We start from the raw sequence: 64,437 nt of genomic DNA on the forward strand, positions 1-64,437 counted from the left end.
CATTACTCTGAAATTTTACAAATATTATATGTCGACCCACTGCCAGGTCATGAGTCTTCACTTCTCTATATGTGGCAAGCGTCTCCCAATCTAGCTGATATTTTGTATGTTTCCTCTTGTTTGTCCTTATTTGGCATATCATTCTGTTTATGTAATTTATATCACTCTGTACACCCATTGTACCGCGTTGCGGAATGTTGTCACTTTATGTTAAATAATAACCCTCCCCCCCAAGATGTCTTCTCTTTTATTATCCTTGGGTCTGCTCTCTTCTTTTTACTCGCTCTCTCTCCTGCCTCTCTCACCTGTGCACATTCATGGTACTTCTGTGGGTGTACAGTATTTCCTTCAACTTTCTTATTCTGTATTTCCCACCCCTGCCTGTTTCCACTATTGTGTATTTCTTCCACTCATCTACAGTAGATGCTTTCTTTTGTAGGAATGTTTAGAGATGTATATTTATTTTCTCGTTGCACTGCACACCTTAGTAATGTTTCAGGAAACTAAGGAAAGTGGGTGGCGGTCCTCTTAAATTCTTAGGCGAGATTCAAATGATAGTGAGAACCATTGCACCGCTAACTTTCATTTTAATCAATACCGCAAAAGCTTTTTTGACATCATAGACCAGTGTTTTTTTAACCTTTTTTTGGTAAAGGAACCCTATAATTATATTGTGAAATTCTGAGGAACCCCAACTCTCTCTAATAACACGTCTCAGATCGGATGCATTGCAAGGAACCCCAGCTCTCTTAATAGCATGTCTGAGATCAGATGCATTGTTAATTCTTCTTTAGAGATCAGATGCATTGTTAATTCTTCTTTAGAGATCAGATGCATTGTTAATTCTTCTTTAGAGATCAGATGCATTGTTAATTCTTCTTTATTTGGTACTATTTTTACATGACATGAAAATTGCAGGGGACCCTTTAGGGATGCTCGGGGATCCCAGGGCAAGTCCACCAGGAAAGTCAAATTAAGCCGCAGGCTCCACTCCTGGTGGTGAAAAACACTGCCCTAGACGACAAATTCAAACAAGTTAGAGGGATCTTAACGGGGGACTTTAATTAAGTATTGGGTTTCGAGCTAGATAGATCCTCCAACACCAAGGCCTAGAGCCCATACCGATTAGCTATTAGAGATTCTAGACACCTCACCAAGAAACTACAAAGTAGATCCCTGATTGACACATGGAGATACCGCCCCCAGAAACAGGATTATACTTTCTTCTCAGCGCCATACTACACTTATAGAATTGATTTTATTCTATGAGAAATTGGGAGGCTGATATTGGCGCGGTGCTGGATGACGAGAGACAAGATATAGGAGAGCATGGCTAGGAGCTCCAACAACACTCTAATAAAGGAAAATGGATACAAAGTTTTGTATCGGTGATGCCTATGCCTTACCGAATTGAACAAAATATACCCTAATCCACTCCACTCTGTTTTAGGGGTTGCGGCCAATCCGGCACGATAGTTTACATGCCCGCAGATACAGTTTGGGGACAGGTCATTACATTAATTACTAGCATCCTGAGTACCAAATTTCTCCTGGACCCACCCATGGGCGGCTCTCCTCAATAGACCACAGGGCTCTCCAGAAGTTAGGGACTCACATTTTTGTGGTTACTAGGTGCTGTATCGCTGCAACCTGGAAACAACCACACCCGAGCCTAAACCAAATAACCAAAAACGTATGGTTTATAATGAAGATGGAAAAACTGACGGTCTTCATAAATGATAGGTCACATTGTTTCTCCAAAACCTGGAACTGATTGTTGACAAAAATTGATAGAAAAAATGTAGACGATGACCTATTAACCATGAGTTATAAACATCTCCCCGGACCAAATCTACTTGAACTTAAAGGGTCTAAAGTACACATACACACAATTATGAAGAGCTCTCCATACCCAAAGGATAGACACTTGGTTCTCCCCAGTTGCCACCACCAATTTACTTATGTTTATTTGATGAAACACGGTTTGAGTCTATGTATGAAAATGTATGTATACTTCTTCCCCCACCCCTTCTTTCTCTCTGTACCCCTTCCCCCTCCCCAACGCATAAAACAAACAATAAAATCAAAGTTATACAAAAAAAAATTAAACCATACAATCCCTACAACAGCACCAGTATTTTTACATACATTGGATAAGTGGGCAAAGGTTTAGCTAAAAGACCACTGCAAACATACTCCCTTTTTCATGACGCCTACTCCAGAGATATCTGTACATAATACCGCATTCCAGAGATATCTGTACATAATACCGCATTCCTCTCTATAGAAGTTTGCTGATGGTAAAAAGATAGGCCTTACATGTAGAAAAACAAAAAGAATGATTCCTGTGCTCCTACCAATTAAGCTAAAATAAAATAGTGATCTCATGAACAAGGGTTATTTTGTTGCACTCTTTGGCCAAAGCGTTATAAGCCTGCAGCCAACGTCAAGACACAACTGAATTGCAGGTACCTACATTGAATATATGTATTCCCTTGGACTAGTGAGAAAGCCCTGAAGGGGTTAAATAAAGCATGTGCTTTTGTGAGTAGTGCAATTAAAAGCTGGCCAAAGCCAGTATCATGGTTACCTTGCTATATTAAGTGTACTTACCTGCAATTCGGTCATGCCTTGACGTTGGCTGCAGGCTTATAACGCTTTGGCCAAAGAGCGTAACTAAATAACCCTTAGTCATGAGATTACTATTTTATTTTAGCTTAATTGGTAGGAGGAGCGCAGGAATCGTTCTTTTTGTTTTTCCAGAGATATCGGCCTGTAATTCTTTGATTTTTAAGTATATCAAATGAAAATACTGCCTGGTTAATTTGCCTAATGATTCAATGTGTACGATACAAGCTGTATGGGCAAATAAACAATAAACTCGGTGCTGAATATTTTTGAAGAGTTATTGATTGTCTTTGTGCCCAAATGTTTTAGGGACTGCACCTTTAATGCAGTGATTTCTCTTAATAGATCTAATAACCCCTATATGCAGCCAAGGAAGTTTCAGCTTTTATGCTGAATTGAAGCAGCAATCCCACCTAAAGATTTTTTTTTTTTAATTATTCATTTATTTGACAGAATTAAGAGCGTAGAGTCCTCTGGAGGAACACAATACTATTTATAGTTCCACATATACTTACAGCTTTAGTTGTGTATTCCTCCCCTATAGGAAAATCAAAATGGCCACCACATCTCACTGATCTCGAGGACCAATAGGAAAGCTACAGCATCATGGGGGACGGGACACGACATTTCGGCTTATTTTCAAATGTCCAGCAAGTAGCAGAAGCAATTAAAGAGTTGGGTGTCTTGGGAATCACAGGGGGCCTGCGGAGCTAAAATAAAAACAAAAAAGCAGTTTAGCTCTGGAGGACCAACCCAGTTTTAGTTGTATATAATAATGAATACTAATATTTGTCAGGATTGCTGCTTTAAAGCATCAGACCAAACTGAGGTTTTTTTTTTTTTCATTTTTCTTTCCTTTTAATATGGGGATCAATACAATCCACACAATGATATGTAATTAGCGAAGTTGCCGATCAATCGGTGAAGATTCGGCTCGGGGGTTCACCAAATGGATGTTAGTGCAGCAGAAGAGGACCAAAGATGCAAAGTTCTGTGGAGAAGATCATGTGACCAGGCAGTCACTAGATACAATTGGTGCACTGCTAGATAGAGGGCAGGGCTCAAAAAGGGGTGTGCCAGAGCCTGTTTAAGAAGAGGAAGGGGATGTGACTTTGTAAATGGTTGCTATAGAAACCAAAAATGCTTGTTACATTATAATACTGTACATAAACAATGTAATTCAGAGGGTTTTTTTTAATGCTACAAGTATTTTCTCATAGTACAGAACTGATTTTTTTTTTTTTTAAAGCACATGTAGGATATTGCTTGGTCCGCAGCTCCAATATTAGCAAAGCTATATTTTGGTGGATATACTTTGAAAATAGCTTATGTACAGTAAACACAAATCTTGATAGAATTGTAAGATATTTCTTAATTCCACATTCAGCCTGTTTGTATGATTTCTTTTTATAGAATGAAAAGATTGTTCTTAAATTACAGTAATTACTTAAATTGCTTGTATATGCAAAAAAAGAAAAAAGGGCATTGCAATTTCATGAAAGTAAAAAGCCAAACCAGGTAAATTAGGATTAATAATAGTCTTGTTTGAGCGATACCTGTATGTTCTCATGTATTAAAGGCAATTATTTATAGGTGTTCACCCTGGGAATTGGTTTACCCATCTCATGTTTATGTTTTAACCCATTTAGTGCTAGAGGGAACAGCAATGCATTACTATCCCTCCAGGAACTAGAGTGGTTACAATATAATCTTAGCTCTCTCCTCTTTAGACCAGTTTCTATTGTTCCTTTTGCTCGCCACAATTTTTGTACTGATAGACAAACGTGTAAAAAAAAAAAAACTATAAAACAATCTTTTTTTCCCCAATACTTATCGCACTACTTGTGTTTGCTTAAACTGCAGCCTGGAAGAGCTGCATGGAGAGATTGCATCTCTGTGCCCAGTTCTTAGCCCTCAGCCAGGGTGGTGCTGAGCGGGCGGGCGCTCATGCTGGCCGCGATGAAACACATTGCGGCAATGTGTGTGGCCAGCGTGAGCAAGCGCCCGAGCATGCGCGGTGCTTGCCTGCTTGCCAAGCAAGCAAATTTGAATTTGCCGCTCGCTCGTCACTTGAACGGTTCAGCCAATGAGGGCGACCCAGCTCCGTGACGTCTCGGCCGCGCCCCCCGACACTCCCCGCCACGCGCGCACCTAGCAGGCCACGAAACGCCTGGCTGAGCAGGGCACAGCGCACGAGCGCCCGCTCCCTGCTTGGCCGTAGCCTTACACGCGGTCGGAAGTCAGGGAGCGCAGTTCACCGATGAAGATGGAACCAAGGAGAGCAGATTCCTGTGTGATTGGCTGTTGCTGTGACTGAGACTGGGAGCCTTCACGTGGAGTTCCCAGTTGGAAGGGGGTGTACCCGGAAGTGCTGTGATCGCGGAGAGCAGAGGAGCCGCAAGACGCAGCGAATCCTCTGCACTACCAGCGTCACCAGTTGGAACACCTACCCCCAGGACGCTTGCTGCCTTGCTACATGCCCTATTTGAGGGTTTTCCTGTAAGTGTGTATTGCCAACCGCTGCTGCGGTTTGTTGCACAACAATATACTGTTTTTGATGTACATTACCTCATGTGAGTGGTTTCTATTATTATCACTGCTACACCAGTATAGTGATTCCTTGCCCTGCCTTCTGTGTGCTGTTTAGCATTGATTTCATTGCTGATCCACCCATTGGTTCCATCTGCAGTGAGGAACCTACTCACCTATCTGCTATATCTGCAGTAGGGAACTTGCTTATCTGTATATCTCTGCTGTGAAGCTGTTTAGGGTTAACCCTTTCAGACAGGGTTGCACTATTATTGTGTTCTGTTTTACATATCTCTTCATCGGTGAACTGCGCTCCCTGACTTCTGTACACCATTTCACCCAAAGGATCAACAAGGAAGATCCAGTGAAGGTTGAGCTGCATCCTGTTAACCGTTTGTACTCTTTTTCTGTTCCCCCTGCAACATTTTTTTTGCTACTTTAGTGTTTATCCCTGACACCTGTGGGAGCGCCTGGTGAATCTCTGTTTTTCATTACACGCGATCGCACAGTTTTAATATACATTTTTAGAACAGAGTATTGTAGCAGGGGTCTCCTGAGATAAACCATTCATTTCAGCATCGGGGACACCCTGCTTTGCAAGATACAGGCCCCGGTATGGGGTGCCGGTATCTCCTGCAAGTTCAAATGTCCCGGTCACGTGACGCGGGAGATTTAAACAATGCAGAGATTGATACCGGCACCATATAACTCGGGAAGCAGGGGGCATACCCACCTGCTTCAATACTCTGTTATTAAAATGAACATTAAAACAGCGTCATTACCTTAGCTGCTAGCTGCTACGGCAATGAAGGGGTTAAGCCACAGCACCTGGTTTATTGGGGAGTAGAGGAGGTGGGTGAATGGAGGTACTTGGCCCACGGTGGGTGGTTAGGCCTACCAGGAAGGTTGCGGGAGGAGTTAACCCCTTCCGCTATCCAAACGGTAGGCCTAATCACCCACCGTAGACAAGTACCCCCATTCACACATCCCCTCTACCCCCAATAAACATTAAAATACAACAATCCTACTACACACCCCCTCTACCCCAACCCCCCCCCCCCACCCCAACACATACAGTACAATAATTGGCAAAATTACTATTATCCAGATATGGATAATAGCGCATATGCCCATTAAAAATAAAACATTACCCAGCCAGAATAAAGTAAATTAAAGTTCTACTTACCCCTGCCAGGATGAAGACCGTCCTCATCCTCATCACCGTCCTGCGTGTTATCCACGGGCAGCAACATTACAATAAAAACCGAACTACTGGCCACTAACCCCTTAATCACCTTAGCGGTTAGTAACCGCTATAGTAATTAAGGAGTTAACCCGCCTCCCCTGCAACCCACCTGAGAGGCCTAACCAACCTCCCCAGGGCAACTACCCGTTTTACCCATTGATTGTCACAGTGGTAAACTATGCCCCAGTATGGGCATGGATTGCCACAATGGCAATGAATGGACAACCTAAAAAACAAACATAACAAAAAATACAATACATTACAATGAAATAAAAACAAACATTTACCAAAAAAGACATTGATTTGTCACTGTGCTTATCTATACCCAGAAAGTGGTATAGATAAACACATTGGCAGTCAATAGGCAACATAAAAAAAATACACAATTAAATCAAATACAATCAATGTGTTTCTTACCTTTGCTGGGATTCACCCCCGCCTTTCTCCGGCATCACCTCTTGATCCTCGACGCAATGCTCAATAGCCTGCTGCGAAGAAGTCCACGATCCTCTGTTGATTGACGAGACATCTCTGGTAAGTTCTTGGGTTCTTTTTTTCCTTTCTTCAAATCTGTATAATCCAAAAGGGTCCGGAGATGTTGCCCCGACGTCTTCTTGGGCTCAAATGAGACGGGATAGGCCTTATATAAGCTGTCACATAGTACACCAACCAATCGGATTGTGGGTGTACCATTTGACACTCAAATGTGACAAGACAGGCCTTGTATAACCCCTGTGATGTCACATTTGAGTGTCAAATGGTACATCCCAAAACCGGATGTACCAGTTGGTTTACCATGTGACAGCTTCCAATTTTTTTTAAGATGTCACATCATCGTAAAGGGAGGAAAGCAGGCCAATCAGGTAGTATTTGCTTCCCTCCCTTTAAGATGATGTCACTTCAGCAAAAAAAAAATGGAAGCCATTGCATGGTATAACCAACAATCGGATTGGTAGATATATATGTGACATCATCAAAAAAGGAAGGGAAGCATAGTTCCTGATTGGCTATCTTCCATCCCTTCTGATGACGTCAAATGGAAAGGCATCATGTGGTATATCTACCAATCTGATTGGTTGGTATACCATGTGATTGCTGCCATTTTTGGGGGGGCTGAAGTGACGTACCTTAGTCACCCTTTTGATGATATAACATCCTTAAAAAAAATGAAAGCTGCCACAAGGTACAGCACCCAATCGGATTGTGGGTGTACCATTTGACACTCAAATGTGATGTCACAGGCCTTATATAAGGCCTCTCCAATCTCATTTGACACCAAGAAGACATTAGGGCAACATCTCCAGCCCATTTTGGATTGTGAACAAGATAAGACAGAAGAAAAGAAAGAAAGAAAGAACTTACCGGAGATGTCTCTTCAATCAATAGAGGATCGTGGACTCCTTCGCATCAGGCTGTTGAGCAATGCATCATGGATCTACAGATGGTGCCAGAGTAGGACGGTGGTGAATATGGCAATAGTAAGAAACACATTGATTGTATTTTATTTAATTATGTATTTTTTTGTAGGTTGCTCATTGACTACCAATGTGTTTACCCCTTTCTGGGCATAGATAATCACAGTGACAATCAATGTCTTTTATGGCAAATGTTTGCTTTTATTTCATTGTAATATATTGTATTAAAGGTTGCCCATTCAGTTTAATTGTGGCAATCCATGCCCATACAATATTGTAGGCATGGTTTACCACAGTCACAATCTATGGCTTTATTGTCAAATGTTTGTTTTTATTTAAATGTTGTGTTTTATTTTGTGGCTCTTTTTTTTTAAGGTTGCCCATTCATTGTCATTGTGGCAATCAAAGCCCATATTGGTTGAGGGGGTCAGGGTAGTTACCTTGGGGAGGGTGGTTAGGCCTCCCAGGTGAGTACTGGGGGAGTGGGGGTTAACCCTTAATTAATTACTGCAGCGGTTACTAACCACTAAGGTGATAATGAAGTTAGCTTTATTTTATTGTAATGCAGCTGCCCACAGAGGACGCGGAGGTCGTGATGAGGACGAGGGCTGCCTTCATCCTGACAGCGTTAAATAAAACTTTAATTTACTTTATACTGGCTGGCTAATGCTTTATTTTTAATAGGCAAATGCGCTATTATTCAGATCTGGATAATAGGAATTTTGCCCATTCTTGTACTGTATGTGTTGGGAATGGGGAGGAAGAAACTCCTTGATATGCAAATCAAAATTCTGATCTCGCCACGCTTTGTTTTTTTTTGTGTTTGCCTTCTCTGGATAAGTACGGATATAGGATAAAGTATCTGTCGTCTAAATTTATCATAGGATGAATTTGATGGATATATGTCTTTTTTTCAACCTCATCTACTACATAACTAGATATGTATGCATGTATGTCTTTATTTATATATCGCCATTAGTGTACATAGCGCTTCACAGTAGTAATACACGTGACAATCATATAAATAACAAATAATACAAATAATAGGTCATGGGAATAAGTGCTTCAGACATAAAAGTAACATTTCGGAAGAGGAGTCCCTGCTCCAAGGAGCTTACAATTTAATTGGTATGTAGGGAGAACGTACAGAGACAGTCTAGGGAATTCTGGTAAGTGCGTCTGCACTTACTGTGTGCAGTACTATCCACGTTGCTACTCATATGCTTCTTTAAGAAAGTGTGTCTTAAGGTCTTAAAGGTGGATAGACAGGGTGCTAGTCGGGTATTGAGGGGAAGAGCATTCCAGAGGTTTGGGGCAGTCTGTGAGAAAGGATTAAGGCGGGAGAGGGCTTTAGATACAAAAGGGGGTAGAGAGAAGACATCCTTGAGCAGAACGCAAGAGTCGGGATGGTGCATAGTGAGAAATTAGGGCTGAGATGTAAGGAGGGGCAGAGGAGTGTAAAGCTTTAAAAGTGAGGAGAAGAATGGAGTGTGAGATGCGGGATTTGATAGGAAGCCAGGAGAGTGATTTCAGCAGGGGAGACTCGGAGACAGATTTAGGAAAGAGTAGAGTGATTCTGGCAGCAGCGTTTAGGATAGATTGTAGGGAAGACAGGTGAGAGGCAGGAAGGCCGGACAGCAGGAGGTTACAGTAATCGAGACGGGAGAGAATGAGGGCCTGAGTCAGATTTTTTACAGTCGAGCAACAGAGGAAAGGGCGTATCTTTTTTATATTGCGGAGGAAAAGGCGACAGGTTTTAGATGTGTTTTGAATGTGAGAGGAGAATGTGAGAGAGGAGTCGAGTGTGACACCTAGGCAGCGTGCTTGGGCTACTGGGTGAATGATAGTAATTCCAACAGTAATGTGGAAGGAGGTAGTAGGGCCAGGTTTGGGAGGAAGTATGAGGAGCTCTGCTTTAGCCATGTTAAGTTTAAGTCGGCGGAGGGTCATCATGGATGATATTGCACAGAGAAATTCAGAAACTTTGGTCTGTACAGCAGGTGTAAGGTCAGGGGTTGAAAAGTAAATGTGTGTGTCATCAGCATAGAGGTGATATTTAAACCCAAGGGGTGATTAGGTCACCTAGAGAAAGTGTGTACAGAGAAAAAAAAGAAGAGATCCTAGGACAGAGCCCTGGGGTACCCCCACAGAGAAATCAAAAGAGGAGGATGAGGTGTTAGCAGAACAGAGACTCTGAAAGTACCATGGGAGAGGTAAGAGGAGACCCAGAATAGAGCTTTGTTACAAATACCAAGAGTATGCAGAATGGGAAGGAGAAGAGGGTGGTCCACGGTATCAAATGCTGCAGAGAGGTCGAGTAATATGAACAGAGTGTAATGACCTTTGTCTTTGGCAGCATGGATGTCATTAGTTATTTTAGTGAGGGCTGTTTCAGTCGAGTGAGCAGTGTAGAAGCCAGATTGTAGAGGGTTTAGGAGAGAATAGGTGTTGAGAAAGTGGAGCAAGCGAGAGAATACAAGACGTTCAAGGAGTTTAGAGGCAAAAGGCAGGAGGGAGAGAGATCGATAGTTAGAAAGATAGGTAGGGTTAAGCTTGCTGTTTTTGAGTAATGGTATAACTGTTGAATGTTTGAAGGAGGAGGGAAAGGTACCAGAGTAGAGGGAGGAGTTACAAATGTGTGTGAGCATAGGGGTTATAGTAGGAACAAGAGGTTTTAGGAGATGGGAGGGAATGAGGGCAAGTGGTAGAGGGAGAAGAGGAGATCAGCAGTGACACATCCTCCTCTGAGACAGCGTAAATAGTGTCAAGGAAGGCAGGAGGAGAATTGTGAAGTGGTGTAGGATGGGAGGAGGAAACAGAGGGGCTGTTCTGACATATCGATTCCACCTTTTCCTTAAAATAGTCAGCAAAGTTCTGAGGTGAGATGGAGGAAGAAGAGGCAGCTGAGGGTGGTTTGAGTAGAGAGTCAAAGGCAGAGAAGAGTCGGCGTGGGTTAGATTTGTGCGTGTTGATTAGTGAAGTAGGTTTGTTTAGCTCAAGAGAGGGCAGAGTTGAAACAGGATAGCATACATTTGTAGTGTGAGGAAGTCTGCGAGAGTGAGATTTCCTCCAGAGGCGTTCAGAGGAACGAGTGAAGGAACGCAGCATGCACATGTGGGATTTTAGCCAGGGTTTGGGGTTAGAAGGGTGAGGATGGCAGAGCGAAAGCGGAGCATGTAGATCGAGAGAGGAGGATAGGGCAAAGTTGCAGTTCCTGACAAGGTTGTCAGGGTCTGGAGAAGAACCGAGAGAGGAGCATAAAGTGGAATCTAAAGCTGGTAGGTTAATAGAGCGCAGGTTTCTGCAGAAACGAGGGGTAGATGGAGATGGAGAAAGGGAGAAGCGAGCGAGAGAAAATTAGATGAGGTGATGGTCAGAAAAAGGAAAGGGAGAAATTGAGAAATCAGACAGAGAATTTTTTAGTGAAAACTAGATCTAGGTAGTGGCCAACCTTATGGGTGCTGGCTGCAGTCCACTACTGAAGGCCAAAAGAAGAGGTTAGAGAGATAAAGCAGGAAGTCCAAGGGAGAGAGGGGTCATCAATGTGGCAGTTGAAGTCACCAAGGAGAAGAACAGAGGAGTTTTAGGAGATAAAGAAAGAGAGCCAGGATTCAAAGTGAGAGAGAAAGGCAGAAGGGGGATGAGTAGAGGTAGGTGGGCGATAGATGACCGCCAGGTGGACAGGGAGAGGGGAGAAGATATTGACAGTGTGAGCCTCAAAGGAGGGAAACGCAAGAGAGGGGGGAATAGGAAGGGTTCGGTAACAGCTGAGAGAGGAGAGGAGGAGCCCCACACCTCCACCCCTGCCATCAGTGTGCGGAGTGTGGGAGAAAGAAAGGCCACCACAAGAGAGGGCAGCTTCAAGAGCAGAGTCAGACTGAGTGAGTCAGATCTCAGTTATAGCAAATAGGAGCAGAGAGTAAGAGAGAAAGAAGTCATGCACAGAGAGGAACTTGTTAGAAAGGGAGCGAGCATTCCAAAGGGCACAGGAGAATGGGAGAGAGGAGGGAGGGTGGCAGGGGATGGGTATGAGGTTGGAGGGGTTGACACCAGAAGGAGTAGAAGTTGCATTTGGCAGGCAAAGATGAGAGCACGTAGAAATAAGGCAGGTACCAGGATTGGGAGAGATATCCCCAGAAGCAAGGAGGAGAAGCAGGGATAGAAAGAGGATGTGTGAGGATGATTTGTAGGGGTGTGTTTTAGTGCAGGGAGTATAGCTGTGTAGTGACAGAGAGCACAGGTAAGAAAGTTGTTCATGTGAACTGAGAAGTGGCGACGAAAGGAGAGCTGGAGATATATGAAGAGATTTGGAGACATAATGAGGCTGGTAGAAAGAAGTGCATCATTTGAAAACAACTGAGGTCACAACAAATATAAATAGTAAAGGTGGCATCACAGCAATAGTAAAGTGCTGAGATGTGCAGTCGGGGATAGATAATATCCTCCTTTCCAGCGCAGATCAAATTCAGGAATCAGGACCAGTAGGTGTTATCCACTTGTTCACTCCTATTGAACACCCTTTTAGCTCTAGCACTAACATTCTACTTTAAACCTGGCTACTTCAGAATTGTGGTACTCACAGTGCCATAACATTCCCCCTTGTTCATCACTGATAACACTCATAACTAACACTTCAGAGCAATAAAGAGAGCTGAGGATTCTATTCACTAACATGCTACAGTATAACCATTATCAGTCAATAGTGGCCATTCAGGTCAGTAATATATTCATTCATATCCTGTGTTTTATTGTAAGGAGACTTTTTTGTTTCTTATTTGTTCTGTTTTTTCTTCTTCTTTATAAGTTTTTTCTTTTTATGTTTGGTTACATTTATAATTTTATATGCATGTAAAGCACTTCATATGGTGGAGTAATGTTGCCTGCCATATTGCAAATAAGATGATGTTTGGGTGCTACTCTGCAAATATACATGTGCATTTTAGTTTTGTACCTGGGGTCTCCATGACGATCACAGGATCAGTTACTGCGCAACTAATGGCTTACACAATTTCGTCCGTTGACGTGCCTGACGTGTCAGTGATGGCACGGGATACCCGGATCAGTAGTGTGTACTTAGGTGAGTTTTTACCGACCGTTTGATACTCCTTGATAAAGTTCCCGTGTTGTGCGAAACGCATAGGAGATTCTGTGCCTCCTTTTTATCCATATAGAATAAAGGGATTGTTGTTGTCCTGACCGGGATCCTGTCTCCTTGAGCTGTGCGCTGCCTCCACTTGTTCTCTACTCAACATTGAATGCTAACCTCTGATCAGTACACTGGTACAGAGTGACATGAATCATATTTTATTCTTATAAATTGGGATGCTAGCAGCTATGTCAATCTCTAACTAAATCAGTGAGAATTTGGAGCTTATAACCAAAAAAGTGCATTTGAATAAAGTACTGACTTCTATCAGTGAGACTCTACTGAAGGCTACAAGGTCACTGATACTATCAGTGAGGCTGATTACAAATCACTGAGACTCAAAGTGAGAGTTCACCTTCCTGTGTTAGAGCCGCCCCTTAAAAGCTAGCCCCCTCCCCTTCCTGGATAGCCACGTAACATATTGCTGTTGTCAGTACCTAAGAAGTGTGTGCATGTATTACATTCCTCATTAATACTTTCCATACAGATGCAGCGGCCGTTATTCGAACAAATCACGGAGCCGTTTTCGTGTGCTTTCCTGTACTCCACTCGGCCAAACACGCGACCGATCGCCCCAGGCACACGTGTTTATCGCGGTTGCTTTGTTTAAATTTCATGGATTCTGTTTCTTTTTGTGCAATGAAATGATGGAATTGCAATGTGTACAGTACTGTGCTACTATGTGTTTATAAGCCAGAACACTAAAATGCCATTTTCTGCACTCGCGTCATAAGGCGGTACGGTTGGAGGAAATCCCGCGCCATGACGTGGGTATTCCGAGGTATACAACGCATGAAGCGTTCAAATAACGGCCGCTGCATTTGTATATGTAGCCCCTTTTCCCTATGCCTAAGGGAACTATGCGGCAACTACGCGTGCTGCTGTACCTGTTTGCTCACAGGAGGCCTAAACCTCTGACTCTGGGAGCCTGGGGTGAGCTCTCTCACTTTGCAGTGCAGCGCCTCCACCTTTGAGGGATCCCAGCGTTGGCGGGATGATTCCTCATAGGATCCAATACAATTGGAAATAACAATACCACATCATATGTATATACTTGGTTTACTGTAACCCCACAGTATGTAACAACACAATATTATAAGAACAACACAGATACAATACCCCGGTGTGAAAGTACTGAGGGTGCCCTGAGCATCTAAACACTCGGTGTCCACAGAACAATCCCACACCCAAATATGAGATAGCGGTACCCCCTGTTAAGGTGCACGGCGGGTACCTTCCTGGTCAACGTCCCGACCAGGGAATACTTGAGAAACGGGGTTGGATCAGGTCCTAAACAGCGGGGCTTCCAACATAAATCCTCTCACGCCTTACAGACGGTCGTCACGTGCGGTCCTTCCGACAGCACAGTGGTGCGGGTGATGAATCTCTAATAGGGAGGGTCCCTATCTAGGGCCTTCCCTACAATACTCCTTAAAGTAGGGATCAGGGCCTAAGGGCAAGTTCTGGCCTGGTCCAGGGGCTTACTAGCTCTCTGGACACATCCGTCCTCCTTGATGGCTCCCTCAAGACTGCATATTCTTCCTGGTCCCGCGGTGGATATCCTGAGTCCAAGATGGCTACTCGAGCCTATCTTCGCAAAGCATGCTGTAGTCTCTGGTTGCTGTTGGAGCCATGCCAAGATGGCCACCACGCCGATCGCAGCTGCTCATGCGCAACAATCCGGAATGGCCGCTGCCACCTCTCCCCACTCGCGCGGAGCTCCGGCGTCAACTGGCTAGTTCCCCCTCACCGAAGGTAAGGAGGGGGACTCTGCTACATATATGTCTACCTTTAATTCTTGTGGTGTGTGTGTGTGTGTGTGTGTGTGTGTGTGTGTGTGTGTGTGTGTGTGTGTGTGTGTGTGTGTGTGTGTGTGTGTGTGTGTGTGTGTGTGTGTGTGTGTGTGTGTGTGTCAGCTGCCCTCACTGCACACAGATGCTTATGATATTTTATGATGGTCCAGTTGAGGTTCCTGACATGGATTTTCTGAAATAAGACTTTTTAATATGCTAACTAAGCTGTTCTTTCCAGTTTCTCTACGTTACAGATTTACTTGGGATTGATGAAACGCTGCAGTCTAGCTGCTCTTCTTTCTAAACATGTTTAGACTTCAAGGCTATGTAATGTCTGCAAGCAACGCCAACAAAATGGAATGAATGTCATAATGGAAAAGCAAGTTCCAAGATTTGACAAAGGTCCATCTAGACTTATTTATATTTCCACCACTAGCTTTGCTTCAGCTGTGTAAACAGTCAGTAATATAATTGTGAGTACAATCTGTTTATAGTACCAAGATTCACATCCCAAGACCAAATACCATTATGCACGTTCTAACCTCTGCCCTGGTAAAAACACCAGAGTCGCCAGCTCTCACTATTTGAGGCATAACACCCCATCATTTGCTGACATTTTTTTCTCCCTTAGAGTAGTATTCTTCAACCCAATCCATCTCTCAACCAATGTAATCCAATTAATGGTGAAGAGACCTCTTACCAAACTCCAGACACGTAGTTGAAAAAAAAAATATATGTATATATTTACTGATGGTCAGGATGTGCTTACAAAGTATTCAAAATTCCTGTGAAACATATAAGTGAGCATATTGTGTAGAAGTATTGTCTAATCTGATTGTTTCATATTCGTGTACAGTTGCACACATAGGTCAAAGATCAAGAATAATTGTAGGCACTGAAAAACTTGTTAAAATAACCAACTTTTTTTCTTCTCTTTTTGGAAGTGTCACAGATCCTACAGTATGTGTGTACATATATCTTTATACAGTATACAGGTGTAGTGTATGTAATAACTTACTAACAGGAGGTAGCTTTAAACACCCACGTACAAATAATATAATAAAAATTAAAGGTGACATATCATGCGAGACAGATCATGTGGTTTAATTATTAAAGTGCCCACGTGGTAACCTAATACTTTGTATTTGTGTCAGTCTATATGTAGTTATTGTGAAAACTCCTTCACGTGTTTTTTACACTTCATTATCCTATCTCCAGATGTTATTATAGAAGAAACCAAAAGCTCAAGACAAAACAAGTTAGCCCAAAGCATGTATCCATCAAAGATGGGGTAAATATACTTTGTGTACAAATGATACACTGATATTTCAAGATGATTTTTTTAATACTATACACAGCAGTGTATTATATACTACTAGCTGAGAGACCCGGCGTTGCCCCTGAGTTAAATTTCCCGCTAGGAAAAGGTGGGGGGAGGGACAGTGGACAGGAGATGGGGAGGGGGGAGGGACAGTGGACAGGAGGAGGGGAGGGACGGGGACAGTGGACAGGAGGGGACGGGGACAGGGGACAGGAGGGGACGGGGACAGTGGACAGGAAGGGACGGGGACAGTGGACAGGAGAGGACGGGGACAGTGGACAGAAGGGGACGGGGACAGTGGACAGGAGGGGGGGGGTGAGAGTAGACAGGAGGGGGGGTGAGAGTGGACAGGAGGGGGGGTGAGAGTGGACAGGAGGGGGGGTGAGAGTGGACAGGAGGGGGGGTGAGAGTGGACAGGAGGGGGGTGAGAGTGGACAGGAGGGGGGGGAAGTGGACAGGAGGGGGGGACAGTGGACAGGAGGGGTGGGACAGTGGACAGGAGGGGGGGGGATAGTGAGCAGGAGGGGGGGGGGACAGAGGACAGGAGGGGGGGTGGGTTTCTTAAAATTTACGGGTCCCTCCTCTCCACTCCCCCTGTATGTTTCTCCGCACCCCCCTCTCTCTCCGTTCCTGCCCCCCAGCCCCCCATGCGTAGCTCCGGTCCCCACCCTAGAGTGTCTGACACACACACAGTGTCCCACACACACACACAATGTGTCCCACACACAAACACAGTGTGTGTCCCCCACACACACACACAGTGCCCCCCCCCCACACACACACACAGTGTGTCCCACACACACACACACCCAGTGTCACACACACACACACACACACACAGTGTAACACACACACACAGTGACACACACACACACACACACACACAGTGACACACACACAGTGACACACATACACACACACACACATACGTCACCTCTCCTTCCGGACGCCGCCATCTTAGTTACTCCGCGAGGGAGGAAGGGGGTCCTTCCAGCCGCCGCCATCTTAGGCACCGCGTGGCAGCTGCAGGCTGCCTGGCCACTGCCTGTCCACGCGCCGGGGAGGGAGGTGAGTGGAGCGGGAGGGAGGTGAGTGGAGTGGGAGGGAGGCGAGTGGAGCGGGAGGGAGGTGAGTGGAGCGGGAGGGAGGCGAGTGGAGCAGGAGGGAGGTGAGTGGAGCGGGAGGGAGGTGGAGGGAGGTGAGTGGAGCGGGAGTGAGGTGGAGGGAGGTGAGTGGAGCGTGAGTGGAGCGTGAGTGGAGCGGGAGGGAGGTGAGTGGAGCGGGAGGGAGGTGAGTGGAGCGGGAGGGAGGTGAGTGGAGCGGGAGGGAGGTGAGTGGAGTGGGAGGGAGGTGAGTGGAGCGGGAGGGAGTGGAGCGGGAGGTGATTGGAGCGGGAGGGAGGTGAGTGGAGCGGGAGGGAGGTGAGTGGAGCGGGAGGGAGTGGAGCGGGAGGGAGGTGAGTGGAGCGGGAGGGAGGTGAGTGGAGCGGGAGGGAGGTGAGTGGAGCGGGAGGGAGGTGAGTGGAGCAGATGCGGGGAGGTGAGTGGAGCACCGGGGAGGGGGGAGGTGAGTGTGAGGGGGGGAAGAGGACAGACAGAGAGGTGTGTGTGTGTGTGTTGTGTGTCCTTTGGCCCGTCACTCCGCCTCAGGCCAATGAGAGGTGTGCAGGGGCGGGCAGGCCAAGGGACCAATGAGATTTCCCCTAGGGACAGAGGCCATGCAGACAGGCATACGGTGCTTTCACAAATATAGTATAAGATATATGAATCCCTCATAGGATTCACTTCTATTCCCTTTTAGAACCACCTATAGGACTAATTCACAATATACTAACATTCAACAACTCCATATTCTCCAGAAAATGCCTGTTTTAATACAATAATGGTTACCAGAGAAAATTATGCTTTGTGCTTTATTATCTCATTAACTTCCCATTAAGCACAGGCATTGCTTCTAGCACAATATGCTTTTTATACAGGTCTACGTAATACTTGCATTGATATGAGTATGTCACTGTATCGCATTGAAGTTAATACTTAAATTATATTGAATTCTGTTTATTACTGATTCATAAAAATCACTACTGCCCACAGCACCAGAGTAGCGGACAGAGACGGAAGAACATACGGGTTGCGGTTTGAACCCACAAGGCTTCTGTAGCCGTCAATTTTTTTTTATTTTAAATTTTCTTTCATTTTCAACATCGTGGGTATGGTGGATGTCGAGATGGTGGTCATCTCCCTGAGGAAGGTCCAGAATTTTGTTATATGTCAAAAGTATGATACTACACTAATATAATGCATTGAAACTCATGTAAAGTGTGCTTCTGCTTTCTTTGTTTATTGACTGTGGATGATAATGCCTGACATTTTCCTGCAGTTGAAGCACCCAGGTGTATTAAATGTTTCTGCTAATTAGCAACTTAGGACATTTAACATTATTATGTTTCCCTATGGCCGGCATGGCTCCCATAGAGCAGGGGTGCGCAAACTGGGGGGGCGGCAGATTTGTCTGGGGAGGTGCGGGCGATTGCAGAGGTCCTGCGCTTTCCCCCCAGGCATTTAAATTAAATGCCGAGGGATCGCGTGATGCCTCTGCAACACTCCACTTACTGGGATTCAGCCGGCTGTGACGTGTCGCCATGGCAACGCTGCGTCAAATGACGCCGCAGCGCCATGTGACGTCACATGACCCCACAGCGTCATTTGACTCGGATGTAAGGTAGGCAAGGGGGCCGCGAGAGCCGGGGCAAGAGAGACGGGGAGGCACAGCAGCAAATGTTTGCACTTCCCTGCCATAGAGGATCATGGAAGTCCCTGACTTAGCCAATCCAGGTGCATGAAATACTGTATGAATTGCCTAATCAGAGGGGATGTGGCCGAGACTCGTGCCAATCAGGAGTGGGGGTGTGGATATGGGTCCAGCATTACAAACCGCCCGATGGAAGGAATGAAGGAGAATTTTACCTCTCGAATCAATTAACACGAGTGTGTGTTCTGAGCTCTGGCCAATCAGCTCGGCAGAGGGGCTCACCTCTCTCAGCCAATCCCAGGGTCTGGTCTTTAACAGTTGACGAATCACAGTTTGGGGCGGCTCAGAACAAAGAATCAGAAGCTTAGGCACGGGAACTGAATATGTCTAAGGCTGAAGTGGTTACTCTAGATCAGGGGTGTGCAAACTGGGGGGAGCTAAATTTTCAGGGTGGGGGGTGGCGCTTACAGAGGCCTGCGCTCTTCCCCAAAGCATTTCAATTAAATGCTGGGGGATTGCGCAAGACCTCTGTAACTCCCTTACCTGATCTCCGGCGGCTTTTGGAGTTGCGTTGCCATGACAACGCGGCATCAAATGACGCAGCGGGGTCACATGCCATCAGAATAGCCGCCGGGGGGGGGGGGCGAGCAGGGGGGGGAAAGGAGGCAGGTGCAGACTAAAAAGATTGCGTACCCCTGCTCTAGATTACTCTAGGCCGAAGTGGTTACTCTGGTTCCCTATTTCAGCACAGGTGGTTCAGTCAAAATGACTCATAACATTTTACATTCCCAGTAAAAGTTAATTCCGACCTTGAACACTAGACAGACACAGAATTAACTCTGTTAACATCTGTATAGAGGTTAAAATTTGAGGGTGCAAAATGTATTCTAAAAGACAGGGGATCCAAACACAGGTGAAAAAGCGGAGTACAGCAGGCAAAAATAGGGGCTACAATACAAAGGCTCGATTTAAAAACAACTTTAATTAAGTAGGTGACAACATGAAAGAGGCTGGGTGAGTCACTAGCGCGTTTCACGCTTTATCACAACTGTTCACTAACAGAAAGTGGCTTTATTATCTTCCGCAGGAATATATATATATATATATATATAAATATATATATATAAATGTAAATACAACTGTATGCTCATCTGCATGTCTTAGGCAGGTCTGCAACCCCGCCTTTTCCCATTATCACCCAGCACACAGCACTTCCACTGCAGCAAGGGATTATGGGAAATGACATGCAAATGAGCACACAGTGCCACTTTTTGCTTCAAAACCATTTTTAACATGGTTCCCTATAGGCTTAAGCTTGCTGCATGGTCACAGCTTTGAGCACAGCCAGGGTTAAGGTGCATACTCAGAAAACCACCCACAGACAGCTGTTTCGACCTTAATGGGTCTCATCAGTGTGGGGTTGATTAACTGGGTATGCAAAGAAGCTAAAGGATGGACCAACCATAATACTGAGTTAAGTTATGGTGAGTAAAAAAAGTGACAAAAATCCTCCACAGCAAAGCAAATATGCAAATGTAAATACAACTGTATGCTCATCTGCATGTCTTAGGCAGGTCTGCAACCCCGCCTTTCCCCATTATCACCCAGCACACAGCACTTCCACTGCATATATATATATATATATATATATATATATATATATATAATATATATATATATATATATATATATATATATATATATACAAAAACACAGAAAAAACAGGCGCACTCATAGCGTAAAATTGTATAACAATAAATTTATGGAATAAGGGATAAAAATACACACTCACAAACAGAGCTGAATAAAATGCATTTTTGAGTACAACTCAGCCCGTTCAGACGCAGGAACCCAAAGAGGAGGACTTCGGTGTGATGTCCGCGGTGTGTCTTGCCACAATAGCCCCTCTATGTCCCAGCAGGGACCGAAAGCCACGAGGGACGCCGCCTTCCCCTTGCCCCGGCGCTACACAGAGCATACACTGAATCAAATCTCGCGTGAGCTCAATGACGTGAGCGAGGTTTCAGCCGGAGAGAGTTCACAGTGTAAACAGGAACTTGAATGTCTGAATGGTTGGTAGCAAAATGCTAGCAACGCAGCAAAAGTGCAATATATGCAGATGAGTGTATCAAATATACAAACTGGACAGTAGGCTCCACAGCAATCTCTACGCGTTTCGTCTCGAACGAGACTTCATCAGGAGTTAATAGCATAGGCATTAAACACAGTTATATAGTACATAAGACCAATCAGAGCATAGAAGACAGAGGATTAGTAATGAGATACACATGATGAGTAATAGGGTTGGATTAACCCCCATATATGCCAAAGCACACCTAGTGATAGGTTGGCGCTAATATTTTTTCTCTTGTTGATATATATATATATATATATATATATATACAGTGGTTGACAAATCACCAAAAAATCTACTCGCCACACAAAAAAAATCTACTCGCCACCTAGTACCAAACGTGTGCTGCTTGGGCCAATATTTACTCGCCCGGGGGTTTAATCCACTCGCCCGGGGCGAGCAAATGTATAGGTTTGTCGAACACGATATATATATATATATATATATATATAATCAAAAAATAAATAGATGATAACGTTCTGTGGCTAACGAAATGCTTTTATTTGTGCGAGCTTTCGAGATACACTGATCTCTTCTTCCGGCGATGTTACAATGAATGAATATATATACCCCCTTACTCTGAGCTCACATTCACTCATGGGTTATAACAGATACTCACGGATGTATTTATTGTCCATCTTCAAGCAAGTTCATAGACTTTAAGCAGTTACATACATTGCTATTATTTCATTCATGGCTCAGAAGCACTGATACTGTACCTAGAACATTGTTTCTTTCTCCTACTGTATTCTAAAAGACTAACACAAAATCCTACATGTACAGTAACCCCCTTTCCCTAAGCCTACAGGAAGCCAAAGCCCCTGCTCCTGGGGAGCCTGGAATGCTATATCTCATGGTGCAGCGCCTCCACCTATGAGGATCCCAGCGTAGGCGGGATTGACTCCTCATAAGAAACAATACTCATGAATAATAATACAAACACTGCACATAAACACACTTTACTAACACAATAATAACACAATAATACAAGCACACACACTTTAATAATGCAATTCAACACAATGGTGGTCCCCCAAAGTACTGAGGGTGCCTTGGGCACCTGCCCCTCGATATCCACAAAGCGGATCCCACCCAAAGTGTGTGTGTGAGGACAGCACTAAACCCCCCTCCCCCCCTGAACCGTTGTCCTGTACCCAGGTGCAACTCCAACAAATCAGGGGAGCTCGTCTCGTAGTTATGAAATAAAAAAACACTACATATTGTGATACTGTCGTGAATAAATTTGTGCAAACAAAGCTCAAAAATGACTACTCACAATAAAGCAGTCAAATTCAGGCAGTCATCCAACTGAAGGGGTGGATGTTCCCTGTGTATACAGCAGCCACCAGCCCCCAACCTCCAAGGAGAAAAAAAGAAGAAAAGAGACCATATAGTGCAGATGGTATTTAGTATTAAAAGGGATTAAAAAAAAATGCAGGCTTACACTTCATATGATCGAGGTAGGCAGTATGATATTATAGGTAGTGGGTGCTCATCTGGTCGCGATCCTTTTGAGTTCCTCACTATCCTCTGCTCCACCGCAATACTCTCGCGTCCATGCCAGGCACTCCCGTTGCGTCACTTCCGGTTGTTAACAACGGCGAAACATGTAGAGTGTTTCAGCCCATACCAAAGAGGAAGAACAACCGAGGTCCACCCCTGTCATCAGATCCGGAAGTGACGCAACGGGAGTGCCTGGCGTGGACGCGAGAGTATTGCGGTGGAGCAGAGGATAGTGAGGAACTCAAAAGGATCGCGACCAGATGAGCACCCACTACCTATAATATCATACTGCCTACCTCGATCATATGAAGTGTAAGCCTGCATTTTTTTTTAATCCCTTTTAATAGTAAATACCCTCTGCACTATATGGTCTCTTTTCTTCTTTTTTTCTCCTTGGAGGTTGGGGGCTGGTGGCTGCTGTATACACAGGGAACATCCACCCCTTCAGTTGGATGACTGCCTGAATTTGACTGCTTTATTGTGAGTAGTCATTTTTGAGCTTTGTTTGCACAAATTTATTCACAACAGTATCACAATATGTAGTGTTTTTTTGATTTCATAACTACGAGACGAGCTCCCCTGATTTGTTGGAGGATCACCTGGTGCAAGACGAGTGGAACAGTCTTTATCAAGGTTTGCAGTTTGTTTCTAAGTTTCTTAATTTTTTCTTTAGATCACTTGATTGTTATTATCACACTGCTTTATTATTTACACATATGTGGTTGAATTGTATATTGTCACATTTAGGGTGTGTTTAGAGCGCTATTTTTAGTTTTTTTCACCCAGGTGCAGCTCGCAGATAAAAGAACAGTTAGGTCCCACGCAACAGGGCCTTCGACACCACTCCCCTCACGCCTTAGGGTCCAGGCTTGTGCACGCGGTGTGAGCTCCTGTTGGAGGGTCTCATACCAGACCCACAGCAACAGCTGTCTCCTGTCACTGAGAACTATAGGGAAATCCCTACCGCTAGGGGCACTCCCTACAATACTTAATCTGTGTGGCTCAGGGCCTATGGGGCAGTATCTATGCCTATCTCAGGAAGCTACTTGCTCCCTGCACACTACCTGCTACTGTCCTGGCTCCCACGCGACTGACTCGCTGTCTCCAGTCCCGTGGAGGATATCATCCTCCCTCCGTTTCCTGGCCTTCACGCATGCACATTATCCTTGCGGCGCCACCTATAAGATGGCCGCCGCATTTGTGATGTCCTGCGCAATGTACTTCGCAGCACCACCTGCAAGATGGCCACCGCATTCATCGAGTTCTGCGCATGCGCCAAGTCTCGCGCATGCGCAATGCCTCTAACAATGGCAGTCGCCTGCTGCGGAGCACCAAAGAGCATCAGAGTGGTTCTCCGTCCCAGAGGCAGGGTAAGGGGACCCTGCTACATACATATAAATGCCAATGATAACAAAAGAGCACTTTGAGTATATGTATAGAATGTGGGCATGAATGTGTTTATGTGGGTATGTAGGCATGTGCGTGTGCCAGGATTGTTTCTTCTTTTTGGGAAAAGTCCACATCCTCTGAATGGTGAGTGCACAGAAAAAGCAATTACAGCAGGCTGGTTATACATTATTATATACCCTAGCTCAGAGGTGCGCAAACTCTTCACCCTGCGCCCCCCTGCCTGCTCTCCCCCCCTGCTCGGCTCCGGTGTCAAATGACGCAGCGGGATTATGTGACATCACGTTGCCATGGTAATGCAACGTCACATGACCCTGCAGAGTCATTTGAAGCCCGGTTGCCATGTCTATGCGTCACTCTTACGTTAAGGTAAGTAAAGTTACAGAGGCCTCGTGCGATCTTCGGCATTTAATTTAAATGCCTTCAGGGAAGCTCAGGGCCTCTGTAACTGCTGCACCCCCTTTCCCCCCCAGAAAATCTCGTGCCCCCAGTTTGCGCGCCCCTGCTCTAACTAATACAATGCAAACTTATATTCGCTATAAAGCAAGCGGTCTAATGCTTCATCCTCCAGTCAGGATGGATGAGGTACTCTGGTTTGTGTATTGCTTTGCCTTGTCCGTAGCTGTGTGAGGGCCCAGGCTCGTCTTTCAGCGGTTGTAATCGTGGAGACGTGGACAGGGTTCTCAGTAATCTTTCCACAGCAGCTGTTTCTGCAAAATATAGTTCTGTTAGTTTCATTTTAAAGGAGTAGTGCAGTAGTGAGACCTTTAAAGGGATCTATTAAGAATTGCATCTGAGAGAGGACACTTTATATCAGTTGAAGAAACCCATAAACGTAGGACTGATCATGATGCAAATGAATCCCATGCCTGCCCTGAGTTTAGTAGTGAGTGCCTGGTTCTAGATGCTGTTTAATACCCTTTAAACAAATCTACTTCCGAGCTTCCGTATGGGGTCATACACAGCAAACTGTACAGTACATACAAAGCGAGGCAAAGCAAACATTAATAAGGAAGTAAAAGTAAACCGCTGCACAATTAGTGCAGTGCACAAAAAACTAAGTTTAAAAAAAATATTTTTTTTAAATAAACATACCTAGAGTTTGTTGTGGGAATTGATTTATTTGATACATTTGGTGCGTTTCTTCTGCACTCTCAAGGTTTGGTTAGTAACCTCCTTTCAGTGTTTACATCTAGTTTTATGTCTTGGGAGATTGTCTCCTCGTATCTTCTGAGTACACTAATATCGGTACTATAGCTTTAGCCTCGAGCCAGAAGAGCTGGTGCAAGGAATTCATCAGACAAGTGACCAATAGACCGTGTCTAAGTTGTTAGCAGATGGGATACGATGGACCACAGTGTTTCACAAATGTTTGTGTCGTGTACACGCAGTAAATATAAGATATGAAAATAAATGTAAAATAGACACACAAAAAGATGCTTAAATTGCATTTTCAATTACAGATGCTGAGGTCTTATTCATAACATGAGTATAGACACCAAAAGAGAAAGAACTCAGTTATGATAGCACTCAATTATCTGAAAGTAAATGAATTAGAGTTAAAAATATCTCTTTATTAATACGTGATTAAAATAAGGTGTGCATGCATAAGGAGAGCTGCGGCAGGTAGCGGGGCATAAGGAGGTCTGCGGTTGCTCCCATTGCAGGGTGCTGCCACATTGATTATGCACGCGCATGCGCAGTGCGAGTTGCGCATGCACAGACTGCTCCAAGGCGTGGTGGCCATTACAGGAGTGATTGTGCATGCGTGATAGAGACAGCTAGCGGCGAGCATCTCAGGGAAAGGGCTCCGTGGGGACTACAGACCCCAGAAGGCACTGGGGCTGCAGGTCACATGGCGCGACAGAGCCAATAAGGCTCCCGGATTCCCTGCTCCCAGATATACATTTGACGTGCTTCATGGACCATGCCAGTCAGAGCTGGGACACAGGAAGGTGAGGGTGTGTTCAGGGTGCCAGTGGCCCCTGCACTTGGCCAAAGACTCCCTTATAAGCCTCAGCTAGGCCCCGATTCCCACCTAGATTGTGGTTACTACAGGGACAGCCCCTCTAGATAGGGACATTAGCCCTATAGTGTATACAGTGTCAGGGACACAGCAGCAAGACGCTACGCAGTATCTGCGGCCTGTGGTCTGGGTCTGTGGATAGAGACTCTATTCATGGTGAGACCCTCCAGCTGGATACCACCCCACGTAGAGGCGGACGCCTTCTCTGACGATGACAGCGTGGGACAGACAGGCCCCTTTCCTCAGACAGCCGTACCAGGTGTTGGAGCACCTGGCAGGTATACGAAAGTCAACAAGTGCATCAACTGTACCCTCTTACTGTGCGCAGCGTTGTCGCACACACTTTGGGTGGGATTGCTCCTGTGGACAACAAGGTGGTTGGATGCCCAGGGCACCTCAGTACTTTGGGGGAAACCCCACCAGGGTGTGGACAAGGTGGTTGGGAGATACTGTGGGACTACAGCCGTGCGAGGCCTACCTTGTATATGTTATTCTGATATATATACTGTATGTTCTTAGCTGCGTTCAGTAAACTGTTGTGTGTATGTATGTACATATATATGTATATGTATATACACACACACACACACACGTGTGTGTATTGTATTGGGTCCTGTGCAAGAGGTATCCAGCAGTGCTAGGATCCTTCACAGGTGGAGGCGCTGTCACTGGACGAAACAAGTACACCCCAGGCTCCCTGCAGCGGAGGATCAGGCCTCCTGTGAGCCTACAGGTAACAGCGCACCACACGTAGTCACCCTAGACACGGGGGAAAGGGGGCTGCACTAACATTGTGGCCTATTGAATCCTTAAAGATATAAATGCATTTTGTGATCTTGAAAGTTCATTTTTTTTTTTTTAAACAACTTTTCACTAAACTATACTATACTTCAATGTAGGAAGATATCAAACACCTGCAAAGAATATTATCCATGGGAACAGGCACAACATGCAGGTCTAAGTTAAATTGATCGATGTCTATTATTTCAATGTTATGACTATTTTTAATTCAAATAACTGTTACATACTGTATATATTTACCTTCAGCTCCTGCCTCCCTTAGCCACTGATGTGCTGACGTAATAAACTCGGGTTTCACAATTTGGGTAAAGGCCTGTTTGTAGAAAAACAAAACGATACATGTGTCATGTCAATGTGGTACAGGAGTGATGAGGAACTATTGATAAACAAAATACTGTAATTACATGAACATCCAACATCAAGAAACTATTGGCGTTCGAACTCAAACATAGCACGAGAATGAACACAAGAGATAACTGTGTTTTCATTCACAAATAATACCTCAATCAGAGGTGTAATTCTGTATCCAATATTAAGTGGACTTTATGACCTCAGACTCTGTAAATGTATAGAATCAGAGGATTTAATGATAGCACATACTTTAGGTGGTTTGAAACATACTGTAAGTCACTTTGAAATTGTCATATGATACAAATCTATATTGGGACCAACAGTGTACTGCATTTCTATGTGTACAAGCACTATAGTAAAAAAAAAAAATAGTTTCAATCTTTTTATTGAATTTTTTCAGAGGTATACAGATTACAACGTAACAATGGCAGCAATACCTTAGGAACGAAGCACAGTTTACATAGTTATGTCTTCTCCCCAGCCAATGGAGGAGACAATTATCCATCATTGACATTTAGCATAAATGTAACATCTTGTATAAACGTACGATCTGGCAGGCTGTGAACCTGTTTGCTCCTTTGTTTTACCGTGAGGATCACAGTATCTGCAGCCTCTGAGATAGATTGAGAGTGGAAAGAGAAGGTAAAGGTGACAGGGAATAGCAGAGATAGAGAGACGGGGAAAGAGAGGGAAGAGGTGGAGGCATGGAGGGTTGGTGGAGGGGGGAAGACAAAGAAGGGGGGGAGGATAGAGGTGAGAGGGTATTTCCATCCTCCAACCCAGCCCCCCAGCGGATCCGTACCTTGACAACTATGGGTCCTCATCATTTATTTATTACATAAGGGTTTTTGCCATTTTTTATTTTTGTATATTTTTCTAACTCGGAAGCCATGGTTCCCACGTCTTGTAGAACTTTTCAGTAGCTTGTTTTAGCTGGACTGTTAATTTTTCCATGAACATAGCTTCATTTATTCTTTTAGTTACAGTTCTTATGAAGGGAGTGTTGCTTTTTTTTCCAAGCCGCGGCTATGGAACACCTTGCTGCTGTTAAGATGAAGGAGATTACCCGCTTCATGGGCGGGGGAAGATTTTCGACTGGTTTATCCAATACAAAGATCAGTGTGTCTAGGGGTATTCTTATTTCATTGACGTCCAAAATTATGCTTTGAACCATTATCCAAAAATTCTGCACAACCGAATATATCCACCAGATGTGGGTAATATATCCATTAAGACCGCACCCTCTCCCGCATAAATTGGGGGTTCCCGGGAAGATCTGCCTCAGCCTACTAGGAGTTAAGTACCATTGGAATAAAATGTTGTATATGTTTTCCTTTGTTGGTGTGCTAATTGAGGTTTTAGCTGCCAATTCCCAGATATCCTCCTAGTCGTCCCTACAGTATATGTTGAGGTCTTCAGCCCTTTTTAACATATAATGATCTGGCTTATTTACTGACGACTCTATATCCAGATATATTCCCGATATCAGACCTCTCTAATAGGTACCTCTCTTGCAGTAGGTTTCGAATTTTGATAAGTTGGGGAAGCTCATATTATGAGAGATTGTTCTGAGGAAATGTCTGATTTGGAGAAATTTTAAAAGAAGTAGATCTTGAGTTTGGTATTTACGTTGAAGTTCATGGTATGATAGAATCTTTCCCTTTTCCACCAGGTCTGCCGCTATTTTGATACAGCTCAACCCCGTTATAGCGTGATCCATTACAACGCGAATCCGCTTATAGCGCGATGTATGGGTGGCTCCCAATTTTCGTATTTATGAATACTTTACAGCATGATTATTGGTATCTTAAATACTTTATTGCACAATGCATACAATTGTATATTATTTCTAACGCGATCCGCTTATAACACAATGCGATTCTTTGGACCCCAAGCAGAGCGTTATAAGGGGGTTGAGCTGTATTAACATTTTGGAATTGACTAAATTGTCTCTGGGAACAAGCAGGGGGGAAGCCAGGGTTATTAAAAATAGGGGTTAGTTGAGATGGTGAAGATGCTAAAGCGTATTTCTTATTATTTTTGGACCATGTGCACCTCATTGATCCCAGGTCAAACTTCCCTGCTGGAGTCTCCTTGATCCCTAAGGACCAAAGAGACGCTGTGAGAGATAGGGGTCTCGCATAGTAGGATTCAATGGCCAGCCAAAAGCATGATGCTGGGTCATTATTCCAGATCACTGCTTGCTTTAGCTGGGCTGCTTGATAATATCTTATAACATCAGGAACTTCCAGGCCTCCCCTTGCTCTTGAGGCTAACATTATCGACCTCGCTACTCTTGGTCTCTTGTCTTTACAAATAAATTGTAAAATTCGCCTTTGTATATTTTTCAATTCAGACAGGGGAATTTGTATCGGGAGGGTTTGGAAATAGTATAACAGCCTGGGGAGAATATTCATTTTGGTTGAGATAATTCGCCCTATCCAGGATATCTGGAATTTGTTCCACGCTTGTAGATCTTTTTTTCATTTGGCCAAATATGGGGGGAAGGGGTGTTACATAGATATAGAGATTTAAATGAGCTTGCAATCTTGATTCCCAGATATTTAATATGGGAGGAGCTCCATTTATAATTGAAATTCACTTGAGATCTGAAGCTGGGAGGGATACATTTAGGGCTTCGGATTTATCATTATTTATTTTATAGCCTGAGACTTTGCCAGATTGGTCTAAAAGGAGTTGTAGGTTGGGAAGGGATGTCTGTGGGCTAGCTAGAGTTAATATAACATTGTCCGCGAATAGAGAGATATTGTAATCTATTCCGTCATTGGGGATTCCTTGTATATTGACCTCATCCCGAATTTTAGTTTATTTAGTTTAGCTAGGGGTTCGATTGATAAGGCGAGGAGCAGCGGAGACAAGGGGCAACCTTGTCTAGTTCCATTTCTTATCATAATTGGATCTAAATTTCCCCCTGGGAGTTTGACATACACTGTGAGCTACTGGAAGAGAGCTCTAACTCCCTCCAGAAAAGTGCCCCCAAATCCAAATTTTAGCATGGCTGATCTAGGAATGACCATTGTATTCTATCAAACGCTTTTTCAGCATCTAGGCTTAGTAGTATACAGAGGCGGCACATTTTATTTGAGTGCGGCTAGCTCCGCAAGCCTGGGGATGCCCCGGCATGCTAGCCGCACTCCCTCGGCGTGCCGCGCGTCATCGACACGCGGTCACGCGTCATCGGGTGCCTGCGCCCCCTGCACGCGCGTCCCCGAGGGAGCCCTGGTGTCCCGCGATGTGGAGGACGGCGGCAGGGGTTTTTGGGGGACCCGGCGGACCCGGCGAGCGGAGGGAGAAAGCCCCGATCGGAGGGCGCTCCTCCGCGGCTTCGGCGCACGCCAGGCACATCCCGGCGCGCCTGGTTACTGCTGCGGCCGAGACCGGGCAAATGCTCAAATAAACTCGGCCGCAGCAGTAGCCTTCGTTATGGTGAGGTGCACGTGGTCGATAATGTTTATGATCTTTCGAGTATTGTCTGCGGCTTGTCTACCCGAGACAAAACCAACTTGATCTATATGTATTAACCTTGGTAGAATCGGGTTCGCCAGGATCTTGCTATACATTTTTAAATCTGTATTGAGTAGAGATATTGGTCTATAGCTTTCACATTGAAGTGGGTCCCTACCTTCCTTGTGGATGATGGCTAAATTGGCCATAGACATTGTAATTGAAATTGGTTCACCTTCTAGAAAGAATTAAACGTATCAAGGATATATGGAGACAGAATCGCCTGAATTTTTTTATAATAAAGATTGGTAAAACCATCAGGACCTGGTGTCTTGGCTACCTTCAGTGATTTGATTGCCTCAGAGCTCTTCTTGAGAAATGTTCTTATTCAGGGCTTGTGTATCCTCGTCAGACAAAATGGGCATGTTACATTGTTCTAGATATTGAGAGATCGCCTCGATGTTTGTGGGGCTCTTCACTGGGGTTTCCAAGTTGTATAGTTTTGAGTAAAAATTTGTGAATTCTTGTGCCATTTCTTTTTCATTGTAGGTGACTTGACCTGATTTGGGTCGAATCGCAGAGATTTGATATTTAACTCTCATACCTCTAAGTTTGTTAGATAGCAACCTGTCGGCCTTATTGCCCTTATCGGTGGTTAGTCCATTCTAATGTTCTCTCTACTTCTTCCAGTTGGAGTTGCTTAAGCTCAGTTCTTGTTTTCTCGAGTTGCTTGCAAAGTTTTTTTTGAAGGGTTAATTTTGTGCTGTTCTAGTTTGATCATTTTATCTGTTATTTCCTTATTTTGTTTCAGCTTATTTTTTTCCTGTATGATGCTATAGATCTAAGATCACCTCTGATTGATGCTGTGTGGGCTCCCCACAACATTGCGGGAGCTGAAACGGTGCCCTTGTTTGTTGTAAAATAGTCGGATAGTTTTTGTTTAATTGTGCTCTCTATGTCTGGAAAGTTCAATAGAGCGTCATTTAGTTTCCATTTATATGAATCGTTTGTAACAAAGGAGAGAGAGAGCGTTAGGTCAATAGGGGCATGCACAACAGTAATTGTAACTACTACTATTAGTAGTAGTAATATACTATTAATAGTACTTTTCATCGTACTAACGTTTTTCTCGAAATAATCATTTTGAAGTTAGTATATTACAGAAGGTAGATCATATATTTTAATGGGATATATTTAAATATCAGTCAATGGGACAAGTATATATAAGTATATATATATATATATATATATATATATATATATATATATATATATATATATATATATATATATATATATATAACAGTATCTATTGTGCCTAATAAAGAAAAAAACATGTAAATATAATTTTCTAAAATAATTTAAGCGGGGGTTTCTTCTACTATTAAACACCATACTTGATGGTAATATTCTAAATTTGTTGAATTAATAAACATGTTATTTCCAGCATAAGTATTATGCAAAATATTACTAAAATAGAGGTTTCCTTAGCTGTGGTCAAAGTGTGATGATACTTGGGGTTAGGTAACGCATACAAAATGCCCAGGCACATATGCAGAGGTATGAAACACCAAGCATTTTGTTTTATTTACAAACCTGGAGTACAACTGCTTTTTATTTACACACTTACAGTTCCACATGCTAAATGGGATTATTTCTTAACAAGACCCTCTCCTGTTCTGTTTTTGGAACATAAATATAGTAAAAACTTTTCCTAAAATGATGTCAGAAGCGCTTTCTATCAATGTTTAATTGGTTTAGAATTTGGACATTTTAGGACGTGTCCCAGCTTCAAATCTGTTATAGGAAAGAAAAAAAGCATTACATTAAAAGCATAGGGATAGCTCCAGGTTTACAGTTATGATTCTGAGTGTTATTTTAGCCTTACCATAATACTCCAAGGACCTTAATCAATAATGACTAAATCATTGGCAGCTTTTCACCCATTCACAGTGCAATTGGCTGTGTTGGACATTATTGAATAAGGACTGAAAGACTTGTCTGTTTTACTCCGTTCCCCGAATATTAGTCATCTTTCATACGGGTATATTACACATGTTTTTCATTTTTGTAGCTTTTTGCCACTGCAGGACGTGCGCAACATGTGGAACACGATGTAACTGAGAACATGATCTCTTCACCTGGTAGACATGGTTCCTTCTGTCGATCTTATCCTCATTTGTATCTTTGTTCTCAGCTGCAAAGCTCATCATTTTCTCAACCGCATTACAGTCTGCGTTGATGAGGAAAACAACATAACAGGATTATAACAAGTGATCAAGTCCATTGGTATTTGAAAATGAAAGTTCTTCTAAGAGGTCAATACAGGTTAAATGGTAGTGAACCATATGGAGGAGAAGGAGGAGGAGGAACGTGCTAGTTCAATGTTAGAGCTGCTGCCCTGAAGAGTAGAGGTTGCGGGTTCTGATCCTATTGGGTCTGTCATCAGTACTCCCTTAAATCACAAGGGCCCTTAGACTTGTCAGTATTAGTTTTATGGGAATAGTTTAGAATGTATGTGATGTGACTCATTTAAATATACTTTGCATATCTCCTATGGTGTCTCTCCCTAAGTTATTTGGAGGCACGTTTGACACGCAAACTACATCCCCCCCCCCTCCCCTGACCCCTACATTTGAACACCTCCATCTGTTCCAGATCCTGGTTTCCCAACAACTGGATCTTCATTATTGCACCTGAAAGCTACTATTCCGACCTCAAACTAAGTACAGTTTTGACGCCAATCTCCTACTTCCCACTAGGCACACTACAGTAGAAAAGCAAGAAGAGGTATCTTGGTCCATGTTTACCTTTATCACTGGCAAGCTTCAACCAAGCCTGAGCTGCCAGATTTGAGCTTGAATCCCAGAATATCTGCACCTATATAAAAAATATATATTTATGTGCTATATTTCTTTGTCTCACACTTTATTACAGCTATTAAGCTAACTAGAAAGAAAATTGTGGAGGTTTTCTGCACTTTATAAATTAATGAGTTGCTATTTGAATTATTTTAGTTCTGGAGACTGACAGATGCTAATTTGTCAGTCAAAGAAGGCAATGTGTATCCAGGAGTGAGGGAACTTTCATAGAGAAATCATCTTTTTTTACAAGTTCAATATACTTTGTCTTCGAAATGTTCATGGCAGAAAATATATACATGCACAGGTCAACTCTATTGTAACTAGAGCTACCGGGATTTGATAAATAAATAGTAAATCCTACATTTACCAATTAGATCTAACATATTATTTCACAGAGAGTGGGACATGGAGGTATAGAAGTGGAAAACGAGTAGCAAACCCGATAGTGGCTTCTAGGTTTGTCACCATATAATGTCATTTTCGTTACTAAAATTACCTTCTTTTCCTTGACATTCTCCACGCCCGTGTGGTGTGGGCATAAAGCGATGAAATATTTACCTGCCAAAAAAATTGTACGTTAAGTCACATTTAAATCAACGTATCGGTGGAAAAAGCAAGAAACTCTGAGCATGGATACTGGGGAGAGATGGCAGAGACACAGGAATGTGTGTGGGATACTGGGTCATCCTTTATCACAACCTGTAAAGTATCCTGGAGAGGCTGCAATAAGTTGCTTAGCAAGTTTCATACATTTCACACAAGTCTTTTAGTCAGGTTTATGACAGCACAGAACTGAGACCTTTTTCAGACGTATGCATAAAAACAATGGACAAGAATAATGGCAGGAGACAGAAACTGAGACCAATACATCACATTACAACGTGTGCCAAGTACCCCCTTCCCTTACTGTTAAACGTTAATAACAAAATGTCATCTTTTGGCATTTGACCTTATAAAATGAAGTTGGAACCGATATTATTGTGAATGTGTGATTTACCTTATCTTAGGGAAGTGCCGTCCAGTATCCAGATTCCCTCTTACATCGCATCCCATGAGATGACCAAGTATAAACTTGCTACGTACTGCATTGTCATAAGGTGTTTTCTTCTAGTTATAGGATTGCAGACTTTTTAACGTTTGTAGGAAGAAGTGTCTCTAGGCCCCAGCAGTTGCTGAGCTGAGGACAGTTTGATATATTATATGCCGAGAAAGATGTAATGGGACCTGAGGGATTTCCCATCACTACTACAGTACAGGAAAGATTGGTGGCGTGTAACTAAACATTTGTCTCACCTAGTTCAGTCATTTTCCCCAATTGCTACTAAATTATAAACTCTACTAAATGGTTTTTTTTCTGTACTCACTACTGTACCTACTACTGGGTTACAGTATATTTGCTCCCACCGGACTAAGAATTGTCCCCCGTTCTGATCTCAGTACAAGCTGCTACAAGCCTCTCTAGCCCACTGTGCTGCAGGCAATAAGGCCTACGATATGGCTTTGTCATTCTGTTATGAAAAGCACGGAGTACACTGCCTGCACTGTCGTAAAATATATCATAACATAAAGGTCCGCATAAAGAATGGAAGAGACTTTGGGAAAATCAGACCTGGGTCCTTTGTAGGTTGTCTCCTGTTTAGTGTCCTCGTCTGTATCCCTTTTGACTTGATAGGTGGCATTTCCCCTAAACCTAAAAGAGTTTGGCAAAGAAGAGCAAAAACATGTGTGCGGGTTAGACGAGCAGGACAAACAATCTGTGCAGTTTGAGTTTACACTTGACAGAGCCTTGCAAAGTTGCTATCACGCGTAGGCGTTTAATTCTAATTGAAATCCCGTTGCTGCTTCAGGTTCAGCATGGCACGGCTGCGGGCCTCCCTAGTAGTGAAGGAGTTACTGTTAGACATTCACACTTGAAGATGGTCAATCAGGCTGCAACATGCAACAAGTTACAGTGCAACAAAGGTATTGGGAGGCTTATTACAGCACAACAGTACCGCTTGGTAAAAGATGCATAAACTCTTTGCTGGCAATCCTGTAATGAGGGGCTTATTGGTTTTTGGAGGATAGTTAGGCCTCCTGGGGGAGTGGTGGGATGGGTTAACCCCTTCATTACCTTAGCAGCATAGCAAGGCTTTACTAGCCACTAAGGTGGGCAAGGGGGATAGGTAGAGTGGTTTTATGTTTATATTAACCCCTTTGTAGCCCTTTGTGGTCAGCTAGTCATAGAAACCCAGGACTAGTTGACCCGTGCGCTACGAAGGGGTTAAAATTTTCTGTAATGTATTTCAATAACTATTTCAGTTATGTATGTATACTCTAAGAAATGGAAACAAAAGAAACAGCGCACAACGCCAAATAGTGAAGCAAGTAATGCTATGTGTTAGTAATTACAGGGTAATAAATCTGCGTACATCAAAACAGTGGAATAGGTGCATTTAGTGTGTTTCACACAAGTTACCACTCAGCAACTGTTGTCAGAAGAGTCTGCAGCTTGCTTCTCTCAGCGGGGGCGCTACGTTGGTTCAGGAGCAGGATTAATGTCCAAAACCCCTCATCCAGCAGTACATCGCTCCCAAGGGGATTTCCCTTTACAGCAACCACGCTCCGTTGCAGGTATTGGTGCTTGGTGGGACCGCTCGCGCTTCTAAGCCGTATGGTGCAGCTCGTGTAACTCAGCGAGCAGATCCACTGTGCGGGGGTGAGACCTCAGCTCTGCAAGGGTACACTCGGCATGCCACGTTGTCACGGGATACTGCGTGATGACGTCACAGTCTCCGCAGCAGCGAGGGAACCGGCAGGGAGGCAGTCAAAGTCTCTCAAAGTCTCTCATATGCCCAAAATTACCACTGGGAGTAATACTAGCAGGGTGAAGCCAATGGAGGCAATGGCAATATTAAGGCACTAGATAAAAATCATCCAACATGTTTCGTAGAATAAACTACTTCTTCAGGGAATCTGTAATGTAATGTAATGTAATGTAATGTAATGTATTTCATCTATTTCAGGATGACTTAGCTTATCTGGCCTATGTATATAATGGATAATATATTTTTAGGTTACCGCAGCTTGATGTATCTGGGCCACTGAGAGACATTAAATTTAAAAAAATAGTTGTCTAAATTTAGCAAAGGATGAACTTTATGGACACATGTCTTCTTTTTTTTTCAGCCTCATCTACTATGTAACTATGTAAAGGTAAAGTATATGACCACTTATCTGAAGGCAACAAAAAATCTGAGAATGTCTGTGACATCAGTTTTTGGTTAGTAGAGTCGCACACAGCTATCATCTTCGGCATTTCCCCTCTACCTTCCAATCCTCACCCTCCAACAGCATAAACGTATATATATACTCCGTATAGAAGAGTCTATGCATACCTTCCTGGGTTTACCTATCAATGGCACATTTGCAGCTTCACTATATGGCAATAAACTAAGATTTACTATATGCAGTATACTAAAATGTTGATCAAGCTCCAAAACTGAATAGGCAGTTCATTAACTAATGAACACACACAACAGATATAATGTACATATCCACTATTTCTTTATTTAGTTGTATTGTATCCACATAGTTACAATTAGGTTTAGAACACAATGGAAACAAACACAAAAATGTCTCTTTCTGTTCTGGACTGTGAACATTTAAATGGATTAGGATTAACTGCTGCTGTACTAGGCCAGGCTAGTGAAGTGGCTTCAAACAAAGAGATTGAAAACTAACCAGATGTAGCCATAGTACATTTTAACACACAATACATCCATTGCAAATCGAGAAATTAGAAGATGAAAAGTTAAGAGCACATGATTCTCCTGGAATTGATAAACAGAGTCATGTGAAACCTTCACATCTTTTACATTGAATGTAGAATCGCACACTGCAATGAATTACCTGTTTCTGCAGACAATGTCCTTTTCTCACAGTTGTAGTAGTATCCTGGTAGATTATGGATCCTGGTTACCAAAAAACCCCTAGGACAAAAATAAATAAATAAAGGAATTGGTGAAAATCTTAATCTTTTCCATTACCGAGGGAACTTGCAAAGAAGTGCAGGCTAGCCTGGCACTGGGGATGATTTGATTTTTACAATACTGAAGCAGTACATTAGTCGTCAGTGAAGGATACTGTATAATACCGCTTATTACTAGGATTTGGTCTTAACTGATATGTGATTATTTTGATGAAATGAAATAACACATTAAGAGGTGAAATAACACTGAGCAACACTGACTAGGAATTGACTTGGAAGTATTTTTGGAAACTCTGGGAGTCACTAAATTCTGTCTTAGGCTAAGGTCCCAGTGCCTCCGCTGCACGTGCGCCCGCGAGGCTGGCGGCGCGTGCAGCCGATTCCCCGGTCTGCAGTGAGCTGCAGGAAGAGAGACCGGGGACGGGGGCGCGGCGGGGCGTGACAGGGGCGCGGCCATGACGTCACCCGGGAGGTTCGCCCTCATTGGCTGAACCGCCGGGGGCGTGGCCTAGCGCTCCATCGCGAGTCCTGCTCTCAATTCTATTGAGAGCAGGAGAAACTCTCGCCACAGCGCTGCGGCCCCCCCTCACAGCGGGGCCGGCGCCATTGAGGGGAGGGCTCTCGTCCCTGCAGCGTCCGCCGCAGCGTGCGCTGCAGTAGCAAGCGGGACCAAAGCCTTACAGGCCTGGTTCATGCAAATATGAAATTACTCACTGCGTGTGTGTGTCCTTCCTCCAGCCAAATGGTACCTACAAGCCAAACTTAAAAATAACTATAATACAGTTTAACATTTCAGGTTTACTAAAACCTCATCTATTTTAAATAATTGTGCTACCCGCAGTTGTCGTATCATCCAGACATTTATGAGAGATTACATTTACTTGCATAGGAGAAGGAATAAACATTTAAATATATGGAAATATAATCACAGTAATGAAGGTTCACATGCACTGACAAGTAAAATGAATTCACATGCATTTATACAGGTATTGTAGGTACAAGAGAAAGCATTCCCATTCACTGAGATAGGTACAGCATACACCTTTGTCAGGACATTGTTGCTGTGGCGAAGGTGTGTGCTGGCACCGAAGCGTTGGCATGTGTAGTTGTTTAACATTTATTAAAGCTAGTATGCCACCTTCTGTTTATCTAGTCAGAGGGTAAGGCAGCTGCTGCTAAAGTTGATCACCCAGCTAAGAACAATAGTTGCATTAATATGTGTGCATTCCTATCTATACTATTTGAGAAACCCAACAAGAAACACAAAAATGAATTAGGTTTTTTGTTTATTTAATCCATAGCAAAAATACAACCACTAAAATCTGGCGACCATATATTTGCTGCAAAGTATGTTGGTACTTTACAAGTAAATCATATAATTAAAAAAATGTATATTATTATTTTGTGCATATCATACATACAGCAGCGACACTCCAATTTACCTGATAACTTGCCTGGGTGCTGCAGATATTGGTAGAAAAATTGGCACTCACAGGTCTTTTTGATGAAAGCAAAAATGTGACTTTATTAGATCGATGTTTCGGTTCTGACAAGGGGCTCTCTCAAGACTTGGACAGGACTGAAACATCGACCTAATAAATCACATTTTTGCTTTCATCAAAAGGACCTGCGAGTACATATTTCTCTGTATCTATATATCGATGCATTCACAGGTCGTCTTAAATAATACATGATTTTACTGAAGAAAAGGATCGACGCTTCAGGTCCTCAATTGGACCCTGATAAAGGCCTAGGACCGAAACGACAACCCTTTCTTCTATAGAGTAAACCTTGGAATATAATCTGAAGGTCACTTTGTTTACTTTTATTCTAGCCCCTCTTATCTCCATATCACTTTTAACTGTACACTACAGGTGTGTTTACTTTTGGAGAGTCTTGAAATGCATTGTAGATAAAAGATGCTTCCTGCCTATGCAAAAAAATGAAAGGGTTAACACACATCAGCCCTTAACCCCTTGAATACCAGAGGGAACAGCAACACATTGCAGAGCAGGGAAATGCCTCTAGCATCTAAGGCTTTGTCCATGCTGCCGCTGACCGCGCTTGGCGCTTAGTGCTGTTAGCACTATCAATTTTAATCTGTCCTGTCAAACTCAAGCAGCACGCACACGCCCGCAGGTGCTGGGTGCTTGCCGAGACAGATAAAATTGAGTTTGAGGTGTGCTGAGGGGTCACATTACCTCCTCAGGCAATCAGCACCAGTCACTCTTAGGCCACACCCCCCCATTCGCGCTTATCAAAAAAATTGCCGGACAGCCTAACGCTCATGCTAGGAGAGGTGGTGACGTCACCACTCTCACGCAGCCTAAGGGGTTGCCACACAGAATCTTGGCAGTACATTGGTTTTGAATACAGCTTACTCAAGTGGGTGAGGTTTGTTCATCCTTGTGGGAGAGCTTGGTCTCATCCTTGGTTGAGATGTTTCATCCAGTTGTTTTCTTCCGAAGTCACCTGCATACACGGTGGCACTCTTAGCTCTTCTTCTGGCTTCATGGTTCCAGCTGAGTTGCGCTTTGCTTCTGATCTCATCATTTTCTCCCTTCACAGCAGGATGGTAAACTTGCCTAACAAATGACTGAAAATTGGCATTGTGGTAGCTGGAATAACTTGCCATTCTACAATCAGGTAATACAAGCAATGTTCATGGCCAGCTCACTGCAGAGTCCTATGGGCTTTTACCAATCAAATATGTTGGAACCAACTTCCCATGTTCCGCCTTACTGGAGCTTGCTTAAGGAATGAGTGCTCAAGTCTCTTGTTGTTGACAGATGTTGCTAAGCAACAGTGTAATTCAGTGGTACTTAACGTTGTCACTTTAGCAATGACTCAGGCCATAAAAAGCCATGCTACACTGCTTCCTTATAACTGCACCAACAGCTCTTAACACAATGAAAACGCAAAAATAAATGGGTATGCAATGTGATACACTTTACTATTTTTTAATCTAGTTTTTAGCGCTAAATAATATTAGTTTTTTGGGGGGGAGTAATATAGAAGATAAAAAGCGCACACACCAACATCATCTATTCTAGTCCAATTTAATCACAAAAAAGATATGGGTAAATAAATCAAATACACTCACAAACATATGTGAAGATTCAAACTTATCTGAGAAGAAATGAGGAGTCTCTACGCTCCACACACGCCTGGGATCGCTTCAGATGTTATATTCTTTCTGGCTCCAACCGGAGCCTGCGTCCCCGAGGAAGTTATCAAAGGACTAAAGAAACACGTAGCATTGTACTTCGTTCAGGGTGCATTTGTCTTGTCCGTGATTTATTAAAATGTTCATCTGATTTTACACAAGGATCGGGCGCTTTTTCTCTTTTCTTTTTCTAATATATATATATATATATATATATATATATATATATATATATGAAAAACACATATATATAAATACAGTGCTTAGATTACAGAAAAAGGATTACAAGAACATACAATTATATTAAATGCAGGACAGTTATTTTAAAATAACATGATAAAACATAGTATAGAAATCCCTATACATTATATTACCAAATGTCATAGGTTTTCTCCCTGAGAGGTCACTGGTGAAGAACTGAAGTGAGCAATCACGTGTTTGGTCCAAAAACACACCTCAGTTGAAATCTGATTTTCATAATCCGTGCTGTGGCTAATGTATTCTTTTATCCCCATTTAAACAACATAAACCCAGCCCTGTCGTAAATCAACTGTGAGATTGACGGTTTTACGGCAGAGTAAAAAAAATTCGATGTTTGAATTTTGCCTCGGTATATAACCGCACTCATAACTTCCCTCCTCTAATACTTAGACACGTGTGAGCCACATCAATAGATTCAGGCTCTCATGGCCGATGCAATGAGACCAAGTATAACCGTGGTATACCTTACTTATCTACTGTAATGGTCAGGGCCGCCAACAGAAATCATGGGGTCCAGGACAAATGAAAGGAGAAGCCCCCCCCCCCCGAACCCATAGCGCACCTACCGCGAAAAAATTATTTTTAGCACGCAACTTTTACTTAACGGTTTTCTTATTGTGATACAGAAAAAAACATTACAATGCAACCTATTTATTTTTATATTTTCAACAAAAGACAGATGACTGCCTGCCTGGGTGGGTGAGTGAGTGACTGGGAGAATGAGTGAGTGACTGGGAGAATGAGTGAGTGACTGGGTGGGTGAGTGTGACGATCGAGAGGATTTGGCCCGGGATTAAAGGGGTTACACCCCAATTGGCCACCCTCTACCCTCACCTGGGAAGCAAGGGGTTAACTGGACTGAGGTCCAGTAATGTGTTTTTACCTCGCTTCAATATCCAAATGCTTAATCCCCTGTAAAAAATGTATTGTTTCTGGGCCAGTGTCTGCACCACACACACTGGGGCTTAAGGGGTTAATAAACTACAGTTTAAGAAAATACAACTGTGGGGTGTCTTTTCAGAAAATCTGGACTTCAAAGGGCTTGATTGAAGTTGGGTGTGAAAAGCAGAAGGGGTTTTTAGTGTACAGTATGTTAATACCTAATTTGCAGACCAAGGGAATATTGCTAGAGACATCTAGACCCAGGCTTGGACATTGGGTGTGACATTTAGCACCAGGTGACAAATGTCCACCACCCAGGGGTCCCTGCTTCAAAGGATTTTTTGATGGGGGCCAGGGGGTGCGGTTACCAAGGGGATATCAGAATGGGTGACCTTATTAAATATAAGAATATTATGAGATGTCCTCGGCTGAACGTGCTAAAAATTACATATGTGTATTCATAGGACCGAGCCCGAACTAATGATTCTAAACACTTGATATCTAACAGATACTAAGAGCCATATATTAATAGCTCTCTTAATTTTAGTATTACACGGTAATATTTAGTATCATTGGGAGCGTCATGTGTGACGGAATGTATTAATATGCCCGCGTGCCAGTAGGTACTACTGAACTGAAGTTATGAAGTTATTTAGATAGGAAAAGCAGTTTGCAAACGTCCTTGGGTGGGAGGAGTTTTACTCTGAGGAAAACTGTCAACTTCACCACTGATTTATGAGAGGGGCTGGGTTTAGGTTGTGTTCAATGGGAAATAATGGTATAAGAACCAGGCTCAGCCTATGGCTATTGTCTTCATGTCTGCATGTCTTCATGCCTGTGTCTTCATGCATGAGTCTTCATTCATGGGCTGCATGTATTGCTGTGATGCCAACTGAATTATGGAAGAAATGGCCCATCCTGTATCCTGATGGCTTTCTTGTCCTAATCTTTAAGTAAGTGTCTATATTTTGCCTGTTATTTGTATATTTTGTGTGTTCACCTTTATCAAGGAATAAATTATATTTTATCATATCTAAGTCTCGTCCCAGTTCAACCCAGTTATATATATATATATATATATATATTTTGTATATTATTAATAGCCTGTCACAAAGCTCCCGTCACAGTGAGTGACTGGGTGGGTGAGTGACTGGGTGAGTGGGTAACTGAGCAACTCGGTGAGTGGGTAACTGAGCGACTGGGTGAGTGGGTGAGAGTGACAGTGGGTGGGTGGGTGAGAGTGACAGTGGGTGGGTGAGTGAGAGTGACAGTGGGTGAATGAGAGAGTGACAGTGGGTGAATGAGAGAGTGACAGTGGGTGAATGAGAGAGTAACAGTGGGTGGGTAAGTGATAGTGACAGTGGGTGGGTGAGTGACAGTGGGTGGGTGACAGTGAGTGACAGTGGGTGGGTGAGTGACAGTGGGTGGGTGGGTGAGTGACAGTGGGTGGGTGAGTGACAGTGAGTGACAGTGGGTGGGTGAGTGACAGTGCGTGAGTGACAGTGAGTTACAGTAGATGGGTGAGTGACAGTGACAGTGGGTGTGTGACAGTGAGTGACAGTGTGTGAATGAGAGAGTGACAGTGGGTGAATGAGAGTAACAGTGGGTGGGTAAGTGAGAGTGACAGTGGGTGGGTGAGTGACAGTGGGTGGGTGACAGTGATTGACAGTGGGTGGGTGAGTGACAGTGGGTGCGTGAGTGACAGTGAGTTACAGTGGATGGGTGAGTGACAGTGACAGTGGGTGTGTGACAGTGAGTGACAGTGGGTGAGTGAGTGACAGTGACAGTTGGTAGGTGAGTGACAGTGTGTGAGTGACAGTGGGTGGGTGAATAACAGTGAGTGACAGTGACAGTGGGTAGGTGAGTGACAGTGACAGTGGGTGGGTGAGTGACAGTGGGTGGGTGAGTGACAGTGAGTGACAGTGGGTGGGTGAGTGACAGTGAGTGACAGTGGGTGGGTGAATGAGTGGGTGGGTGACAGACAGTGGGTGGGTGAGTGACAGACAGTGGGTGGGTGAGTGACAGCGAGTGACAGACAGTGTGTGGGTGGGTTGGTGGGTGTGACAGTGAGTGACAGTGACAGTGGGTAGGTGAGTGACAGTGAGTGAGTGGGTGGGTGAGTGACAGTGAGTGACAGTGGGTGGGTGAGCGACGGTGGGTGAGAGAGTGACAGTGACAGTGAGTGACATTGGGTGGGTGAGTGACAATGAGTGAGTGACAGTGAGTGACAGTGACTGGGTGGATGAGTGACAGTGACTGGGTGGATGAGTGACAGTGAGTGAGTGAAAGTGACTGTGGGGTGGGTGAGTGACAATGACAGTGGGTGGGTGACACTGACTGGGTGGGTGACAGTGACTGGGTGGGTGACAGTGACTGGGTGGGGTGGGTTGAGTGACTTACCTTGACCAGGTGGGTGCTACTTCCTGCTTCCTTGCCACCAGACGCTTCCCCCTTTGCCCCCGATATCAAGATCAAAAATCAAGATTGCCACTGTTGCCGCAGTTTGGGCAGATGTGAGGAAAGGATTGCCAGGAAACAAGATGGTCGTCGGAGCCTCAGTCTGGAAACAAGATGGCTGCAACAGCTAGGCAAGGGCAAGTTCCAGCAAAAACCCTGAACTGGAATCCTTAGATCTACATACTGTTCCACTTCTTTTTGCGCACATATGATATTCATTCTAAAAATGAGGTCCAAAAAACTGTGCACCGAAGTGTAATACATGTAAAATGCGTGTTAGATGAGGGAAGTAAATACAAATAAAATGTAATGCTCCTCTGTATCATGACACTTCAAACTTCATCTTTCATATCAGGATATCGAATATGGGCATCCACATCTCACCCCTGCTGCTCTTTCCTTGTATTGTCCATACTTCGCCAGTCACAATGATTACACAAATAGAAACACCTTCAAAAAACAAACTCATGACCTATAGGCCAAGAAATAAACTAATAGCGACAAAACATATTTTACCAAAAATATATTTGCATCTATCTCATTGTTTTACTGCCGAGTGTAGTGAAGTCAGATACCCAACAAAACCACCCTGGCTACCACTCAGGTGTGGTATAACCTGCATGATGTGTTATTGTTAACATTTCTGCTGTTTTTATTCTTTGCATGTAGCAAACTATCAACGGTGACAGAAAAATAATACTGTCAAAGAGTTGGCATGTTTATCGTAGAATTACTGTCTTACAATAAACTCTCTATTGACCATCTGGGTGTGAATGTTCTTTGTGTACATTCTGTAAGTATGAAAAGCAACAGGCGAGACTTATTTTTTTAGTCTGCACCCAGGTGTGTCAGTTCTTCCCCAGCAAATATTCTGCTTTACTGTATATCCAGAATCCCGCTCTTGAACCTCAACACCTTTCAAACCAAAAAGGTGTGTACGTGACTGCAGGGGTTTATAGGCCTGGATGCTTCTCACTGTAACGCTGCCAGCTAATTGCAGCATATACAGACAACACGGAGCATTACCACATACTGTATGTACTAAGTGGTTCTTTGCCATAATACACATAACAGCACTGGAAGACACCTTAAAGCTCAATAAGGTAAATAGGAACTGGAAGGCGACTTTTGGCCCAGCACCACTTCGTAAATATGTGGTAATGACACATCTACAAGGCATTTCAAATTTGGCTGCAACGAATTTGTGACTGACATGCAAAAGAAAAGGCTTACAAAGAAAAAGACTACAAACTACAGGCATACCCCGCATTAACGTACGCAATGGGATCGGAGCATGTATGTAAAGCGAAAATGTCCTTAAAGTGAAGCTTTACCTTTTCCCCACTTATCGATGCATGCACTGTACTGCAATCGTCATATATGCGCATAACTGGTGTAAATAACGCATGTGTAACAGGCTCTATAGTCTCCCCGCTTGCGCACAGCTTCGGTGCAGGTAGGGAGTCGGTCTTGCTGTTCAGGACGTGCTGACAGGCGCATGCGCGAGCTGCCGTTTACCTATTTGGCGATATGTACTTACTCGCGAGTGTACTTAAAGTGAGTGTCCTTAAAGCGGGGTATGCCTGTACTTATGCACGAGAAAATGCTTGCTAGAGGTAATTTATGGCTTGTATATGAATACAATTTTTTTTGTAAAAAAAAAATAGTTAAAAAATGTTTCTATTTGTTCACAAACAATTAATGTGGCCAATTACACCACTTCATTATTCAGACCCACTGAAAATTATTTTCATGTCTCGAACATCCCATCACCTTGTGGAAAGAGGCTGAAAATATAATGCAGAGATTTTCAGTTGTTGGTAAGAGAACATTGAGAACCTTATTTGGTTGGACACTGCTCAAATCAGTTTTTAGAGAAGGCACAATCCCCGTACAATTTTCACTGTTTTTGTTCCTTTCTTCATAAACATAAAAGATATCCGTTATTGCCAAGATGGCTGAAAAGAAGCTCTAGTGGGGATGTTTAGTGGGGATGTTGCATGGGGTATTGCTGTAGAAATGAATACCCACTCTGAAATGTCACAATACCAATTGTTTGTATGTATGTATGTTTGTATGTATGTCTTTATTTATACAGCACCATTAATGTACATAGTGCTTCACAGCAGTAATACACGTGACAATCATATAAATAACAAATAATACATGTAACACATAATAGGAAGAAGTGCTTCAGACATTAAAGTACACCTGCAGCGGCCGTTATTCAAACAAATCATGTACATCAGAATACCGATGTCATGACGCGGGATGTCTTCCAAACTTACCGCCTTAAGACGCGAGTGCAGAAAAAGGCATTTTAGAGTTCTGGTTTTTAAACACCTGAAATTGACACAGCAGTACAGTACTGTACACATTGCAATTCATTCATTTCATTGCACCCAAAGAAACAGAATCCATGAAATTCAACAAAGCAATCGCGATAAGCGCGCGTGCTGGGGGCGATTGGCCGCGTTCATGCCGTGTGGAGTACAGCAGCGCACACAAAATTGGCGCCGTGATTTGTTTGAATAACGGCCGCTGCAGCTGTAACATTTAGGAACAAGAGTCCCTGCTCCTAAGAGCTTACAATCGAATTGGTTGGTAGGAAGAATGTACAGAGACAGTAGGAGGTGTTCTGGAAATTGCATCTGTAAGGGGCCAAGGTTTATGTATGAGGTGTAAAATATCAGCCATGGAGCTACTCATATGCTTCCTTAAGCAGGTGTGTTTTAAGGTGGATCTTAAAAGGTGGATAGAGAGGGTTCTCATCAGATATTGAGGGGAAGGGCATTCCAGAGGTGTGGGGCAGTCAGAGAAAGGTTTAAGGCGGGAGAGGGCTTTAGATACAAAAGGGTAGAGAGAAGACATCCATGTGTAGCACTGCTTCCCCCCCACACCCTCTCCTCCCCACTCCCCCCCCCCCCCCCCCACACCCTCTCCTCCCCACTCTCCCCCCCCCCACCACCATTTGGGAGATCTTGCTAAAGCTACAGATGTCAGGGTGCTTGTTACCTGTGAGGGTCCAGGGGATGCTGAGGGTTTGCGTTGGTATGGGGAAACAGGACAGGCTTTTGATGATCCTTCAGGTTCTTCTCATGGGGTCAGTGTCACGGGAGACCAAGCCATTTACACCTTTTTAGCAGGATCATGCCTTGAGCAAAACGTGCTAATGACATAAATTGTAAATTTATTCACAGGAAAAGGCAAACACACAGTGTTACACAAACTACAGCAAAAAGCCACACTTACTTGGGAATTGGGGCTGAAAAACTATACTTTCCTAGGTGTAGGGGCTTATCAATCCAAAGCTTACCCTAAAAAGTCTTGGAACTGAAATCAACCTGCAGTTCCAAATGCCACAGCTCCCCTCTCTCACCAAAGGGCTGGAATTCACTTGGTGCTTAGAATCTTAGGAAACTTTGAGAGACCTTGGAGGACACTGGAAAACAATCTAATGGGCGCAAGGGGTTATAATACCTCTGACTTTGATTCAAAAAATACTATAGCCCAATCTAGAGTGTGAGAAATTTATCCGCCGCCAATCAGAGACAAGCTGGTAGACCCAACAGGGTTACCTGGAAATCTGAATGAACCAAGGGGCATGGGCAATTTGGCACCTCTGGCCCTGGTTCCCTCAATGCCACCCGCGGTGACAGGCTCCTGCCTGTCAGGTGGGATCAATGGAAATGCAAAGGGTGTCCATTGATCTCAGGACATGGATACTTGTCCTTCCCTCCTGTCCAAATGGTCTTAACACCTCAGACACATCCTCTGTGGCTTTCATCTCCACCGTATGAGTAGACACAGTGGCACCCAAGTTGGTAGCCCACTGGCTCACTCAGAACACGGGCGATGAAAGTCCCAGCTCATCTCTGTGCACAAACAGATTTTAAAAAACACTGTTCCATAAAATATACACTTTAAAAATATCCTAAGTCTTTTTGTTATGGGAAATAGAATAAGAAGCTGCACGTTATTTCTTACTAGCCATATTACTCACACTCTATACAATAAACTTAGGACTAGACTTTTAAAAGTCCCCTCACCACCTGATGATTGGAGCACCTCAGAACCACTATACAGGTTCTGGGTGACCTGGGCATTTACTGGGTATCCCCATTAACCTAGGGACCCCTTGACTGTTTTAGAGACACCTCACATCCCTATGCCCCATTTACCTTTCTATGCTGTGCTGAAGCAGGGACCCCTAGTGGTGAGTCGCGCAAGCGTTTTCAAGGGGAAATATTACAGAGACAATGTGTCTACATGCAGCCAGGCATCCAACCTGATTCCTGGGTACATTTTTAGGGGAATCAGCAACTCTGGGCCCTGACTAGATAGACACAATCTGACAACACTTTCTCCACAACCCCCCACCCCCCGAAACTCATACCACAGCAATCCCTGCTTGCTGGCATCCCTGGAAAGGTAAAAGCACAAAAATTCTTTATTGTCGCATAATTACAGGTAATGCTTTTACAACAGTTGGGTCCAAGAGCTGACACTCCTGAACCCCAAAACATGGATCAAAGGTAACCAAACGGGCTTAACCTTTATTAGTGAGCCTGGCTACCTCTTCACCATCACAGTCAGCGCCTCCAGTCATACCAGGCTCCAGGTGTACTGGAGACAGTCCCCACCATGACAGTCTTCTCTCATACCTTTACCCAATAGACTAACTTAGGCAGAGGTATATAAGACAGGATCCTTTATTGTAGCAGCCACTGCAGTTGTTATTACAATGAATGCATGGGTTTTCAGGATAGGTCCCAAGCCTCTGAATGGTACCTGGCTTCTCTCAATTGGGGCCTTGCAGTCTATTAGCACCTCAACCCCCTAAGGGTTGTTTTAGCATTCGAGCAACAGAGGAAATGGCGTATCTTTGTTATATTGCGGAGGGGAAAAATCGACAGGTTTTAGCTACCTTTTGAATGTGAGAGAGGAGTTGAGTGTGACCCCAAGGCAGTGTGCTTGATCTACTGGGTGAATGATCGTACTTCCAACAATAATGTTGAAGGAGTTAGTAGGACAAAGGAATGGAAGCAGGCACACGGTCTTACTAAAGGTGCAGTTTATTGTGCCACCAAACTGCACCTTTAGTAAGACCGTGTGCCTGCTTCCATTCCTTTGCTCAAGTACCTCTGGGATGTCTGGACCTCCCTGGATACAGCGCACCGGCAGATAAGTACCCCCCTCCAGCACCTACCAGCGGTGTGCATGTGCTTCTACATATGAAGGAGTTAGTAGGGCCAGGTTTGGGAGGAAGTATGAGGAGCTCTGTTTTTGCCATGTTATATTTAAGTCGGCGGAGGGCCATCCAGGATGATATCGCAGAGAGACATTCAGAAACTTTGGTCTGTACAGCAGGTGTAAGGTCAATATATATATATATATATATATATATATATATATATATCCCGTTCAGTGTACATCTGCGTCGCCACAAAGGCAGACAGCCTTTGACGCAACCGAATGGCAGCCAAAGGGTGTGAGCGGTTTGCTGCCTTTCGCTGATGTTTGGTGATGTTAAAGCTTTACTATTTCAATCTTAAACTCACCAGCCCTTTTATCCTCTGTACCCAATTTTTCAACTCTATCTGTCCATGAAATGTCTGTGAATTGACTATATAACCGTTATTTTAATGTAACCATGTATTGTTATAACTGTGCCCAGGACATACTTGAAAACGTGAGGTATATCTCAATGTATTACTTCCTGGTAAAACATTTTATACATAAATATATTCATGTGTTTTTTTAATGTTGCTTCATAATTAAATGTCCTGTATAATGAATTTGTTCCAGATTTTGTGACAATCTTATTTATCAAATCACTATATTATTATACTGAACTACAAGACACAATGGTTTGATCCCTAATAAGTGCACTGATGTGCAGTGGCAGATTTAAAAATCCGCCGACCATAGGCACTTACCACATGACGTTGGGGCATGGCAACATGACGTTGCCATGGCAATGTGATGCCATGTGACATTGCAGCGTCATTTGATGCTGCAACGCTGAAGGAGGGTGGCGCTGCAGGGGAGGTAAGAACTTTACAGATGCCCCACGCTCTCCCCCGGCAATCATTGGGAAAGTGAGCAGGGTCTCTGTATATGGGGGGGGGGGGGGGAAGGAGGGATATTTGCCGCCCCAAAGGTTTGCTGCCCTGGGCCCAGGCATAATGGGAAATCCATCACTGTTGATATGCTGTGCTTCTGGCAGAGAATGAGTCACTCACAGTCAGACAGTGGTAAGGCTGAGTTTATAGTGGAGAGTGGCTGTGCTCTCCAGCGCTGATGCTTGCTGATGCTCACCTCTCGCTTTATCGAGCGGCTGCTTTTCATGTTCTTGCCCATCAGACAGAGTGTGTGCTCTAGTAGGCGGGGCTTATGGGCGGACGCGGGTCGGGAGGCGAACCTGACAGATGTCATTGTGCAGCGACGTCTCCACAGGGTGTGACGTCACAGTGCAGCGACCACGAGGAACCAGCGAGGCACAAATAAAGTGAGGCAAAGAGGCAAAGAGCCAGGCAGCTAGCCTAGTTGTGGCATTAATATTCATTGTGTATATACATATAATGCCATTGTCAAGAAAGACCAAGAAGCAGCTATGCTCATCTTTATCACAAACATATTGTGTCCTGTTTTTATGTGTGTGGCGTAGTGACGATTGAGTGCAATTTGGTCTCTCTGCTTGTTTGTGTGTGTTGGTGTCTGTGTCAGCCATGTGGCCACATCCCATGTCCCTGAAGTTTCTATATAAAAAGAACATATTGTGTACATTGAACAACAAAACAGTACAATGTTCTTAAACAGAATATACATTTTATTTTAAAGGGCAACGCAAAACTGTGTAAAAAATAAACAGTACAAACAACCCCCCTCCCCCTCTTGTTCCCCCGATGGGTTCGTTTGTCCCCCCACCCCACAGCAGTCCATTTGCCCACACCCCACCCCACAGCAGCAGCAGCAGCCCGTTTGCCCCCCACCCACAGCAGCCCATTTGCCCCCCTCCACCCCACAGCAGCAGCAGCCCGTTTGCCCCCCACCCCACAGCAGCAGCCCGTTTTCCCCCCCACCCCACAGCAGTCCGTTTGCCCACACCCCACCCCACAGCAGCCCGTTTGCCCACCACCCACAGCAGCCCATTTGCCCCCCCCACCCCACAGCAGTCCGTTTGCCCCCCCCACCCCACAGCAGTCCGTTTGCCCCCCCACCTCACAGCAGCAGACCGTTTGCCCCCCCACCCCATAGCAGTCCATTTACTCCCCCACCCCAGCAGCAGCAGCAGCCCGTTTGCCCCCCCCAAACCAAAACGGCAGCAGCAGCCCGTTTGCCCCCCCACCCCACAGCAGCAGTAGTCCGTTTGCCAGCCTCCCCCCCCCCCCAGCTACCCCTCTCTCTGCATATGCTTGAAAATGGCTGCTCTCGGGTGTAAGTTAATTTCTGTGCTGCGCTCTGATTGGACGGCAGTGGGTCACATGACCGCACCTCCTCTCCAGCAAGCACAGAAACACAGATTTGCCTGTAGCTGGAAGCTGAGCGAGGTTCAGCAAGCGTGAGCAAGCAAGCGTGAGCAAGCAAGCGGAAGCTTTCACTCAGAATGGCACCATAACATATAATAGGTCTCTGAATATATGCTAAGCGCGCCTTAGCGCGCCTCAGCAAGCACTACGCCACTATAAACTCAGCTTACACACAGCATAGCTAATCTTTGGAACAACCTGTAATTTGCATTGTATAGGACCATAGGCTTTTTAACCATTGTAGCATGGGTGTTAAATTGTTAACACTTTTAGTGACAGACTTTTTAGCATAGTGCATTGTACAGGAACTGGTTGTGGCAAGACCGCAGTCAATGAAGCCACCTAATACTGGTTTCCATAGTAGGGTTAAATTGAGTAAGGGTGCTACAAAAGGAATGTGTGTTAATCATGCTGTATGTTTCACGTGACACCAAGTTCAAACCGTTATCCCCCAACCTCTAGTACCCTGGGAGTTAGCAACTACTCTATCACATTATATTATTTTAATAGCACATCAGGTCCTGTATGGGTATTTTCTTCCAAAGTATGCATACATAAAGTTTCATGTCTATGGAACGTGTTCCTGCTTCCGACGCTTACTGTCTTTTCTTTGACATACAACATGGATGTTATGTAATTGGTGGGTGTCTGCCAGGTGCCAATTGGCAATTCTGACAAAGATGTAAGGGACGGGTGTAGGCCTGCCTGCTTGGCACAGCACAGACAGCATTAAAGGGGCTTGTTTGGGCCACCACTACTACTGGATGTTCATTGTTCAACGTTCAAATATGACTAATATATGATGCCATATTTGCTTATTTTGGCAATATTATAATGATATTGATGGTGTGGTGACTCATTATGAAATGAAAGATTAAAGAGAACGTAAATAACTGCCGGCTCGCCACGGAGATAATTAACCCTGCATTGTGTTGTTCTGATGAGGGTCTAGTATTGTCCGGTAAAAAGTCAATCTATAAATTCATTTTGTGGTGGGACAAATGATACCAGGGAAATATGTAAAACAATATACAGTATTCAAATAGTATATTTGCCTATTAACCAAAATAGCCCATAAGGTCTATCTTAATTTAGGCAGTGAATATTTGCTTAAAAGGGCAGTCCCATGTAGCAGGTCATAAAATACATTATTTAACTTCCGTATTTCATCGATTGTAAGTGCCAAATCGATGGTGCGTCTTACCATCGATGGCGTCTTACAACCGAGGAAAATTACTTCTCACTTACCATGTTTCAGGAGAGGTACCATGTCAGCGGAGGATGAAGCGTGCAGCAGCGGCAGGACAGGTCCCACGTCTGCAGAGGATTGAAGTTAAGACAACGGGCGGGCAGCGGCAGAAGACCATCATAGCATGAGACCTGAGCAGGAGGAGAGTGGCATAGAATGGCTAGGGAGGAGCGCACTGTAACACCGGAGGTTGACCGGTGTCTTTCTGGTGTTACAGCGCGCTGCTCCCCAGCCATTCTCTTCCTGCGCAGGTCTCATGCTATGATGGTCTTCTTCTGCTGCAGCCGCTGCCCGCCCGTTGTCTTAACTTCAATCCTCTGCAGATGTGGGACATGTCCTTCCGCCACCTGCTTCATCCTCCGCTGACATAGGACCTGTCCTGCCGCTGCACGTTTCATCCTCCGCTGACATAGGACCAGTCCTGCCGCTGCACCCTCCGCTGACATGGGACCTGTCCTGCCGCTGCACCCTCCGCTGACATAGGACCTGTCCTGCCGCTGCACCCTCCGCTGACATAGGACCTGTCCTGTCGCTGCACCCTCCGCTGACATAGGACCTGTCCTGCCGCTGCACCCTCCGCTGACATAGGACCTGTCCTGCCGCTGCACGCTTCATTCTCCGCTGACATAGGACCTGTCCTGCCGCTGCACCCTCCGCTGACATAGGACCTGTCCTGCCACCGCATGCTTCATTGATATGTGGGCATATTTTCACGTTTAGTTTTTTGTCAATAAGATAATAATGATGGATGATATAATGGTGGTGGTAGCAGATGAGCAATTCAAAACAAACCAGGTGCTGTGCTGGTGCCAACGCCACAAGTGCCACCTCTCCTGGTAGTAGTTGTGCTAATAAACAACATCTCTGCCAAACTAGTGGTGGTGGCCCGGGGGCACTAATTATGGTGAGGGACACTCACACAGCCAGGCAGACAGCATTATTGCATGGTATTTTTATAATGCAGCTATAGTGCTGATAGAAGTGCTAGTATTGTAATAATAATCCTGGTAATCATTTTCTACTATCTGCTGCTCCATCCAAAGCCTCTTGAATGCTGGGTGCAGGGGCTGTATATTTGAGAAGAATCAGATGTTTATTCGTTTTGATAAAAGTGAGCCTTTTTACGCTGCCATGGGACAGTTTTGTCAGGCAGTCGGTTAGGATTACACCAGCTGCACTAAACAATCTGTTGGACAACACACTTGCAGGAGGACAACACAGCCAGTCCACAGCCAGCTTTGAAAGAGTGGGCCGTGTTTTTGTTTTAGCAGCCCAGTATTCAGGAGCATCAGATTCAGGAGGCAGTAATGAACCAAGTTGGAACCATTATCCCCCGCCACAAACCCAACCTCAAGTGACCTTTGAGTTATCCACCGCTCTATGACATTCTGTATTTTTGCTAACACATCAGAAGCTGTGTGTGCTTTTGTTACCCAATTCTGCATATATAAAGAGGCATGTCTAGGGGTCGTTTTGCTGCTGCAGATGTTGACTTTATTTTTTTTTCCCCCACCACCTTTTATGGTTTCACAATACTAAAACACTGAATGGGCAGTAGCAGTCATGTAGTCACCACCTCCATTACCACTACTGCATGTTAGTAGTGAGGTGTACCCTACTTCCCTCCAATTGTGCTAGGGCATCAACCACCGATGCAACAACTTTGCTGTACAGATAAGTAAGGGCCTGTTAGAAAAATAGGATCTGTTTGAGATGGTCGAACGTGGCAACTTTCAATAAGCTCTCGGAACCCCTCAGATTCAACCAATTTGATTGGCAAGAAGTCCATAGTAAGCATTTTAGCTAATTTGCCATTCAGCCTCAGAGCTCTTTCATGGGTGCGGTAGAATTTTTCGCCCTTTTCAAAAGCTTCCCGAACTTTGGGCTGCGGCTGTTGCATTGGGGTGCTGCATATAAGGCTGCTTGTACTAGTCCTAGTAGTATTAGCACTCACATCATGTCTGCTTTGCAAACTGATGCTGCGCAGGAGAGCACGTCTAGCACCCACACTAATCAACAATCATCTAAAACCCCAGCATCAAATGCATTACCACCATGAGACAATAGTGATGGTCATGGTCTTGGTGGGATGTGTGTGTGTGTGTGTGTTAAGTCTACTGACGCGGGCGATCTTGTCAGGATCTCCAGCTGTGACATTACACTCTGTTGTCCGATTTCTCTATTCCTCACCCCCCTTTGTATTATGCTAGCTAACTACGTTTGCCACTACTTTGTCTGGTGGTGGCGGGATGCTCCTAAGGCACAGATGCTAAATTGGGCGCCCAGCTTACCCCTTTTAACAACTGTTCTACATAAGCAACATGCAGCTGTAATCAAATCCTTTGAGCGTTGAAAATAACGCCACACAATGCGTTATATTGAAATTATGGTCAACGGGAGACAAAACTGGCGTTTGTAATGGAACCGTGGTTGTCTATGTTGTGGTGGTATTGGACCTGGGGGGTGGGGGAGAGGTTAACAACATCACTTTCATCACTAACAGGGTGACGTCACAGAATAGCGCTGCCGCCTTGCAGCACTTGGTATAATCAGGGCCTAATGCTATACTACACACAGAAGCAGGTCCAGGAGGGTCAGAACCCACTTAACTGAAACTCCAGTCAATCACAGGTTACTGGCTGGTTGTTAATGGTTCAGCTACACGTTTTAAGTAAATAATATATACATTGTTCAACTATAGTACTACAGCAGCAACAGCCTAACCAACCCGCAGCTAAACCCGGCACCAAATGGCTTCATTTTGAGATTACACCTCTCTTTATACTCCTCAATGTCACTTTCCCATATTATAATTCTGTTTGCCGGTTTGCGGGTGACATTTTTCACTTTTGGAGACGGATCCGTGGAATTCCGTGGCTCTAAGGACCCTGCCACTCCAAGCCAATATATGATGGCTCCGGCTACAACAAATGCAAGAATTTGGGGTATAATGGACCAGTTCCTTTCTGCAAACAAGACGGCATGCTGATGAATCTGACTGTTTCAAACATCCTATCATTTCACACATGTTCTCCCAGCTATATAAAATAACACAACTAAAGCACTACCTTTTTACTAATATTGTACACGATGACAGTAGTGATGCATTTTAAACCAGTAAACAAATCTGACACTCCAGCATTCCCTTGTTCCTGCCCTTTAAGTTATATGTGATTACACCTACTGTATGAGTAAATAAATAAAAAAAAATATATATGTGAGACAGGGCAGGGGCTAAACAAGAAAATGAACCTGCATCGCCACAGCATCACACGCGGTACAAGAGACAGTCCTGTTGGCGAACATTTCTCTGACTCTGGCCATAAGATGAACGATCTGAGGGTTGCCATACTCAAAGGTAATCTTAAAACCCCGAAAGAGAGACGGTTGCATGAATACAAATTTATGCAACTGTTCGGGACACTTAGCAGTGGCCTAAACAGAGATCGAAATTTTATGAGTCATTACTGACACTAGCGAACTCTCTCCCCATGAGCGCTAAAGGCCATGTATGTACATACTGTGCTATATGTATGCACACACAGCTGTCTCTCACACATACTAATACTCCTTATTTTTCCATCCCTATACACCAATAGGGACCACATAGTATCCACACACACTTTTAGTTGTGCTACAAACTCTCACATTTCCACACCCACCCACACCATTTATATCCCCTCTCACTCCACACACACCTTGTGTAGAGCACAGTTTATACTGTGGGCTCTCCATTCATTTTTATTCACACTGATACACATACATACTCTTTCTTCACTTGCTTTCAGTAACCATTTAACACCTCTAGCCATAAAACACATCCACACCGGGGGAAGGCACAGCACAGATAACATTCCAAGAGACACTGTTTTTAAATTTACCTTTTGCTTCATTCATTGTAACATCGCCGGAAGAAGAGATCAGTGTATCTCGAAAGCTCGCACAAATAAAAGCATTTCGTTAGCCACAGAACGGTATCATCTATTTATTTTTTTGATTATTGAAGCTCGGCTAACACGGTACTGATACCTCTACATATCTATATATCTCTATATATATCTCTATATATATCTCTATATATATAGAGAGATATATATCTATATATTTCAAACCATCAAGAAGGGCAGCAGAGAGGCAGCAATCAGAGGTAAGTGTACAAAGAATTATATTGTAACAGACAACTAGGGATTATGGGGTCTTGTTACAATACAATTCTTTATACACTTACCTCTTAGTGCTGTCTCTCTTTGCTGTTCTGCTGCCCTGCTGGGTGGTAACGTACTCTTTACATTATTTATGGGACTAGCACCAGGCTTATTTGGATTACAACGTTGGAGCACACACACACACACACACGCGCACACGCGCACACGCGCACACGCGCACACACGCGCACACGCACACACACGCACACACACGCACACACACGCACACACACGCACACACACACACACACCAAAATAATTGGTTTTTAGTAGGATTCAATCAGCAGTAAAGTAACATTAAGAAAACTGTTTAGGTTTCTATTTTATTTTAGTCTGTAATTCTAAGCTTATCTGGTACATAGTGTGTGTGTGTGTGTGTGTGCGTGTGCGTGCGTGCGCGTGTGTGCGCGTGTGTGTGTGTGTGCGTGTGTGTCCTTTATCCCTTTTGACTAACAGGGCAGCACAGTCAACTTAGATAAAACAAATATAAAGTGGAGTAGCAGTTTGCCTTTACTGTATATTCATTCAAACATTCAATAAAGATTATGTAGAGATTGTTTATACAATTCAAAGCATTTAGTTACTACGGAGACATGAAACGTTTGGAAAATAACAACAATTGATTCAAAAAGACTAATGCTTGTGTGTTTAACAAAGCACCTCGACTGAACCTATTAAACATACAGCAGCCATCATTAGTTTACAGTACTGTATGTTGGGGGAATCCTAGACCCTATAACCTTAACATGAAGGTAACATGCCATTCTGATCCTGAAATATACCAAATCAATCAGATGACAGGATTTTCAACAGAAACATCATTTTTACCATTAAGAAACATAGGGTCAGATTGACTAAGCTTTGATGCAGGGTATCACACAGCAATCCCACGTTAATTGCATTTCAAGATAATGGCAGTGAGCGCGGGATCGCAGCGCACAGCGTCAGAGCTTTGTGAATCCCGGAGATGGCACCCTAATGGCAGCGGCAGCAGCAGATGTGGGGAAATGGGCTTCCTGATAAAGTGACAGCTCTTCATCTTAATGGGCCAGATATGTTTATACATGACATTTACGGAGTATAATACTTAGGGCCAGCTCCACACAGCTTTGTTAAATTAGGGTTCATTATGTCACATTACCAAAATCAGTAACCGAGGTTATTTTATATCCACAAAGCTAATTATATGCAAAAACAACGGCCTTTAGCTCATTAGCATAGATTTACCATAATTTCATGGTACCACTGCCTTGCATTCATTTCAAATATCATGGTGTTAAGCTCGTCTTACCTAAAGGTGGCGTTACTCCCATGCTCATCCTGAAAATATGGGTTCTGCTGCGGGGGGGGGGGGGGGGGGAGGGAGAAGAGTCCTATTTCGGTAAAGTACAATGCGACTTCTATCTCCCCAAACACTCCTTTATACACACGTGGAGAGAGAACTGATGAACAAACCTGAGATACCTGGGAAATATGTTAATTTTTAATCATTTGAATATACTTTGCATATCCAAATTAGCATATTTCCCAGGGATCTCAGGTGTGTTACGGTTTGTTCACAAGTGCATATCATTTGCACTAATTTCCATTATAGGTAATGCAATGCCTTTCCAGACAAAAACATGGACTTAACCCAACGTTATTGAGCTTTAAAGATACATGTTAAGGAATAACATTACATTAACTTAAGTCAAGTTACTTAAGTTAATGTCATGTTAACTCACTTAACAGAGCTCTGTGGTTCTGAACCTTAGACTGCCATCTATTCGGGTCAGAGATCCACTGTGTAAACTGTAATAGGTCCAGATCTGTATACACTCACCACTTCAAAAGATGTGATTGTGATGTGATGTGCCAGGTCTTTAAAAAAGGTTGTGTTTAAATAATAACAATTCTACTCATTAACTTGCCCCAATTAAAGGTTCTTTAGACGAATAAATGACGATATAGGCTGTGTGTGTGTGTGTGTGTGTTTGTGTGTGTGTGTAAATACACACACCATAATGTATTCGTCTAAAGAACCTTACTTGGGGCAATTAATAGGAGTTGAATATGAGAGGGGTTTATTGTATTTGATCTTATTCGTGTAAACTCAAAATGCCAACTGTAATTACCAAAGAGGGCAGAGCAGGAATAACAGATACATTCAGAGATCCCTTTAAATATCTATAGGAAATATGTTCAGGCTCTATTTGTACATGTGTATTATTGTTATTTCTGCAGTTTTGACTCTGCAGCCCAGACAAATCATACCACTCGCTTCAGCAAAGTATAGATCTGTCGGTTTGAATTGGAACATAATTATAGGATTAAAGGGGCTACTTGCACAAAGGCTTTCATATGAAGGGCTATTTACTCTTCTAGTAACAGTCAGCGTTTTGTTGCTATAATTACAAAACAAAAAAAATATACACAACAGGTTTGTCTCGCCTTGCAGCCTTTTCACTTAATCCCAAGCTGAAATCAAAATTGCATTCCGTCAGTTGGCATAGGAGCAACTGTGATGTCACAAAATTGGCACAAGGACAACATTCCAGATAGATAAACAGTAGACAACGGCAGGGGGAGTTTGAGGGGGGGGGGGGGGGGGGGGGGCTGTGACAAAACTAACTTTTTAAGTGGAATGTGGTTTGTCTACTTTTTAATATTTGTGCAGTGAGGAATTTAGCAAAACATCCAGCTACTAACCCATGTAAGTCACTTTCTTCTTACTGAAGTTTAGTGGGATCATTGGACTGTGTGTCTGATACAGTGTGTGTGAGGCAGCAAGTTACAAATCCACCTACAGTAACTACAATGTAGTTCATCAATTCCTACCAAAAATGACCCGTAGAATTAATGGTGGTATGTCAAGTAGAAGGGATCCAGGAATACATTGAATGCTATGGTGCCATTCTAATTTTTAGAATCTGTATATTACATACATTTATTTTTTAGAATTCACATAACTTACCAATACTTAAACCGATCTGTCTGTCTCTGTGTGTGTTGTGACAGAAACCAGGGGTTGGTAATAAACTCCATATACAGGGCTCCCAGGATACTGAACAGTTTCTGTCCTGTCTAAGCTGAACAGGGCAGCCTCGTGGTACAGGCACTCCATTCCACAGTTTGTCTGCTGCCTGTTTTCTGTCACCTGTCATGCTGATTAGAGTTCAGGTATATAAGACCTGTTTCCTGTTTCCTCTGGGCCCCGCCCAAGAGCCTGGAAGGCTGCTGAACTGCAGAGGGGTGAGAAAGCCTCTTTCCCAAATCGCTTCATTCATTCTGTTAGTTTGTCTAAAGACTGCAAAGGTACTTATTTTGTTGGTGGAAGTGGACAAGCCACTTCCAACTCTGAGTCAGGGACATCTAAGTTTAAGTTATCGCTCAGACGAGCAGCTTTTTGTTTGGCTTTGTTTTCTGTTTAAACTGTGGCAGTCTCAGTGCCTGGGACTGAATAAACCAGGCATAGCCTGTTTAAAGGAACAGTACGTGACGTCTCATCATTTAACCTACCCTAAAAGACCGTGTTCTAACAGTCCCGGACAGACGGCGGAGCCCCGGAGTATGCCGTTTGTCACATATGGTGGAGAATGCGGGCAGAACACTGAAAGGTCTGGGGGTTAAAGAACTTTAAAAAAAAAAAAAAAAAAAAAAGAAGGTTTTTTTTTCTCTCTCTCCAAACAGGATGGAAGACGTGGTGAGTGCGCTGGTACGCAATGTCGCTGTCCAGAAAGACGCGAATGAAGCCCAGCAACAGGCGAGTGAAACCCAGCGACAGCTGTTAATAGCCCAGCAAGAGACTAATGCAAACCAGCAAGAGACAAACCGCCTGCTGAGAGAGGAGCAAAAGCGGTTCGCTCAGGGCTTACAGCAGGAACTCGAGATCCTGAGGGGGACTATCAGTAACCTTCCACTGGCAGAGGCAGCCCCAGTTCCGAAAATGACCAGGGCAAGCCACTACCTTCAGAAGATGGGACCCTCGGATGATGTGGAAGCCTATCTTCTCACGTTTGAACGCACGGCACAGAGAGAGGGATGGCCAGAAGCTGAGTGGGCTGGTCTAATCGCACCCTTCCTAAGCGGCGAACCCCAGAAGGCTTACTTTGATCTAGAGCCAGCCGAAGCTAACGTCTATGCAAAATTGAAGTTCGAGATCCTCGCCCGCCTCGGCGTAACCACGGCTGTTCGTGCCCAAAGGTTTCACGCATGGTCCTTCACGATGGATAAAGCCACCCGAAGCCAGATGTATGACCTCATCCACCTCGCCCGGAAGTGGCTACAACCCGAGATCAACTCAGCAAGCCACATCGTGGAACGGTTGGTCATGGACCAGTTCTTGAGGAAACTTCCCTCTGCCTTACGCCGTTGGGTCAGTCGGAGTGACCCCCACAATGCGGATGAGCTTGTGGCCCTTGTAGAAAGGTACAGTGCAGCAGAAGAGCACCCGCAACCCACAGTCGTGGAGCAACCCCACTATCCGAGGTTCCAGGACTCTTCCAGAGACGGTAAAAGGGTACCGGGGTTAAGGGGCGCTGAAGAGCGGCGACCACCTTCACGCCGCTCCAGCAACAGTGGTTCGCACACTAAGGGCAATAGCCAACATCGGGAGCCGGGAAAAGGCTCTAAGTGGGACACAGACTATGTACCTAAATGTGTAAATTGTCATGAGAGGGGCCACACAGCAAAAATCTGCCCACTAAATGATGAGCCCATGCAATGCAACAGCGTGGAACCTTATTCGCTGTTGTCCCAATGTATGGGCCCTAGCCCAGAGGACCCCTTGAATAACCATCTGTGGGCATTTGTAAAGGTTAATGGTAAGAGGGTTCGGGCACTTCTTGACTCTGGGAGTATGGTCACACTAGTGTCCGAATACCTATTGCCCATTAAGAAGAAACAGGTAAACAGTTCACAAAGAGTGGCAATTTGTTGTATACATGGGGATAATCATGAATATTCCACTGTTGATGTTTTTTTTGAAACAGAATTTGGTTCTTTAGATTTCAAGGTGGGTGTTGTACCCAAACTGGCACATGATGTGTTAATAGGGACCGACTTTCCCCATTTTCTAAAAATGTGGTCCCCAGCTCAGAATAGCGCCCAGAGTTCAATAGCAGACCATAACGAAGTGTTAGAAGAAACAAATCCTTTCCCTTTTTCAGAAATGGAGGTTGACGAGGGCCCAAATAAGAAGGGGGAAAAGGAGGAGTGCTGTGAAATTCCCTTCCCCATCACTACTTTGGTAGGGAATACCCCAAATCAAGATGTTGATCAGGCACTTACCACCCCAGTACAGGATAAGACCCTCGCTGACCTAGAGGTCAGTCCTGGGAGTTTTAAGAAGGCCCAGTGGGAGGATCCCACATTAGCGGTAGCAAGGGGAAATATACGGGACCAGAATAGTACTCATGGCCAACCAGATAGGTCACTTGCTTACCCCTACTTCGAGGTAGAGAACGACCTAGTATATCGGGTTGATAAAAGAAAATCAGTTACAACTAAACAATTGTTGGTACCACGGACATTCCGTAACGTAGTATTACACCTCGCACATAGTCATCCATTGGGGGGACACCTAGGGGTGGAAAAGACAAAAGAAAAGGTTCTCCGAAGCTTTTATTGGCCTGGGGTTCTGGCAGAAATTACAAACTATTGTTCCTCATGCCCAGAATGTCAGATCACCGCCCCGTTCAAAGCATACCGCAGCCCATTGGTACCCCTTCCCATAATAGAGGTACCATTTGACCGGATTGCTATGGATCTAGTAGGACCCCTAATAAAGTCTGCTAGGGGACATCAGCATATATTGGTAATATTAGATTATGCTACCCGATATCCGGAGGCAGTTCCCCTACGTAGCACCTCTGCTAAAAACATAGCAAAAGAGTTAGTACTTCTGTTTTCCCGGGTCGGAATTCCTAAAGAGATCTTATCTGACCAGGGAACACCATTTATGTCCCAAGTAACAAAAGAGCTATGTAAACTCCTAAAAATCAAGCATCTCAGAACCTCAGTCTATCATCCACAAACAGATGGTTTAGTGGAAAGGTTCAATAAAACCTTAAAGAGCATGTTACGCCGGGCGGTCGATAAGGATGGGAAAAACTGGGACTGTTTGTTACCATACCTGTTATTTGCCATTAGGGAAGTTCCCCAGTCATCCACAGGCTTCTCCCCGTTTGAACTATTGTATGGCCGACATCCAAGGGGCTTACTGGATATAGCCAAAGAAACTTGGGAACACGAGGTTACCCCTTACAGAAGTGTAATAGAGCATGTTGCCCAAATGCAGGACCGCATTGCTGCAGTCCTACCCATAGTGAGGGAACACATGGAGAAAGCTCAAGAAGCACAAAGGAATACGTATAATAAGGGTGCTAGGGTCAGAATTTTTTTTCCAGGTGATAGGGTACTAGTTCTGGTTCCCACCGTGGAGAGTAAATTCCTTGCTAAATGGCATGGGCCATATGAGGTCTTGGAAAGAGTGGGAGAAGTAAATTATAGGGTAAGGCAGCCAGGTAGGAGGAAACCTGAGCAAATTTACCATATAAACCTACTCAAGCCCTGGAAAGATAGAGAGGTCTTGTTAACCCTAGTACCCCCAGGTCCGTCAGAGAATCAAGAAACTGACCCAGAGGTTAGCATAGCTGAAACACTGTCCGTGCATCAGAAACGAGAGGTCCAGAGTTTAGTGAGAAGGAACAAAGAAATCTTCTCTACACAGCCAGGTAAAACTAACGTAATTAAACATGACATAGTCTCTGAACCGGGGGTCCGAGTTAACCTTAAACCTTACCGAATCCCAGAGGCCAAGAGAGAGGCTATAAGTTTAGAGGTTAAAAAAATGCTAAAACTAGGCGTAATTGAGGAATCCCAAAGTGGGTGGAACAGCCCTATAGTTTTAGTCCCAAAGCCAGACGGTACAACAAGGTTTTGTAATGACTACCGGAAACTAAACGCGGTGTCAAAATTTGATACTTATCCTATGCCCAGGGTGGATGAACTTGTAGAGAGACTGGGCAAAGCCCGATATCTCACAACCCTAGACCTAACAAAAGGGTACTGGCAGGTTCCCCTCACAGAAAGGGCAAAAGAAAAAACAGCCTTCTCAACCCCAGACGGCCTCTTTCAATATAAGGTGCTGCCTTTTGGCTTACATGGAGCTCCCGCCACATTCCAAAGAATGATGGATAAAATTTTAAAACCACATGTTCGGTACGCTGCCGCCTACCTGGATGATGTGGTAATCCATAGTGAAGATTGGCAGTCCCACCTTCCAAAGGTCCAAGCTGTGCTCGACGCAGTTCGGTCTGCTGGACTAACTGCTAACCCCGCTAAATGCACTATTGG

At 44.1% G+C, this 64,437-nt stretch overlaps 1 protein-coding gene across 2 annotated transcripts; it reads right to left on the reverse strand.

Annotated features, from left to right (window-relative positions):
• Positions 1-23,038: 23,038 nt before the first annotated feature.
• LOC142502729 (uncharacterized protein C4orf51 homolog) lies at positions 23,039-40,701 on the reverse strand. Of its 2 annotated transcripts, XM_075614122.1 has the most exons (8): positions 39,732-40,701; positions 37,272-37,351; positions 34,990-35,070; positions 33,877-33,938; positions 33,327-33,396; positions 32,658-32,749; positions 26,941-27,013; positions 23,039-24,583 (listed from the first exon to the last, which is right to left on the reverse strand). In XM_075614122.1, exons 1-8 carry the CDS (start codon positions 39,983-39,985, stop codon positions 24,426-24,428), a joined length of 870 nt encoding a protein of 289 aa, XP_075470237.1. In that variant the 5' UTR covers positions 39,986-40,701; the 3' UTR covers positions 23,039-24,425. The 2 variants fall into 2 exon arrangements, with proteins under 2 accessions (XP_075470237.1, XP_075470245.1); XM_075614130.1 differs by lacking the exons at positions 23,039-24,583; positions 26,941-27,013 and adding an exon at positions 31,891-32,313.
• Between the last annotated feature and the right edge of the window lie 23,736 nt (positions 40,702-64,437).

The sequence above is a fragment of the Ascaphus truei genome, chromosome 1 (assembly GCF_040206685.1).
Source record: "Ascaphus truei isolate aAscTru1 chromosome 1, aAscTru1.hap1, whole genome shotgun sequence".
Taxonomy (NCBI): domain Eukaryota; kingdom Metazoa; phylum Chordata; class Amphibia; order Anura; family Ascaphidae; genus Ascaphus; species Ascaphus truei.

Coding starts and splice junctions, on each gene's coding strand:
- LOC142502729 (XM_075614122.1), bottom strand. CDS start 39,985: ATGGCAAGTTATTCCAGCTACCACAATGCCAATTTTCAGTCATTTGTT. Junction 33,939..34,989: donor ACAACCTACAAAGGACCCAG/GTCTGATTTTCC, acceptor TTTTTTTGGCAG/GTAAATATTTCATCGCTTTA. Junction 27,014..32,657: donor GAAGGAACCATGTCTACCAG/GTGAAGAGATCA, acceptor TTCTACAAACAG/GCCTTTACCCAAATTGTGAA.